The sequence below is a fragment of the Zea mays genome, chromosome 1 (assembly GCF_902167145.1).
Source record: "Zea mays cultivar B73 chromosome 1, Zm-B73-REFERENCE-NAM-5.0, whole genome shotgun sequence".
Lineage (NCBI taxonomy): Eukaryota > Viridiplantae > Streptophyta > Magnoliopsida > Poales > Poaceae > Zea > Zea mays.
In genome coordinates this window covers 284,541,572-284,613,660 of record NC_050096.1, presented here as the reverse complement: position 1 = coordinate 284,613,660, position 72,089 = coordinate 284,541,572, and the positions used below count along the sequence as shown (strand labels likewise).

The 72,089-nt window shown below is 44.6% G+C and overlaps 2 protein-coding genes across 4 annotated transcripts; both read left to right on the top strand.

The window, feature by feature from the left end:
• Positions 1–39,841: 39,841 nt before the first annotated feature.
• LOC100216647 (uncharacterized) lies at positions 39,842–43,387 on the top strand. The gene is given in 6 exon segments (NM_001143058.1): positions 39,842–40,314; positions 41,684–41,875; positions 42,374–42,533; positions 42,631–42,733; positions 42,808–42,889; positions 43,018–43,387. Coding segments are annotated over 6 exon segments (912 nt in total). The 5' UTR covers positions 39,842–40,017; the 3' UTR covers positions 43,096–43,387.
• A 2,449-nt stretch (positions 43,388–45,836) lies between these two features.
• On the top strand, positions 45,837–61,693 carry LOC100284241 (uncharacterized). 3 transcript variants are annotated; one of them, XM_035967658.1, is made up of 4 exons: positions 45,837–46,388; positions 46,564–46,803; positions 46,929–46,962; positions 61,443–61,693. In XM_035967658.1, exons 1-4 carry the CDS (start codon positions 46,013–46,015, stop codon positions 61,504–61,506), a joined length of 714 nt encoding a protein of 237 aa, XP_035823551.1. In that variant the 5' UTR covers positions 45,837–46,012; the 3' UTR covers positions 61,507–61,693. The 3 variants fall into 3 exon arrangements, with proteins under 3 accessions (XP_035823551.1, XP_035823548.1, NP_001150608.2); XM_035967655.1 differs by lacking the exon at positions 61,443–61,693 and adding an exon at positions 47,211–47,545; NM_001157136.2 differs by lacking the exon at positions 61,443–61,693 and adding an exon at positions 48,262–48,762 and having other exon boundaries at positions 45,979–46,388.
• The last annotated feature ends 10,396 nt before the right edge of the window (positions 61,694–72,089 follow it).

Sequence of the window (72,089 nt, the reverse complement as noted above, 5' to 3'; positions counted from 1 at the left end):
TAATTTACCGGACTGTCTGGTGTAGCACCGGACTGTCCGGTGTGCCATGCAGAGTAACGGCTACAGCGCCAATGGTCGTCTGCAAAAGTGAACAGTGAACGCTACAGCGCACGGACAGCGCGCAGAGTCAGAGTAGGCGCAGAAGGCGCACCGGACAGTGCACAGTGACTGTCTGGTGCACCACCGGACTGTCCAATGGCCCCACTTGTTAGAGCTCCAACGGTCAAACCCTAACGGTTGGGTGACGTGGCTGGCGCACCGGACCCATCAACAGCAGCCCCTCCCAACGGCCACTTTGGTGGTTGGGGCTATAAATACCCCCCAACCACCACACTTCAAGGCATCCAAGTTTTCAGCCAACACATTCAATACAAGAGCTAGTGCATTCAATACAAGACACAATTAGATTGAATCAAAGCTTCTCCAAGTCCCAATTCCAATCAAAGCAATTAGTGACTAGAAGAGAGAGTTTTGGCCGTGTTCTTTGTGCTCTTGCGCTTGGATAGATTTTCTTCTTTCCCATTTCTTATTGTCAACGTCTTTGTAATCAAAGCAAGAGACACCAATTGTGTGGTGGTACGGTCCTTTTGCTTTGGGCTAATATTCTCTCCCCCTTTGGCATAAATCGCCAAAAATGGAGTCTTTAGAGCCCTTTTCAAACTCTCTCCCCTTTGGCAAATAATATATGAGTGAAGGATTATACCAAAGTTGGAGAGCAATGCGGAGTGACGACGAAGGAGAAATAATACGATGGAGTGGAGTGGAAGCCTTGTCTTCGCCGAGGACTCCATTTCCCTTTCAATCTATGACTTAGCATAAAATACACTTGAAAACCACATTAGTCATAGCACATGAAAGAGATATGATCAAAGGTATATAGATGAGCTATGTGTGCAAAGTATCAATAAAAGTTTCTAGAATCAAGAATGTTTAGCTCATGCCTAAGTTTGGTAAAGTTTTCTCATCTACTGGTTTGGTAAAGATATCGACTAATTGTTCTTTGGTGCTAACATAAGCAATCTCGATATCCCCCCTTTGTTGGTGATCCCTCAGAAAGTGATACCGAATGGCTATGTGCTTAGTGCGGCTGTGCTCAACGGGATTATCCATCATGCGGATTGCACTCTCATTATCACATAGGAGAGGGACTTTGGTTAATTTGTAACCATAGTCCCTAAGGGTTTGCTTCATCCAAAGCAATTGTGCGCAACAATGGCCTGCGGCAATGTGCTCGGCTTTGACGGTAGAAAGAGCTACTGAATTTTGTTTCTTTAAAGCCCAAGACACCAGGGATCTTCCCAAGAACTGACAAGTCCCTGATGTGCTCTTCCTATCAATTTTACACCCTGCCCAATCAGCATCTGAGTAACCTATTAAATCAAAAGTGGATCCCTTGGGGTACCAAAGACCAAACTTAGGTGTATGAACTAAATATCTCAAGATTCTTTTCACGGCCCTAAGGTGAACTTCCTTAGGATCGGCTTGGAATCTTGCACACATGCATAAGGAAAGCATAATATCTGGTCGAGATGCACATAAATAGAGTAAAGATCCTATCATCGACCGATATACCTTTTGATTTACAGATTTACCTCCCATGTCGAGGTCGAGATGCCCATTGGTTCCCATGGGTGTCTTGATGGGCTTGGCATCCTTCATTCCAAACTTGGTGAGTATGTCTTGAATGTACTTAGTTTGGCTGATGAAGGTGCCCTCTTGGAGTTGCTTCACTTGAAATCCTAAGAAATACTTCAACTCCCCCATCATAGACATCTCGAATTTTTGAATCATTATCCTACTAAACTCTTCACATGTAGATTTGTTAGTAGACCCAAATATGATATCATCAACATAAATTTGGCATACAAACAAATCATTTGCAATAGTTTTAGTAAAGAGTGTAGGATCGGCTTTGCCGACTTTGAAGCCATTAGTGATAAGGAAATCTCTTAGGCATTCATACCATGCTCTTGGGGCTTGCTTGAGCCCATAAAGCGCCTTAGAGAGTTTATACACATGGTTAGGGTACTCACTATCTTCAAAGTCGGGAGGTTGCTCAACATAGACCTCTTCCTTGATTGGTCCATTGAGGAAGGCACTCTTCACGTCCATTTGATAAAGCTTGAAGCCATGGTAAGTAGCATAGGCAAGTAATATACGAATTGACTCAAGCCTAGCTACGGGTGCATAGGTTTCACCGAAATCCAAACCTTCGACTTGTGAATATCCCTTAGCCACAAGTCGGGCTTTGTTCCTTGTCACCACACCATGCTCATCTTGCTTGTTGCGGAAGACCCACTTGGTTCCTAAAACATTTTGATTAGGACGTGGAACAAGATGCCATACCTCATTCCTCATGAAGTTGTTGAGTTCCTCTTGCATTGCTAACACCCAATCCGAATCCCTTAATGCGTCTTCCACCTTGTATAGCTCAATAGAAGACACAAAGGAGTAATGTTCACAAAAATGAGCGACACGAGATAGAGTGGTTACCCCCTCATGAATATCGCCGAGGATGGAGTTCACGGGGTGATCTCTTTGTATCGCTTGGTGGACTCTTGGGTGTGGCGGTCTTGGACCCTCATCATCTTCTTTGTATTGATCATTGGCATCCCCCCCTTGATCATTGTCCTCCTCTTGAGGTGGCTCCTCTTGATCTTCATTTTCATCATCTTGAGCTTGATCCTCATCTTGGGTTGGTGGAGATGCTTGCATGGAAGATGATGGTTGATCTTGTGTTTGTGGAGGCTCTTCGGATTATTTAGGACACACATCCCCAATGGACATGTTCCTTAGCGCGACGCATGGAGCCTCTTCATCATCTAGCTCATCAAGATCAACTTGCTCCACTTGGGAGCCATTAGTTTCATCAAAAAAATGTCACAAGAGACTTCAACTAGTCCAGTGGACTTGTTAAAGACTCTATATGCCCTTGTGTTTGAGTCATAACCAAGTAAAAAGCCTTCTACAGCCTTAGGAGCAAATTTAGATTTTCTTCCTCTTTTAACAAGAATAAAACATTTGCTACCAAAGACTCTAAAATATGAAACATTGGGCTTTTTATCGGTAAGGAGTTCATATGATGTCTTCTTGAGGATTCGGTGAAGGTAGAGACAGTTGATGGCGTAGCAAGCGGTGTTGATTGCTTCCGCCCAAAACCGGTCCGAAGTCTTGTACTCATCAAGCATGGTCCTCGCCGTGTCAAGTAGAGTTCTATTCTTCCTCTCCACTACACCATTTTGTTGTGGTGTGTAGGGAGAAGAGAACTCATGCTTGATGTTCTGGTCCTCAAGAAAGCCTTCTATTTGAGAGTTCTTGAACTCCGTCCCATTGTCGCTTCTAATCTTTTTGATCCTTAAGCCGAACTCATTTTGAGCTTGTCTTAAGAATCCCTTTAAGGTCTCTTGGGTTTGAGATTTATCCTGCAAAAAGAACACCCAAGTGAAGCGAGAATAGTCATCCACAATAACAAGACAATACTTACTCCCGCCGATGCTTATGTAAGCGATCGGGCCGAATAGATCCATGTGGAGTAGTTCAAGCGTCTTGTCGATCGTCATGATGTTCTTGTGTGGATGATGAACACCAACTTGCTTCCCTGCTTGGCATGCACTACAAATTCTGTCTTTCTCAAAACGAACATTTGTTAGTCCCAAAATGTGCTCTCCCTTTAGAAGCTTGTGAAGATTCTTTATTCCAACGTGGGCTAGTCGGCGGTGCTAGAGCCAACCCATGTTAGTCTTAGCAATTAAGCAAGTATCGAGTTCAGCTCTATTAAAATCAACTAAGTATAGCTAACCCTCTAATACTCCCTTAAATGCTACTGAATCATCACTTCTTCTAAAGACAGTAACACCTAAATCTGTAAAAAGACAGTTGTAGCACATTTTGCATAATTGAGAAACAGAAAGCAAATTGTAATCTAAAGAATCTACAAGAAAAACATTGGAAATAGAATGGTCAGGAGATATAGTAATTTTACCAAGTCCTTTGACCAAACCTTGATTTCCATCCCCGAATGTGATAGTTCTTTGGGGATCATGGTTTTTCTCATAGGAGGAGAACATCCTTTTCTCCCCAGTCATGTGGTTTGTGCACCCGCTATCAATGATCCAACTTGAGCCCTCGAATGCATAAACCTACAAAATAAGTTTAGGCCTTGTTCTTAGGTACCCAAACGGTCTTGGGTCCTTTGACATTAGAAACAAGCACCTTGGGTACCCAAACACAAGTCTTTGAGCCCTTATGTTTGGCCCCAACATATTTGGCAACTATTTTGCCTGATTTGTTAGTTAAAACATATGAAGCATCAAAAGTCTTAAATGAAATGTTATGATCATTTGATGCAGTAGGAGTTTTCTTTTTAGGCAATTTAACATGAGTGGATTGCCTAGAACTAGATGCCTCACTCTTATACATAAAAGCATGATGAGAGCCAAAGTGAGACTTCCTAGAATGAATTCTCCTAATTTTGTGCTCGGGATAACCAGCAGGATATAAAATGTAACCCTCGTTATCCTGAGCAATATATGGGAGCTTTGCCCTTAACAAAGTTAAACAATTTTTTAGGGGCACTAAGCTTGACATTGTCTCCCTGTTGGAAGCCAATGCCATCCTTAATGCCAGGGCGTCTCCCACTATAGAGCATGCTTCTAGCAAATTTAATTTTTTTCGAAAAGTTGCTTTCAATTGGTATTTGTCAAATTAGTATTCCTCTAAGAAATTCTATCTCATTTGATATCTATATCTTAAGGAGGAGTTTCTCAAAATTGGTATCTAAAATATTTGATCCTCTTACAATTTGAAAACCCCTCTTGAACACTAAGTGTCGGGTACCATAATTAGGGGTACCCCCAACACTCATAAACTCGGCTGGTAATCACCATCAGCGCAAACTGCAGAGACTGATGGGCGCAATTCAGGTCAAGACCTCGTCTACTCAAGGGACGCAATCTCGCCTCGCCCGAGCCCGGCCTCGGGCGAGAACTGTAGTCCCAGGCAAATTCACGCCTCGCCCAAGGGCCTCCTCAGCAACGGGCGCACCCTCGACTCGCCCGAAGCTCAGCTCGGACAAGCTTCGTTGTTAAGCAACCTTGGCCAAAATCACCTCACAAACCGACCGTATCGCAGGCGCATTCAATGCAAGGATTGCCTGGCGCCTTATCCTGACACGCGTGCCTCAGTCGGCAAGGTCGAAGTGACCGCAGTCACTTCGCCCTCCCACTGACTGACCTGACAGGAAAACAACGCCACTCGCCCCTCTCCGACTGCTGTGCCACCCGCCAGGGTGAGGCTGACAGCAGCTGAGTCCAGCCTCAGGCGCCACAGGAAGCTCCGCCTCGCCCGACCTTAGGCCTCGGCCTCAGGAGAAGTCTCCGCCTCGCCCGACCCCAGGGCTCGGCCCCCGCCTCGGCCTCGGAAGGTGGTCTCCGCCTCGCCCGACCCCAGGGCCCGGCCTCAACCTCGACCTCGGGCGAAATCGCGTCCTCGCCCGACCCCGACCTCGGCCTCAGGAGGAGTCTCCGCCTCGCCCGACCTTAGGCTCGGACCGACCACGCCGCAGGGGGTACATCATTACCCTACCCCTAGCTAGCTCAGGCTACGGGGGAACAAGATCGGCGTCCCATCCAGGCTCGCCCCGGTAACAAGTAATGATGGCTCCCCGCGTTCGTCCATGATGACGGTGGCTCTCAGCCCCTTACGGAAGCAAGGAGACGTCAGCAAGGTCCCGATAGCCCCGACAGCTGTGCTTCTACAGGGCTCAAACGCTCCTCCGACGACCACGACACCACGTACACAGGGCTCTAGCACCTCTCCGACAGCCACGTTGGCATGTACATAGGGCTCTGGCTCCTCTCTGTCGGGCACGTTAGCATATTGCTACACCCCCATTGTACACCTGGACCCTCTCCTTGCATCTATAAAAGGAAGGGCCAGGGCCCTCATACGTGAGGGTGGTCGCGCGGGACTCTCTCTCTCCCTCGTGAACGCTTGTAACCCCTACTGCAAGCGCACCCACTCTGGCGCAGGATAACACAGAGCCGCGATTTTCCCCCTTCGTGTTCCGTCTCGCGCCAACCCATCTGGGCTAGGGCACGCAACGACAATTTACTCGTCGGTCCAGGGACCCCCCGGGGTCGAAACGCCGACACTAAGGGGAGAATTTCATTTAGGGGGAGTTTTGTTTAGTCAAAGGAAAAACATTTGAAACAGGGGGAAAAATTTCAAATCTTGAAAATGCTTCTCAAAATCTTATTCTTATACCCTTGGCTATTTGCAAAAACAAAACAAGTGGTGCAAGTATGGTCCAAAATGTTAAAATAAAAAGAAAGCAATCCATGCATATCTTTTAGAAGTTTATATTGGTTTAATTCCAAGCAACCTTTGCACTTACCTTATGCAAACTAGTTCGATTATGCACTTATATATTTGCTTTGGTTTGTGTTCGCATCAATCATCAAAAAGGGGGAGATTGAAAGGGAAATAGGGTCAGACCTTTTCCTAAATGATTTTAGTGGTTGAATTGCCCAACACAAATAATTGGACTAACTAGTTTGCTCTAGATTATAAGTTCTACAGGTGCCAAAGGTTCAACACAAACCAATATAAAGTCCAAGAAAGGGTTCAAATAGAAATGAGCAAAATCAACCGAAGGCTACCCTGGTCTGGCGCACCGAACTGTCCGGTGCACCACCGGATAGTGTCCGGTGCACCAGGGCGAACAACTCTGAATTGCTCAGCTTCGGGTTTCTGGAAATGCCACTCCGCTATAATTCACCGGACTGTCCGGTGTAGCCCCAGACTGTTCGGTGTGCCATGCAGAGTAACGGCTACAACACCAACGGTCGTCTGCAAAAGTGAACAGTGAACGCTACAGTGCGCGGACAGCACGCGCAGAGTCAGAGCAGGCGCAGAAGGCGCAACGGATAGTGCATAGTGACTGTCCGGTGCACCACCGGACTGTCCGGTGGCCCCACTTGTCAGAGCTCCAACGATCAAACCCTAACGGTTGGGTGACATGGCTGGCGCACCGGACTGTCCGGTGCGCCCATCGACAGCAGCCCCTCCCAATGACCACTTTGGTGGTTGGGGCTATAAATACCCCCCAACCACCACACTTCAAGGCATCCAAGTTTTCAACCAATACATTCGATACAAGAGCTAGTGCATTCAATACAAGACACAATTAGATTGAATCAAAGCCTCTCCAAGTCCCAATTCCAATCAAAGCAATTAGTGACTAGAAGAGAGAGGTTTGGCCGTGTTCTTTGAGCTCTTGCGCTTGGATCGCTTTTCTTCTTTCCCATTTCTTATTGTCAACGTCTTTGAAATCAAAGCAAGAGAAACCAATTTGTGTGGTGGTCCTTGTGGGGACTAAGTGTCCCAATTGATTGAGGAGAAAAGCTCACTCGGTCTAAGTGACCGTTTGAGAGAGGGAAAGGGTTGAAAGAGACCCGGTCTTTGTGACCACCTCAACGGGGAGTAGGTTTGCAAGAACCGAACCTCGGTAAAACAAATCACCGTGTCACACTCTTCATTTGCTTGTGATTTGTTTTTGCCCTCTCTTTCGTACTTAACTTTATTTCTAACGCTAACCCCATCTTGTAGTTGTGCTTAAAGTTTATAAATTTCAGATTTGCCTATTCACCCCTGAAAGTCGCATAGAGGGGGGTGAATAGGGCGAAACTGAAATTTACAAAGTTAATCACAACTACAAGCCGGGTTAGCATTAGAAATATAACCGAGTCCGCGAGAGAGGGTGCAAAACAAATCGCAAGCGAATAAAGAGTGTGACACACGGATTTGTTTTACCGAGGTTCGGTTCTCGCAAACCTACTCCCCGTTGAGGAGGCCACAAAGGCCGGGTCTTTTTCAACCCCTTCCCTCTCTCAAACGGTCCCTCGGACCGAGTGAGCTTTCTCTTCTCAAATCAACCGAGAACAAAACTTCCCCGCAAGGACCACCACACAATTGGTGTCTCTTGCCTCGGTTACAAGTGAGTATAGATCTCAAGAAAGAATGAGAAAGAATAAAGCAATCCAAGCGCAAGAGCTCAAAAGAACACAACAAATCACTCTCACTTAACACTAAAGCTTTTGTGGAATTGGGAGAGGATTTGATCACTTGGGTGTGTCTTGTATTGAATGCCTAGCTCTTGTAAGTAGTTGGAAGGTGGAAAACTTGGATGACTTGAATGTGGGGTGGTTGGGGGTATTTATAGCCCCAACCACCAAACTAGCCGTTTGGTGGAGGCTGTCTGTCGCATGGTGCACCGGACAGTCCGGTGCACACCGGACAGTGTCCGGTGCGCCAACCACGTCACCAGGACGTTGGGTTCCGACCGTTGGAGCTCTGACTGCTGGGCCTGCCTGGATGTCCGGTGGCACACCGGACATGTACTGTAGAGTGTCCGGTGCGCCACATAGCGCGTGCCTGACTTCTGCGCGCTCTGGCGCGCATTAATTGCTGCTGTAGGTGACCGTTGGCGCGAAGTAGCCGTTGCTCCGCTGGCTCACCGGACATGTCCGGTGAATTATAGCGGAGCGAATTCCCGAAGCTGACGAGTTCAGAGTCGCTCTTCCTTGGAGCACCGGACACTGTCCGGTGTACACCGGACACTGTCCGGTGTACACTGGACAGTCCGGTGAATTATAGTGGAGCGCCTCTGAGTTTTCCCGAAGGTGAAGAGTTTGGCTTGGAGTTCCCTGGTGCACCGGACACTGTCCGGTGGCACACCGGACAGTCCGGTGCGCCAGACCAGGGCAGCCTTCGGTTATCCCTTTGCTCTCTATGTTGAACCCTTTTCTTGGTCTTTTTATTGGCTAAGTGTGAACCTTTGGCACCTGTAGAACTTATAGACTAGAGAAAACTAGTTAGTCCAATTATTTGTGTTGGGCAATTCAACCACCAAAATCAATTAGGAACTAGGTGTAAGCCTAATTCCCTTCCAATCTCCCCCTTTTTGGTGATTGATGCCAACACAAACCAAAGCAAGTATAGAAGTGCATAATTGAACTAGCTTGCATAATGTAAGTGCAAAGGTTGCTTGGAATTGAGCCAATATAACTACTCATAAGATATGCATGGATTGTTCCTTTGTTTTTGACATTTTGGACCATGCTTGCACCACATGTTTTGTTTTTGCAAATTCTTTTTAAAGTTCTTTTGCAAATAGTCAAAGGTAAATGAATAAGACTTTGTGAAGCATTTTCAAGATTTGAAATTTTCTTCCCCTATTTCAAATGCTTTTCCTTTGACTGAACAAAACTCCCCCTTAATGAAATCCTCCTCTTAGTGTTCAAGAGGGTTTTGATATTAATTTTGAAGAGGGTATACCAATTTGAAATTATATTATAAGTAAGATACCAATTTGAAAATACTTCTTAAAAAACTAAAATTTTGAAATTAGTGGTGGTGCGGTCCTTTTGCTTTGGGCTCATACTCTCTCCCCCTTTGGCATGAATCGCCAAAAACGGAATCATTAGAGCCCTAGAAATTACTTTCTCCCCCTTTGGTAAAAGACATAAGAGTGAAGATTATACCAAAGCCGGAGAGTTGCTCGGAGCGACGGCGAAGGATGAGTTACGGAGTGGAAGCCTTTGTCTTCGCCGAAGACTCAAATTTCCTTTCAATATGCCTATGACTTGGTTTGAAATTCACTTGAAAACACGTTAGTCATAGCACATGAAAGAGACAGGATCAAAGGTATATGAATGAGCTATGTGTGCAAATCAACAAAAGAAGTTCCTAGAATCAAGAATATTTAGCTCATGCCTAAGTTTGTTAAAGGTTTGTTCATCTAGTGGCTTGGTAAAGATATCGGCTAATTGATCTTTAGTATTAATGTATGCAATCTTGATATCTCCCTTTTGTTGGTGATCCCTAAGAAAATGATACCGAATGGCTATGTGTTTAGTGCGGCTATGTGAAAGGGAATTTGGCTTACACCTATTTTCCTAATTAATTTTGGTGGTTGAATTGCCCAACACAAATAATTGGACTAACTAGTTTGCTCTAGTGTATAAGTTATACAGGTGTCAAAGGTTCACACTTAGCCAATAAAAAGACCAAATATTGGGTTCAACAAAAGAGCAAAGGGATAACCGAAGGCACCTCTGGTCTGGCGCACCGGACTGTCCGGTGTGCCACCGGACAGTGTTCGGTGCACCATCGGACAGTGTCCGGTGCACCAGAGGACTCCAAGTCAAACTCGTCACCTTCGGGAAAATCCAGAGGCGCTCTGCTATAATTCACCGGACTGTTCGGTGTACACCGGACAGTGTCCGGTGCTCCAAGGAAGAGCGGCTCTGGAACTCGCCAGCTTCGGGAATTCGCAACGGCTAGTCCGCTATAATTCACCGGACATGTCCGGTGTATACCGGACTGTCCGGTGTGACATCGAAGCAACGTATACTTTGACGCCAACGGCTACCTGCAGCGCATTAAATGCGCGCCAGCGTGCGCAGAAGTCAGGCACGCCCATACTGGCGCACCGGACACTCTACAGTACATGTCCGGTGCGCCACCGGACATCTAGGCGGGCCCAGAAGACAGAGCTCCAACGGTCGGAACCCAACGGCTTTGGTGACGTGGCTGGCGCACCGGACATGTCCGGTGTGCACCGGACTGTCCGGTGCACCATACGACAGACAGCCCCACCAAACGGCTAGTTTGGTGGTTTGGGCTATAAATACCCCCAACCACCCACCATTCATTGCATCCAAGTTTTCACACTTCCAACCACTTACAAGAGCTAGGCATTCAATTCTAGACACACTCAAGAGATCAAATCCTCTCCCAAATTCCACAAAAAGCTTTAGTGACTAGTGAGAGAGATTTGCTTGTGTTCTTTCGAGCTCTTGCGCTTGGATTGCTTTCTTCTTTCTTTGATTCTTCATTGCGATCAAACTCATTTGTAATTGAGGCAAAGAGACACCAATCTTGTGGTGGTCCTTGTAGGAACTTTGTGTTCCAAGCATTTGAGAAGAGAAAGCTCACTCGGTCCGAGGGACCATTTGAGAGAGGGAAAGGGTTGAAAGAGACCCGGTCTTTGTGACCACCTCAACGGGGAGTAGGTTTGCGAGAACCGAACCTCGGTAAAACAAATCCGCGTGTCACGCCTCTTATTTGCTTGCGATTTGTTTTGCACCCTATCTCGCGGACTCAATTATATTTCTAACGCTAACCCGGCTTGTAGTTGTGATTATTTTTGAGAATTTCAGTTTCGCCCTATTCACCCCCCTCTAGGCGACTTTCAATTGGTATCAGAGCCTGGTGCTTCATTAGAGCCTAACCGCTCGAAGTGATGTCGGAAGAACTCGCCAAGAAGGAGATGGAGACCGGCGACAAGCCCACTACAAGCCATGGGAAGGCTTCATCGGAAGAGTCTCGCAACAAGGAGAAGAGGAAGGAGAAGAAGAAGGAAAATAAGACTTCTTCTCACAAGTCGCATCGGAGTGGCGACAAAATAAAGAAGATGAGGAAAGTGGTCTACTACGAGACCGACACTTCATCACCTTCTACCTCCGGCTCCGACGCGCCCTCCATAACTTCGAAGCGCCATGAGCGTAAGAAGTTTAGTAAGATCCCCTTACATTATCCTCGTACCTATAGACATACTCCATTACTTTCCGTTCCATTAGGCAAACCGCCAACCTTTGACGGTGAAGATTATGCTAGGTGGAGTGATTTAATGAAATTTCATCTAACCTCACTCCACAAAAGTATATGGAATGTTGTTGAGTTTGGTGTACAGGTACCATCCATAGGGGATGAAGACTACGACTCGGACGAGGTGGCCCAAATTCACCACTTTAACTCCCAAGCCACTACTATACTCCTCGCCTCTCTAAGTCGAGAGGAGTATAATAAGGTGCAAGGGTTAAAAAGTGCGAAGGAAATTTGGGACGTACTCAAGACCGCGCACGAGGGAGACGAGGTGACAAAGATCACCAAGCGGGAAACGATCGAGGGGGAGCTCGGTCGCTTCATGCTTCACCAAGGGGAGGATCCACAAGCTATGTACAACCGCTTGAAGACCTTGGTAAACCAAGTGCGCAACTTCGGGAGCGAAAAATGGGATGACCATGAGATGGTCAAGGTTATTCTTAGATCCCTCGTATTCCTTAACCCTACACAAGTTCAATTAATTCGAGGTGATCCTAGATATAAGCTAATGTCTCCCGAGGAAGTCATAGGAAAATTTGAGAGCTTTGAGCTAATGATTAAAGGCTCAAAGAAAATCATCGAGCAAGGCACCTCCTCCACACCCGAAGCACAACCGGTCGCATTCAAGGCGACGGAGGAGAAGAAGGAGGAGTCTACATCAAGTAGACAACCAATCGACGCCTCCAAGCTCGACAATGAGGAAATGGCGCTCGTCATCAAGAGCTTCCGCCAAATCCTCAAACAAAGGAAGGGGAAGGACTACAAATCTCGCTCCAAGAAAGTGTGTTACACATGTGGTAAGCCCGGTCATTTTATTGCAAAATGTCCTATATCTAGTGACAGTGACAGGGGCGACGACAAGAAGGGGAGAAGAAAGGAGAAGAAGAAATACTACAAGAAGAGGGGCGGCGATGCCCATGTTTGTCGGGAGTGGGACTCTGACGAAAGCTCTAGCGACTCCTCCGACGACGAGGACGCCGCCAACATCGCCGTCACCAAGGGACTTCTCTTCCCCAACGTCGGCCACAAGTGCCTCATGGCAAAGGACGGCAAAAAGAAGAAGGTTAAATCTAAATCCTCCACTAGATATGAATCCTCTAGTGATGAAAATGCTAGTGATGAGGAAGATAACTTGCACACTCTTTTTGCTAACTTAAACATGCAACAAAAGGAGAAATTAAATGAATTAATTAGTGCCATCCATGAGAAGGATGATCTCTTGGACTCCCAAGAGGACTTTCTTATTAAAGAAAACAAGAAGCATGTTAAAGTTAAAAATGCTTATGCTCTAGAAGTTGAGAAATGTGAAAAAATATCTAGTGAGCTAAGCACTTGCCATGAGACCATTGACAACCTTAGAAATGAAAATGCTAATTTGTTAGCTAAGGTTGATTCAAATGCTTGTAATGTTTCAATTCCTAATCTTAGGAATGATAATGATGATTTGCTTGCTAAGATTGAAGAATTGAATTTATCTCTTGTTAGCCTTAGAAATGAAAATGAAAAATTAATTGCTACGGCTAAAGATTTTGATGTTTGCAATGCTACTATTTCTAACCTTAGAAGTGAAAACGATATATTGCATGCTAAGGTTGTAGAATTAAAATCTTGCAAACCCTCTACATCTATCGTTGAGCATGTATCTATTTGTACTAGATGTAAAGATGTTGATATTAATGCTATTCATGATCACATGTCTTTAATTAAACAACAAAATGATCATATAGCAAAATTAGATGCTAAAATTGCCGAGCATAACTTGGAGAATGAAAAAATTAAATTTGCTCGTAGTATGCTTTATAATGGGAGACGCCCTGGCATCAAGGATGGCATTGGCTTCCAAAGGGGAGACAATGTCAAACTTAGTGCCCCTCCTAAAAGATTGTCTAACTTTGTAAAGGGCAAGGCTCCCATGCCTCAGGATAACGAGGGTTACATTTTGTACCCTGCCGGTTATCCCGAGAGCAAAATTAGGAGGATTCACTCTAGGAAGTCTCACTCTGGCCCTAACCATGCTTTCATGTATAAGGGTGAGACATCTAGTTCTAGGCAACCAACCCGTGCTAAGTTGCCTAAGAAGAGAACTCCTAATGCATCAAATGATCATGACATTTCATTCAAAACTTTTAATGCATCATATGCTTTAACTAACAAATCCAGCAACGTAGTTGCCAAGTTTGTTGGGGGCAAACACAAGGGCTCCAAGACTTGTGTTTGGGTACCCAAAGTTCTTGTTTCTAATGCCAAAGGACCCAAAACCGTTTGGGTACCTAAAGTCAAGAACTAAACTTGTTTTGTAGATTTATGCATCCGGGGGCTCAAGCTGGATCATCGACAGCGGGTGCACAAACCACATGACAGGGGAGAAGAAGATGTTCTCCTCCTACGAGAAAAACCAAGATCCCCAATGAGCAATCACATTCGGGGATGGAAACCAAGGTTTGGTCAAAGGATTGGGTAAAATTGCTATATCTCCTGACCATTCTATTTCCAATGTTTTTTTGTAGATTCATTAGATTACAATTTGCTTTCTGTATCTCAATTATGCAAAATGGGTTACAACTGTCTTTTCACTGATGTAGGTGTCACTGTCTTTAGAAGAAGTGATGATTCAATAGCATTTAAGGGAGTGTTGGAGGGTCAGCTATACTTGGTAGATTTTGATAGAGCTGAACTCGGCACTTGCTTAATTGCTAAGACTAACATGGGTTGGCTCTGGCACCGCCGACTAGCCCATGTTGGGATGAAGAATCTTCATAAGCTTCTAAAGGGAGAGCACATTTTAGGACTAACCAATGTTCATTTTGAGAAAGACAGAGTTTGTAGCGCATGCCAAGCAGGAAAGCAAGTTGGTGCCCATCATCCACACAAGAACATCATGACTACCGACAGGCCGCTTGAGCTACTCCACATGGATCTATTCGGGTCGATTGCTTACATAAGCATCGGCGGGAGTAAGTATTGTCTTGTAATAGTGGATGATTATTCTCGCTTCACTTGGGTATTCTTTTTGCAGGAAAAATCTCAAACCCAAGAGACCTTAAAGGGATTCTTGAGACGGGCTCAAAATGAGTTCGGCTTAAGGATCAAGAAAATAAGAAGCGACAACGGGACGGAGTTCAAGAACTCTCAAATTGAAGGCTTCCTTGAAGAGGAGGGCATCAAGCATGAGTTCTCTTCTCCCTACACGCCACAACAAAATGGTGTAGTGGAGAGAAAGAATATAACTCTATTGGACATGGCAAGAACCATGCTTGATGAGTACAAGACTTCGGATCGGTTTTGGGCCGAGGCGGTCAACACCGCCTGCTACGCCATCAACCGGTTATATCTACACCGAATCCTCAAGAAGACATCATACGAACTCCTAACCGGTAAAAAGCCCAACATTTCATATTTTAGAGTCTTTGGTAGCAAATGCTTTATACTTGTTAAAAGAGGTAGAAAATCTAAATTTGCTCCTAAGACTGTAGAAGGCTTTTTACTAGGATATGATTCAAACACAAGGGCATATAGAGTCTTTAACAAGTCCTCTGGGCAAGTTGAAGTTTCTTGTGACGTTGTGTTTGATGAGACTAACGGCTCTCAAGTAGAGCAAGTTGATCTTGATGAGATAGGTATTGAAGAGGCTCTGTGCATCGCGCTAAGGAACATGTCCATTGGGGATGTGTGTCCTAAGGAATCCGAAGAGCCTCCAAATGCACAAGATCAACCATCCTCCTCCACGCAAGCATCCCCACCAACTCAAAATGAGGATGAAGCTCAAGTTGATGAAGTAGAAGATCAAGCAAATGAGCCACCTCAAGATGACGGCAATGATCAAGGGGGAGATGCAAATGATCAAGACAAGGAGGATGAAGAACAAAGGCCGCCACACCCAAGAGTCCACCAAGCAATCCAACGAGATCACCCCGTCGACACCATCCTCGGCGACATTCATAAGGGGGTAACCACTAGATCTCGTGTTGCACATTTTTGTGAGCATTACTCTTTTGTTTCCTCTATTGAGGCACACAGGGTAGAGGAAGCACTACAAGATTCGGATTGGGTGGTGGCAATGCAAGAGGAGCTCAACAACTTCACTAGGAATGAGGTATGGCATTTAGTTCCACGTCCTAACCAAAATGTTGTAGGAACCAAATGGGTCTTCCGCAACAAGCAAGATGAGCATGGTGTGGTGACAAGAAACAAAGCTCGACTTGTGGCCAACGGATACTCACAAGTCGAAGGTTTGGATTTCGGTGAAACCTATGCACCCGTAGCTAGGCTTGAGTCAATTCGCATATTATTGGCCTATGCTACTTACCATGGCTTTAAGCTTTATCAAATGGACGTGAAAAGTGCCTTCCTCAATGGACCAATCAAGGAAGAGGTCTATGTTGAGCAACCTCCCGGCTTTGAAGATAGTGAGTACCCTAACCATGTTTATAAACTCTCTAAGGCGCTTTATGGGCTCAAGCAAGCCCCAAGAGCATGGTATGAATGCCTTAGAGATTTCCTTATCACTAATGGATTCAAAGTCGGAAAGGCCGGTCCTACTTTATTCACTAAAACTCTTGAAAATGACTTGTTTGTATGCCAAATCTATGTTGATGATATTATATTTGGGTCTACTAACGAGTCTACATGTGAAGAATTTAGTAGGATCATGACACAAAAATTCGAGATGTCTATGATGGGGGAGTTGAAGTACTTCTTAGGTTTTCAAGTGAAGCAACTCCAAGAGGGTACCTTCCTAAGTCAAACGAAGTATACTCAAGATATTCTAAGCAAGTTTGGAATGAAGGATGCCAAACCCATCAAGACACCCATGGGAACCAATGGGCATCTCGACCTCGACGAGGGAGGTAAATCCGTCGATCAAAAGGTATACCGGTCGATGATAGGTTCTTTGCTATATTTATGTGCATCTCGACCGGATATTATGCTTTCCGTATGCATGTGTGCAAGATTCCAAGCCGACCCTAAGGAAGCTCACCTTACGGTCGTAAAATGAATCTTGAGATATTTAGTTTATACTCCTAAGTTTGGGCTTTGGTATCCTAGGGGATCCACATTTGATTTGATTGGTTATTCGGATGCCGATTGGGCGGGGTGTAAAATCAATAGAAAGAGCACATCGGGGACTTGCCAGTTCTTGGGAAGGTCCTTGGTGTCTTAGGCTTCAAAGAAGCAAAATTCCGTAGCTCTTTCTACCGCCGAAGCCGAGTATATTGCCGCAGGACATTTTTGCGCGCAACTACTTTGGATGAGGCAAACCCTTAGGGACTATGGTTACAAATTAACCAAAGTTGCTCTTCTATGTGGTAATGAGAGTGCAATCCGCATGGCGGATAATCCCGTTGAGCATAGCCGCACTAAACACATAGCCATTCGGTATCACTTTTTAATGGATCACCAACAAAAGGGAGATATCGAGATTTCATACATTAATACTAAAGATCAATTAGCCGATATCTTTACCAAGCCTCTTGATGAACAAACTTTTAACGAACTTAGGCATGAGCTAAATATTCTTGATTCTAGGAACTTCTTTTGTTAAATTGCACACATAGCTCATTTATATACCTTTGATCATGTCTCTTTCATATGCTATGACTAATGTGTTTTCAAGTCCATTTCAAACCAAGTCATAGGTATATTGAAAGGGAATTGGAGTCTTCGGCGAAGACAAAGGCTTCCACTCCATAACTCACCCTTCGCCGTCGCTCCGCGCATCTCTCCATCTTTAGGGAGAGAGAACATGAGTCCAAAGCAAAAGGACTTCGTCTTTGGTATAATCTTCACTCATTTGTTTATGACCAAAGAGGGAGAGAGTTTTTCTAAGGGCTCTAATGATTCCGTTTTTGGCGATTCATGCCAAAGGGGAGAGAGTATGAGCCCAAAGCAAAAGGACCGCACCATCACCAATTTCTAAAATTTTAGTTTTTTCAAGAGTATTTTCAAATTGGTATCCTACTTGTGATATAATTTGAAATTGGTATACCCTCTTCAAAATTAATATCAAAACCCTCTTGATCACTAAGAGGAGGATTTCATTAAGGGGGAGTTTTGTTTAGTCAAAGGAAAAGCATTTGAAACAGGGGGAGAAAATTTCAAATCTTGAAGATGCTTTGCAAAATCTTATTCATTTACCTTTGACTATTTGCAAAAGAACTTTGAAAAGGATTTACAAAAGAATTTGCAAAAACAAAACATGTGGTGCAAGCGTGGTCCAAAATATTAAAAACAAAGAAACAATCCATGCATATCTTATGAGTAGTTATATTGGCTCAATTCCAAGCAACCTTTGCACTTATATTATGCAAGCTAGTTCAATTATGTACTTCTATACTTGCTTTGGTTTGTGTTGGCATCAATCACCAAAAAGGGGGAGATTGAAAGGGAATTAGGCTTACACCTATTTTCCTAATTAATTTTGGTGGTTGAATTGCCCAACACAAATAATTGGACTAACTAGTTTGCTCTAGTGTATAAGTTATACAGGTGTCAAAGGTTCACACTTAGCCAATAAAAAGACCAAATATTGGGTTCAACAAAAGAGCAAAGGGATAACCGAAGGCACCTCTGGTCTGGCGCACCGGACTGTCCGGTGTGCCACCGGACAGTGTCCGGTGCACCACCGGACAGTGTCCGGTGCACCAGAGGACTCCAAGTCGAACTCGTCACCTTCGGGAAAATCCAGAGGCGCTCTGCTATAATTCACCGGACTGTTCGGTGTACACCGGACAGTGTCCGGTGCTCCAAGGAAGAGCGGCTCTGGAACTCGCCAGCTTCGGGAATTCGCAACGGCTAGTCCGCTATAATTCACCAGACATGTCCGGTGTACACCGGACTGTCCGGTGTGACATCGAAGCAACGGATACTTCGGCGCCAACGGCTACCTGCAGCGCATTAAATGCACGCCAGCGCGCGCAGAAGTCAGGCACGCCCATACTGGCGCACCGGACACTCTACAGTACATGTCCGGTGCGCCACCGGATATCCAGGCGGGCCCAGAAGACAGAGCTCCAACGGTCGGAACCCAACGGCTTTGGTGACGTGGCTGGCGCACCGGACATGTCCGGTGTGCACCGGACTGTCCGGTGCACCATACGACAGACAGCCCCACCAAACGGCTAGTTTGGTGGTTAGGGCTATAAATACCCCCAACCACCCACCATTCATTGCATCCAAGTTTTCACACTTCCAACCACTTACAAGAGCTAGGCATTCAATTCTAGACACATTCAAGAGATCAAATCCTCTCCCAAATTCCACAAAAAGCTTTAGTGACTAGTGAGAGAGATTTGCTTGTGTTCTTTCGAGCTCTTGCGCTTGGATTGCTTTCTTCTTTCTTTGATTCTTCATTGCGATCAAACTCATTTGTAATTGAGGCAAAGAGACACCAATCTTGTGGTGGTCCTTGTAGGAACTTTGTGTTCCAAGCATTTGAGAAGAGAAAGCTCACTCGGTCCGAGGGACCGTTTGAGAGAGGGAAAGGGTTGAAAGAGACCCGGTCTTTGTGACCACCTCAACGGGGAGTAGGTTTGCGAGAACCGAACCTCGGTAAAACAAATCTGCGTGTCACGCCTCTTATTTGCTTGCGATTTGTTTTGCACCCTATCTCGCGGACTCAATTATATTTCTAACGCTAACCCGGCTTGTAGTTGTGATTATTTTTGAGAATTTCAGTTTCGCCCTATTCACCCCCCTCTAGGCGACTTTCACTATGCTCGACGGGATTATCCGCCATTTTGATTTCACTCTCATTATCACATAGAAGAGGAACTTTGGTTAATTTGTAACCATAGTCCCTAAGGGTTTGCCTCATCCAAAGCAATTGCGCGCAACAATGGCCTGCGGCAATATACTCGGCTTCGGTGGTTGAAAGAGCTACGGAATATTGCTTCTTTGAAGCCCAAGACACCAAGGATCTTCCCAAGAACTGGCAAGTCCCCGATGTGCTCTTTCTATTAATTTTACAACCCGCCCAATCGACATCGGAATAACCAATTAAATCAAAAGTGGATCCCCTAGAGTACCAAAGCCCAAACTTAGGAGTATAAGCCAAATATCTCAAGATTCGTTTTACGGCCGTAAGGTGAGCTTCATTAGGGTCGGCTTGGAATCTTGCACACATGCATACGGAAAGCATAATATCTGGTCGATATGCACAAAGATAGAGTAAAGATCCTATCATCGACCGGTATACCTTTTGATCTACAGATTTACCTCCCGTGTCGAGGTCGAGATGCCCATTGGTTCCCATGGGAGTCTTGATGGGTTTGGCATCCTTCATCCCAAACTTGTTTAGAATGTTTTGAGTATACTTCGTTTGGCTAATGAAGGTGCCCTCTTGGAGTTGCTTCACTTGAAATCCCAAGAAATACTTCAACTCCCCCATCATAGACATCTCGAATTTCTGTGTCATGATCCTACTAAACTCTTCACATGTAGATTCGTTAGTAGACCCAAATATAATATCATCAACATAAATTTAGCATACGAACAAATCATTTACAAGTGTTTTGGTAAAGAGTGTAGGATCGACCTTTCCGACTTTAAAGCCATTTGCAATAAGAAAATCTATTAGGCATTCATACCATGCTCGTGGGGCTTGCTTAAGCCCATAAAGCGCCTTAGAGAGTTTGTATACATGGTTAGGGTACTCACTATCTTCAAAGCCGAGAGGTTGCTCAACATAGACCTCTTCCTTGATTGGTCCATTGAGGAAGGCACTTTTCACGTCCATTTGATAAAGCTTGAAGCCATGGTAAGTAGCATAGGCCAATAATATACGAATTGACTCAAGCCTAGCTACGGGTGCATAGGTTTCACCGAAATCCAAACCTTCGACTTGGTAGTATCCCTTGGCCACAAGTCGAGCTTTGTTCCTTGTCACCACACCATGCTCATCTTGCTTGTTGCGGCAAACCCACTTGGTTCCTACAACATTTTGGTTAAGACGTGGAACCAAATGCCATACCTCATTCCTAGTGAAGTTGTTGAGCTCCTCTTGCATCGCCACCACCCAATCTGAATCTTGAAGTGCTTCCTCTACCCTGTGTGGCTCAATAGAGGAAACAAAAGAGTAATGTTCACAAAAATGTGCAACACGAGATCTAGTAGTTACCCCCTTATGAATGTCGCCGAGGATGGTGTCGACGGGGTGATCTCGTTGGATTGCTTGGTGGACTCTTGGGTGTGGCGGCCTTGGTTCTTCATCCTCCTTGTCTTGATCATTTGCATCTCCCCCTTGATCATTGCCATCATCTTGAGGTGGCTCATCTTCTTGATCTTGCCCTTCATCAACTTGAGCCTCATCCTCATTTTGAGTTGGTGGAGATGCTTGCGTGGAGGAGGATGGTTGATCTTGTGCATTTGGAGGCTCTTCGGATTCCTTAGGACACACATCCCCAATGGACATGTTCCTTAGCGCGATGCACGGAGCCTCTTCAACACCTATCTCATCAAGATCAACCTGCTCTACGTGAGAGCCGTTAGTCTCATCAAACACAACGTCACAAGAAACTTCAACTTGTCCAGAGGACTTGTTAAAGACTCTATATGCCCTTGTGTTCGAATCATATACTAGTAAAAAGCCTTCTATAGTCTTAGGAGCAAATTTAGATTTTCTACCTCTTTTAACAAGTATAAAGCATTTGCTACCAAAGACTCTAAAATATGAAATATTGGGCTTTTTACCGGTTAGGAGTTCGTATGATGTCTTCTTGAGGATTCAGTGTAGATATAACCGGTTGATGGCGTAGCAGGCGGTGTTGACCGCCTCGGCCCAAAACCGATCCAAAGTCTTGTACTCATCAAGCATGGTTCTTGCCATGTCCAATAGAGTTCTATTCTTCCTCTCTACTACACCATTTTGTTGTGGGGTGTAGGGAGAAGAGAACTCATGCTTGATGCCCTCCTCCTCAAGGAAGCCTTCAATTTGAGAGTTCTTGAACTCCGTCCCGTTGTCGCTTCTAATTTTCTTGATTCTCAAGCCGAACTCATTTTGAGCCCGTCTCAAGAATCCCTTTAAGGTCTCTTGGGTGTGAGATTTTTCTTGCAAAAAGAACACCCAAGTGAAGTGAGAATAATCATCCACGATAACTAGACAGTACTTACTCCCGCCGATGCTTATGTAAGCAATCGGGCCGAATAGATCCATGTGTAGGAGCTCCAGTGGCCTGTCGGTCGTCATGATGTTCTTGTGTGGATGATGGGTTCCAACTTGCTTCCCTGCTTGGCATGCGCTACAAATCCTGTCTTTCTCAAAATGAACATTTGTTAATCCTAAAATGTGTTCACCCTTTAGAAGCTTATGAAGATTCTTCATCCCAACATGGGCTAGTCAGCGGTGCCAGAGCCAACCCATGTTAGTCTTAGCAATTAAGCAAGTGTCGAGTTCAGCTCTATCAAAATCTACCAAGTATAGCTGACCCTCTAATACTCTCTTAAATGCTACTGAATCATCACTTCTTCTAAAAACAGTGACACATATATCAGAAAATAGACAGTTGTAGCCCATTTTGCATAATTGAGAAACGGAAAGCAAATTGTAATCTAATGAATCCACAAGAAAAACATTGGAAATAGAATGGTCAGGAGATATAGCAATTTTACCCAATCCTTTGACCAAACCTTGATTTCCATCCCCGAATGTGATAGCTCGTTGGGGATCTTGGTTTTTCTCGTAGGAGGAGAACATCTTTTTCTCCCCTGTCATGTGGTTTGTGCATCCGCTTTCGATTACCCAACTTGAGCCCCCGGATGCATAAACCTACAAAAACAAGTTTAGTTCTTCACTTTAGGTACCCAAATGGTTTTGGGTCCTTTGGCATTAGATACAAGAACTTTGGGTACCCAAACACAAGTCTTTGATCCCTTGTGTTTGCCCCCAACATACTTGGCAACTACCTTGCCGGATTTGTTAGTTAAAACATAAGATGCATCAAAAGTTTTAAATGAAATGTCATGATCATTTGATGCACTAGGAGTTTTCTTTTCAGGCAACTTAGCACGGGTTGGTTGCCTAGAACTAGATGTCTCACCCTTATATATAAAAGCATGGTTAGGTCCAGAGTGAGACTTCCTAGAGTGAATTCTCCTAATTTTGTCCTCGGGATAACCGGCAGGGTACAAAATGTAACCCTCGTTATCCTGAGGCATGGGAGCCTTGCCCTTAACAAAGTTAGACAATTTCTTAGGAGGGGCATTAAGTTTGACATTGCCTCCCTGTTGGAAGCCAATGCCATCCTTAATGCCAGGGCGTCTCCCTCTATAGAGCATGCTTCTAGCAAATTTAAATTTTTCATTCTCTAAGTCATGCTCGGCAATTTTAGCATCTAATTTTGCTATATGATCATTTTGTTGTTTAATTAAAGCCATGTGATCATGAATAGCATCAATGTTAACATCTCTACATCTAGTGCAAATAGTAGTATGTTCAATGATAGATGTAGAGGGTTTGCAAGAATTAAGTTCAACAATCTTAGCATGCAATATATCATTTTTATCTCTAAGATCAGAATTTGTAACATTGCAAACATCTAATTCTTTAGCCTTAGCAATTAATTTTTCATTCTCAATCCTAAGGCTAGCAAGAGAAATGTTTAATTCTTCAATCTTAGCAAGCAAATCATCATTATCATTTCCAAGATTGGGAATTGAAACATTGCAAACATTTGAATCAACCTTAGCTAACAAATCAGCATTTTCACTTCTAAGGTTGTCTATAGTCTCATGGCAAGTGCTTAGCTCACTAGATAATTTTTCGCACTTTTCTACTTCTAGAGCATAAGCATTTTTAACTTTAACATGCTTCTTATTTTCTTTAATAAGGAAGTCCTCTTGGGTGTCCAAGAGATCATCCTTCTCATGGATAGCACTAATCAATTCATTTAATTTCTCTTTTTGTTGCATGTTTAAGTTGGCAAAAAGGGTACGCAAATTATCTTCCTCATCACTAGCATTATCATCACTAGAGGACTCATATCTAGTGGAGGATTTGGATTTAACCTTCTTCTTTTTGCCGTCCTTGACCATGAGGCACTTGTGGCCGACGTTGGGGAAGAGAAGTCCCTTGGTGATGGCGATGTTTGCGGCGTCCTCGTCGGAGGAGGAGTCGGTGGAGCTCTTGTCGGAGTCCCACTCCCGGCAAACATGGGCATCACCGCCCTTCTTCTTGTAGTACTTCTTCTTCTCCTTTCTTCTCCCCTTCTTGTCGTCGCCCCTGTCACTGTCACTAGAAATAGGACATTTTGCTATAAAGTGACCGGGCTTACCACACTTGTAGCACACTTTCTTGGAGCGGGGTTTATAGTCCTTCCCCCTCCTTTGTTTGAGGATTTGGCGGAAGCTCTTGATGACGAGCGCCATTTCCTCATTGTCGAGCTTTGAGGCGTCGATTGGTTGTCTACTTGACGTAGACTCCTCCTTCTTCTCCTCCGTTGCTTTGAATGCAATCGATTGTGCTTCGGATGTGGAGGGATCATCTAGCTCGTTGATTTTCTTTAAGCCCTTGATCATATACTCAAAGCTCACAAAATTCTCGATTACTTCCTCGGGAGTCATTAGTGTATATCTAGGATTACCACGAATTAATTAAACTTGAGTAGGGTTAAGGAAAATAAGTGATCTAAGAATAACCTTAACCATCTCGTGGTCATCCCACTTTTTGCTCCCGAGGTTGCGCACTTGGTTCACCAAGGTTTTGAGCCAGTTGTACATGTCTTGTGGCTCTTCCCCTTTGCGAAGCCGAAAGCGACCGAGCTCCCCCTCGATCGTCTCCCGCTTGGTGATCTTGGTTAGCTCATCTCCTTCGTGCGCGGTCTTGAGCACGTCCCAAACTTCCTTGGCGCTCTTTAATCCTTGCACCTTGTTATACTCCTCTCGACTTAAAGAGGCGAGGAGTATAGTTGTGGCTTGGGAGTTGAAGTGCTCGATTTGGGCCACCTCGTCCTCATCATAATCCTCATCCCCTACGGATGGTACCTATGCTCCAAACTCAACAACATTCCATATACTTTTGTGGAGTGAGGTTAGATGAAATTTCATTAAATCACTCCACCTAGCATAATCTTCACCGTCAAAGGTTGGCTGTTTGCCTAATGGAACGGAAAGTAATGGAGTATATCTAGAAGTGCGAGGGTAGTGTAAGGGGATCTTACTAAACTTCTTGCGCTCATGGCGCTTAGAAGTTATGGAGGGCGCGTCGGAGCCGGAGGTGGAAGGTGATGAAGTGTCGGTCTCGTAGTAGACCACCTTCCTCATCTTCTTTTTCTTGTCGCCACTCCGATGCGACTTGTGGGAAGAGGCTTTCTTCTCCTTCCCCTTCCCTTTGTTGCGGGACTCTTGCGATGTAGCCTTCCCGTGGCTTGTAGTGGGCTTGTCGCCAGTCTCCATCTCCTTCTTGGCGTGTTCTCCCGACATCACTTCGAGCGGTTAGGCTCTAATGAAGCACCGAGCTCTGATACCAATTGAAAGTCGCCTAGAGGGGGGTGAATAGGGCGAAACTGAAATTTACAAAGTTAATCACAACTACAAGCCGGGTTAGCGTTAGAAATATAATCGAGTCCGCGAGAGAGGGTGCAAAACAAATCGCAAGCGAATAAAGAGTGTGACACACGGATTTGTTTTACCGAGGTTCGGTTCTCGCAAACCTACTCCCCATTGAGGAGGCCACAAAGGCTGGGTCTTTTTCAACCTCTTCCCTCTCTCAAATGGTCCCTCGGACCGAGTGAGCTTTCTCTTCTCAAATCAACCGGGAACAAAACTTCCCCGCAAGGACCACCACACAATTGGTGTCTCTTGCCTCGGTTACAAGCGAGTATAGATCTCAAGAAAGAATGAGAAAGAAGAAAGCAATCCAAGTGCAAGAGCTCAAAAGAACACAACAAATCACTCTCACTTAACACTAAAGCTTTTGTGGAATTGGGAGAGGATTTGATCACTTGGGTGTGTCTTGTATTGAATGCCTAGCTCTTGTAAGTAGTTGGAAGGTGGAAAACTTGGATGACTTGAATGTGGGGTGGTTGGGGTATTTATAGCCCCAACCACCAAACTAGCCGTTTGGTGGAGGCTGTCTGTCGCATGGTGCACCGGACAGTCCGGTGCACACCGGACAGTGTCCGGTGCGCCAGCCACGTCACCAGGCCGTTGGGTTCCGACCGTTGGAGCTCTGACTGCTGGGCCCGCCTGGATGTCCGGTGGCACACCGGACATGTACTGTAGAGTGTCCGGTGCGCCACATCGCGCGTGCCTGACTTCTGCGTGCTCTAGCGCGCATTAATTGCTGCTGCAGGTGACCGTTGGCGCGAAGTAGTCGTTGCTCCGCTGGCTCACCGGACAGTCCGGTGTACACCGGACATGTCCGGTGAATTATAGCGGAGCGAATTCCCGAAGCTGGCGAGTTCAGAGTCGCTCTTCCTTGGAGCACCGGACACTGTCCGGTTGTACACCGGACAGTCCGGTGAATTATAGCGGAGCGCCTCTGAGTTTTCCCGAAGGTGAAGAGTTTGGCTTGGAGTTCCCTGGTGCACCGGACATTGTCCGGTGGCACACCGGACAGTCCAGTGCGCCAGACCAGGGCATCCTTTGGTTATCCCTTTGCTCTCTATGTTGAACCCTTTTCTTGGTCTTTTTATTGGCTAAGTGTGAACCTTTGGCACCTGTAGAACTTATAGACTAGAGCAAACTAGTTAGTCCAATTATTTGTGTTGGGCAATTCAACCACCAAAATCAATTAGGAACTAGGTGTAAGCCTAATTCCCTTTCAACCCCCTCTAGGCAACTTTCACAGCGCCACCTCCAAACAGAAACGCATATCCGCTTGTGGCATAAAGCTCATCAGCATCAGAAATCGAGTTGGCATCACAATAGCCTTCCAGCACTTTTGGGTTTCTAGTATAATGAATACCATATGTCATAGTACCTTTCAAATACCACAATACTCTCTCAAGAGCACGCTAGTGATCATCTCCTGGTTTTGACACAAACCGACTTAGCTTACTCACAGCGCATGAGATGTCTGGCCTTGTTGCACTTGCAAGGTACATGAGCGAGCCAATGATCTGGGAGTATGTCAATTGATCCCTTGCTATTCTCTGATTCTTTCTCAATAGCATGCTAGGGTCATAAGGTGTTGGAGCAGGATCACAGTCACTAAAACCAAAGCGACTCAATACCTTTTTCACATAGTGAGATTGTAACAAAGTTACCCCACCATCACCTTCTCTAACAAGCTTGATGTTTAGAATGACATCAGCTTCTCCCAAATCTTTCATTTCGAAATTTCTCGATAAAAGATTTTTTAACTTCCTCAATCACATTGAGATTTGATCTAAAGATCAAGATGTCATCAACATAAAGGCACAGCATAACAGACTCACCCCCACCATATCGATAATTTACACACGTGTCAGATTCATTTACAGCAAAACCAGTAGCTGTAAGAGTATTATCAAACTTTTCATGCCATTGCTTAGGTGCTTGTTTTAGGCCATACAATGATTTTATCAACTTGCACACCTTGTTCTCTTGACCATCCGCAATGAACCCTTCTGGCTTATCCATGTAGATCTCCTCATCCAACTCTCCATTTAGGAAAGTTGTCTTAATATCCATCTGATGTATGATAAGACCATAAGAGGCTGCCACGGCTATTAATGTGCGAATTGTAGTCAATCGAGCCACTGATGAGTAGGTATCAAAGAAATCTTCACCCTCTTTTTGGGTATATCCTTTGGCCACAAGCCTTGCCTTGTACCTCTCGATTGTACCATCAGGCCTAAGCTTTTTCTTGAAGATCCATTTGCAACCTATAGGTTTACAACTATAAGGATGGTCAATGACCTCCCAAGTTCCATTAGACATAACAGATTCCATCTCACTCCTTACTGCTTCCTTCCATAAGTCAGCATCAGGAGAGGAATATGCCTCACTAATGGTAGTTGGTGTGTCTTTCACAAGGTACACTATAAAGTCATTACCAAAGGATTTTGCAACCCTCTGTCTCTTGGTCTTTCGAGTGACTATAGTGTCATCCTCCTCAAGGATGTGCACGTGAAGATCCTCAGCATGATCTATAGGAATAAACAGTTTGTTCTCATGGAGAATTTAGTCTCATGACTTGTATCACTAGGTGTATTCTTCATGGGAAACTCATTCTCAAAAAATGTTGCGTCTCTTGATTCCATGATAGTATCAACATACATATCAGACACATCAGATTTTATAATTAAAACATATACCCAGTGTTGTGAAAAGAGTACCCAAGGAATATACAATCAACAGTTTTAGGCCCAAGTTTACGCTTTTTGTTGATTGGCACATTCACTTTAGCCAAGCAACCCCTAGTACGCAAATATGAGAGATTTAATCTTCTCTTTTCCCATTCCTCAAATGGTGTGATCTCTTTGTTCTTTGTTGGAACTCTATTCACGACATGACACACCGTCAAAATCGCCTCACCCCACCATGCCTTGGATAATCCCGCTGTACTCAACATGGCATTCACCAAATCTGTTAGAGTGCGGTTTCCCATTGGATTGTGGTGAGAATGGAGGTGTCCTCTCATGAATAATACCATGTTCCACGCAAAACTCATCGAACACATTAGAGAAATATTCTCCACCTCGGTCGGACCTTAACTGTTTTATTTTCCTCTCAAGTTGGTTCTCAACTTTAGCTTTATAGGTCTTAAAATAAATAAACGCTTCATCTTTTGTTTTTAAGAGATACACATAGCAAAATCTGGTGGAGTCATGTATAAAAGTGAGAAAGTATCTTTTACCACCTTTTGTCAAAATTCCATTCATCTCGCACAGATCAGAATGAACAAGTTCTAGAGGTGCCAAATTCCTCGCCTCAGCAGTGTTGTGAGGCTTGCGGGGTTGTTTTGATTCAACACACACATGACACTTAGACTTTTTGACCAAGTTAAATTTAGGAATTAGATTTATATTTGCTAACCGCATAAGACAGCCAAAGCTTGCATGACAAAAACGTGAATGCCATAAATCTGACTCATCAGAAAAATTAATAGAATTCACCATTTTATTACACACATCATGCAGTGATAAGCGGAACAAGCCTCCACAGTCATATCCTTTACCAACAAAGTACCATGTTTCGACACAACACATTTATTAAACTCAAGAACAACTTCGTATCCATCTCGACATAGCATCGAAGCACTAACGAGATTCTTCTTGATAGAGGGCACATGCTGCACGCTCTTCAATGGCACTGTCGGAGAGAAAATTCTCCGGCCTGGTGGCGGAACGCACCCGCCCTAATCCTAAGATGAGGAGGGGGCCTAAGCGTTTTGCCTGTCTATTGGAAGATGGATGAACACACAAGGACACGAGGGTTTAGAGTGGTTCAGGCCGCCGGAGCGTAATACCCTACCTCCACTATGTGTATGTTGTATTGAGAGTGTGCAAAACCTGTGAACTTGAGAGTCTGTGTGTACTTGTGAGCCTGTCCTTGTAACGTCGTGTGCCTTCCCTTTTATAGTTTAAGGGAGGCACATACAAGGATGCTGAGCCCCGACATGTGGGCCCAGGAGCATAATGGAAGGAGTACATTATGTGAGTAATTAATGCTAGTAACGCCTGAGTAATCATCGGGAGTCTTGATGACCACAGTCCATGCAACATTGATAGCCAAAATGTGCGAGTAATGGTGAATAACAGCACGGCCCGCATATCGTGGACTGAGCACGCTGCCTGTCAGTGGAATGGACATGCGCACGTCTTATCCGCAATGAATGCGAAGGCGCGTGTGGCCTAGAGGTGTCATGCTAGGTTCCGCCCGTTGGCTTAAGCCGCGTGTAGTATGCCACGTGGCAGCAACGGGTCTCCGCCTGAGTGGAGGGCGGGAGTGTATACGGACAGGTCCGGAACCCACCAGACTAGGTCCGGACATGTGTCGGCACCGGACCCCCGCCTGGGTCCTGTTCAAGACCCGAGTATGTTCTGTCTTGGGACCTTGGGACCCCATTGTGGGCGGCCCGGACCCCATACGGGGGGGGGGGGGGTCCGGATCCCATTCCAGGGGTCTGGCTTGTACACGTGGAGGTCCTGGACCAACCTTGGAGGTCCGGACTGTATATCCAGGTGTCCGGTACCTTCCCATGGGGGTCCGGACTCACTGTTGAGGCCTTGGGGTATATCACTTTCTCTGGACATGTGGCGGCTCCGGACCCACCCATGTGGTGGGGTCAGGCGCTGTTGTGGACCCAGAGTTGTCACCCGAGGCCGGGGCGAGTCATGGCTTGGTCCCACACACAACACCTTTACCACGTGACTAAGAGATAGCCGCGTGGGTACTGCGTCTTTATACAGTAGTAAGGGGTACCCTAGTTTCAGGGTACCAACAGTGGCCCCCGGGCCCACCTCAGGGGAGGACGCGAGCCTGCAGGTGGGGCCAAAACTTGTACTTTGCTTCAACATGGCGTGATTGACGATTGGTGCGCCGTTTCAGCGCGTCTGCTGATGCACCCACCGTCAATCTACCTTAGTTCACGCCAACTGCCATATCTGTCCTCGCGGCTGACTAACCCATGGCCCCCACGCCTGGTGGTTTCGTCGGGCCACGCGCGGGGTGCCTCGATACTGCTGCATTGGTTTTAAAAATTACCTTCTGTCTTCTGCCGCGGCCCCGAGGAGGAGCACTACCGGCGTGTGCGGCGGTTCACTCTTTCCGCACCCAGGATCCGGGGTTCCGGACTGTATATCTAGGGGTCCGGACTTACTGTTGAGGCCTTGGGGTATATCACTTTCTCTGGACACGTGGCGGCTCCGGGCCCGCCCATGTGGTGGGGTCAGGCGCTGTTGTGGACCCAGAGTTGTCACCCGAGGCCGGGGCGAGTCATGGCTTGGTCCCACACACAACACCTTTACCACGCGACTAAGAGATAGTCGCGTGGGTACTGCGTCTTTATACAGTAGTAAGGGGTGAAGGAAACGGGTGACGCCTAAGAGGGGGGGGGGGTGAATTAGGACTTCTTAAACTTTTACTAAACTAGGCCACAATTAAATCCCTAGAGCAAAACCTATGCAAGAATCAAAACTAGAATGTGCAAAGTAGGTTTTGTCTAAGTGTTGCTATCTCTACCGCAAAGGCTAAGTTTCAATCTACACTAAATAAGTATGACAGCAAGATTGAAACTTAAATGCTTAATATAAATGCGGAATGTAAAGAGCTAAGTAGAGAAGCAAACTCTCGTGGATGACGCCGGTATTTTTACCGAGGTATCCGGAACCGCGCAAGGTTCCGACTAATCCTCGTTGGTGCCCCTACGCAAAGGGAAGCCCACGCGAGGGCCAAGCACCTCGGTCGAGTAACTCCGTAGAGAGCCGCGGGCCTTCTCCACGCGCAAGTGGTGCTCCGCTTCCGGCTCCTCTCGGACGCTCCCCGCCGTCTCCACTATCGAGCTTCCGGCCGAAACGCCACGGGCCTCGTTCCCTCCGGTACACGGTGGCGGCCGTGACACAAACACGGTTGTCACGGTCTCGCAAGACTCTCGCCCCACTCGGTACAATTACAACGGCTCGCGCAAGAGCCGAGGGGTTGTGAGGTTTATCTAAACTCACTCAACTAACTAGGATTCACCTAGAGCAAGCGCTAAAGCGGTCTAACTAACCTAAGCACTTCGCAAAGCACCTACGCTAATCACCGAGTGATTCTATTAAGCACTTGGGTGTTTGAGCACTTGGAAATATGCACTATGTGTATTGGAATGTTGCTTGGGCTCTCACACTTGAGAATGGCCGGTTGGGGTGTTATTTATAGCCTCCACACCCTCAACTAGCCGTTGGACAGAAAGCAGCAGCTTTCTGTCGTCGGGTGCACCGGACAGTCCGGTGCACCACCGGACACTGAACAGTAGATGTCCGGTGCGCCTATGTCAGCCGACCGTTGGCGTCTGTAGCAGTCGACCGTTGGATCCGACCGTTGGATTCGACCGTTGCCGTCTGCCCGTTGGCACACCGGACAGTCCGGTGCACACCGGACAGTCCGGTGCTACAGCCCGAGAGCGCCTACCTGCGGCCTCTCTGCGCAGACCGTCCGGTTGTCCCACCGGACAGTCCGGTGCACACCGGACAGGTACTGTGCACTGTCCGGTGCGCCACCAGGCGCTGGCTGACAGCCCTCTTCTCAGGTTTCTTTGCTGATTTCTATGGGCTTCTTTTGTTCTTGAGTCTTGGACTTCTATGCATCTTTTTATGTCTTCATTTGAGGTGTTGCATCCTCATTGCCTTGGTCCAATCCTCTTTGCATCCTGTGAACTACAAACACAAACACTAGAAACCTTATTAGTTCACGGATTGTGTTGTTCATCAAACACCAAAACTCAATTAGCCAAAAGGCCCGGGGTCCATTTTCCTTACAATCTCCCCCTTTTTGGTGATTGATGACAACACAACCAAAGCAAGCAAATAATACAAGTATTTGAATTAAAAAGTGCAATCTACTTGCTAGAATGCATGATTGTCCCCACAATGTGACATTATGGACTTAAGCCTCCCCCTAACTCCATAATTCACTTACTTCCTATTTTTGGACCAAATAACCAAAACCACTTGAAAAGTCATTTGTAGATATAAAATTTTAAATTGGTGGTGTTTGGTGTTTGATATAGTTTTCATTGCTTTGGCCCCTAATGTAGATATAAAATTTTAAATTGGTGGTGTTTGGTGTTTGATATAGTTTTCATTGCTTTGGCCCCTAAACTTCTCCCCCTTTGGCATCAACCACCGAAAAGGAAGACATTAAAAGCATGTAGGAAGTAAATAAAAGCTTGCCCTCAACAAATGATATCACTAGAAGTATATTAAATTAAGCCATGAATGATACCACTTGTAGATCATGAAAGATACCATGAGTAGGAGTTCCTCAAAAGATTATTTCTCCTAAATGAGTATTCTCCTTTGGAAAGAGTTTTTCTCCCCCTTTAGAGATGAAGAAATACTCCCCCTGACAGAGATCCTCTACTTAGGAAAAAACATGTGAAAATTAGAGGTGCAAGACATGATTTGAAAAGACTGACTTCCCTTATGCATAGGTAACAGAATATGAGTTAACTACTTATGCATTTTTAGCAACATGGAAGCATATGATATGAAATATAGTCTAATCAAATATTGGAGAAGACATGTAAATGATACTGAAAGTAGTCTCAAAAGGTACCAATTGAAGATCAATGGCGAGCTTGAGAGACATGAGAGTTCTTGGAGATTTTGCAGTGGAAGATTGTTGTCTTTCTCAGGGGACTTCATTTTCCTTACAATGAGACTATCACATGAAATAGACTTGAAAAGGTGTTAGTCTCAAAGTGTTAGATTATAGAGTAACCTCCCCCTAAAGGTGTGCATACAAGTTTTGAATACTTGTAGGAGACATGCACTCTGATTTGATATCAAGAGGGGCAAATTATCCATAATCCTAACTTTGGCACATATAAGTTAAATGATACACTTGTAGGAATCAAAAATTTTCAAATTATGCATCATTTATTATGGAGTGATATAAAAGCAATGTGCCATTCTTAACTAAACATTTTGAGCCATGTAGGTTTGCTTAAGAGTATGAATTAAGAACAAGCAATCCTACCATATGATTTACCTAGTATGCATGATTTTAGACAAAAGTACATAACACATGTAATACTAGGCAAGAAAGGTAAACTAGATAAAAGGTAAATAGATACGCATATCTAAAAACGAAGAATACAATAAAACTAGTTACCTTAGTCATGGGTGGGAGATTTGAGTCCAAAATTTTTACTAACCCACTTGGCAATTAACTTGATCCAATATGATGTATCCCATGATATACATCCCAAATTTGCCAAGTCTCCAAATTTCCCGACGACCTTTGGTTCACTCACTTCCCTTTCGGGATCCAAACCTTCTTGGTGCTTTTCATGGTTGAAATTATCTCTTTTGGCACCCAGATGCGTTTGGCCCCCTTTCCTTTGTTGGCTTGCTTGTTGGCCTTGATTGCTATCACCTTTCCATTCTTTTTCTTCTTGATCAAATATGGTGTAGCGTCCTTTTTGTTCACCTTTTTGATGTAGGTGCTGGAGATTTTGCTTGATGGCTTTTGCTTGAGCTTTTGCCTTTGTTTATCCCCGGTCATCGCCTTGCATTGGAAAGACTTGTGGCCTTCCTTGTGGCATATCCTACAAATCACAGTTTCTCCCTCCATAGGCTTGTTCACTCCCGCAGTGGTGTTATCCTGTGGAGGTTGGATTTGTTTGGCTTTGCCTTTCTTGTCATACAAAGCCTTGCCAAGGCGAGCCACTTCTTGCTTTAATTGTTCATTTTCCTTTGCAACCTCATCCGTACATGTCTCTATAACAATATTCTCAACAGCGACTTGGTTGCAGGTGTTAGAATCATCAATTAAATCAAAGCAGGAAGTAGAAGCATCTTTCTTAATTATTTCAGATATTTCAACTAAAGATGCTGCTGGGGTGCTACCAATGCTTTCTAGCTTAGTAGTTAGCTCATTATTGTGTATGCTAAGAATTTCCATTTTCTCTAGCAAATTTTCAATAGCTTCTTGGGAGCTAGCTAACTTAGCCTTAAGTTTTTCATTCTTTTTAATAAGGCTATCATCGGTAGCAGTGGATGGAGCACTAGATTCTAACAGCTCAATTTTAGTTGATAGCTCACTATTTAAGTTTGCAAAAGTTTCAAATTTTTCTAGCAAACCTTTGTAATCATTTTGAGAGCTAACCAACTTATTTTTCAAATTTTTAAGTTGAGCTTTTTGCTTAGTGCAAACATCCTGGAAAAATTCTACGGCTTCTGCAAGCTCATCTAGAGAGGCCTTTCCCTCACCTTCATCATCACTACTACTTTCATCACTAGAGGATGGAATGCTTTTGTTACCTCTTGCCATAAGGCATTTGTGTGATGTCCGTGATGATCGTGACGAGGACCGGTGGCTGCGCGTCCTTGGAGATTCATCTTCACTTGAAGAGTCATCCCAAGTTCTAACACTTGTGAGCGCCTTGCCTTTGCTCCTCTCCTTTTTGGGTTTGGCCATATTTGGACAGTTGTCCCTGAAGTGGCCCTTCTCCCCACATGCGAAGCATCCTCTCTTCCTTTGCTTTTTCCTGTCAATGTTAAAGAGAAGATCCTCGACCTGCAGAGGCACACCCATTAGATTAATCTTGCGGATCATCCTCATTACCTTTCCGACGCGTCGGATTGTTTCTTCGTCCTCGGAGGATGATGTGCATGGTTGATTATCTTCATCATCATCACTTTCTTCTTCTTCTTCCTCTTCTTTGCTTGAGGAACTTGGAGTGGGAGCCTTCTTTTTGCCCTTCCTTTCATCACATGCAAAAGCATATGGCTTTGAGGAAGTTGGCTCCTCTCCCCGACTCATTTTTCGCGACATCTCAAAGGCCGCGATTTTCCCAATCACAATGGTCGGGGTCATGTTGCTCAAGTCCTCCATGTTGTGAAGGATGGTGATGATGCTCCCATATTTTTGTTGTGGTAGCAGGGAGATAATCTTCCTCACAATGTCCGCATCACCTAGCTTATTAATGCCAATAGAGTTGAGCTCATTGATTATTTGATTCAAACGAGAATACATGTCTCTAACAAGCTCATCATCTTTCATAGCAAAAGAATTATACTCATTTAAGACTAGGCAATGTTTTTGCTCACGGACATTGGATGTGCCGTCATGGAGCTCATGCAATTTTAGCCAAATCTCATTAGCAGTTTTCAGAGTAAATACTTGATTGAAAATATCCATGCTAAGAGATTCAAACAAGCAATTTTTGGCTCTAGCATTTAAATGGATTTCTTTTTCCTCACTCGTGGTGGGTTTCTCGGGATTCTTGAGGGGTTTCATCCCGTCACGAGTGACTCTCCAAACACCTAGATCAACGGCCTCTAGGTAGCAAGCCATTCTAGCACTATAATATGGGAAGTTAGTGCCGTCGAAGTGTGGTGGCCTATGGGTATCCATCCCTTCCTCTAAAAAGCGTCGGCTCTTTTAGCGGTGAAGCTAAAGCGTTTCAAATGAGCCAAACCGGCTCTGATACCAATTGAAGGAAACGGGTGACGCCTAAGAGGGGGGGGTGAATTAGGACTTCTTAAACTTTTACTAAACTAGGCCACAATTAAATCCCTAGAGCAAAACCTATGCAAGAATCAAAACTAGAATGTGCAAAGTAGGTTTTGTCTAAGTGTTGCTATCTCTACCGCAAAGGCTAAGTTTCAATCTACACTAAATAAGTATGACAACAAGATTGAAACTTAAATGCTTAATATAAATGCGGAATGTAAAGAGCTAAGTAGAGAAGCAAACTCTCGTGGATGACGCCGGTATTTTTACCGAGGTATCCGGAACCGCGCAAGGTTCCGACTAATCCTCGTTGGTGCCCCTACGCAAAGGGAAGCCCACGCGAGGGCCAAGCACCTCGGTCGAGTAACTCCGTAGAGAGCCGCGGGCCTTCTCCACGCGCAAGTGGTGCTCCGCTTCCGGCTCCTCTCGGACGCTCCCCGCCGTCTCCACTATCGAGCTTCCGGCCGAAACGCCGCGGGCCTCGTTCCCTCCGGTACACGGTGGCGGCCGTGACACAAACACGGTTGTCACGGTCTCGCAAGACTCTCGCCCCACTCGGTACAATTACAACGGCTCGCGCAAGAGCCGAGGGGTTGTGAGGTTTATCTAAACTCACTCAACTAACTAGGATTCACCTAGAGCAAGCGCTAAAGCGGTCTAACTAACCTAAGCACTTCGCAAAGCACCTACGCTAATCACCGAGTGATTCTATTAAGCACTTGGGTGTTTGAGCACTTGTAAATATGCACTATGTGTATTGGAATGTTGCTTGGGCTCTCACACTTGAGAATGGCCGGTTGGGGTGTTATTTATAGCCTCCACACCCTCAACTAGCCGTTGGACAGAAAGCAGCAGCTTTCTGTCGTCGGGTGCACCGGACAGTCCGGTGCACCACCGGACACTGAACAGTAGATGTCCGGTGCGCCTATGTCAGCCGACCGTTGGCGTCTGTAGCAGTCGACCGTTGGATCCGACCGTTGGATTCGACCGTTGCCGTCTGCCCGTTGGCACACCGGACAGTCCGGTGCACACCGGACAGTCCGGTGCTACAGCCCGAGAGCGCCTACCTGCGGCCTCTCTGCGCAGACCGTCCGGTTGTCCCACCGGACAGTCCGGTGCACACCGGACAGGTACTGTGCACTGTCCGGTGCGCCACCAGGCGCTGGCTGACAGCCCTCTTCTCAGGTTTCTTTGCTGATTTCTATGGGCTTCTTTTGTTCTTGAGTCTTGGACTTCTATGCATCTTTTTATGTCTTCATTTGAGGTGTTGCATCCTCATTGCCTTGGTCCAATCCTCTTTGCATCCTGTGAACTACAAACACAAACACTAGAAACCTTATTAGTTCACGGATTGTGTTGTTCATCAAACACCAAAACTCAATTAGCCAAAAGGCCCGGGGTCCATTTTCCTTACAAGGGGTACCCTAGTTTCAGGGTACCGACAGACACCGTCTTTCCCGAAGTAAACTTCAGAATGACCGTACCAACACCAAGAACATAAGCACATGACCCATTTCCCATTAACAAGGCGCCAGACCTCCTGACCTGGTAGGAGGAGAACATAGAGGCATCAACACACACATGAATATTTGCACCACTGTCCATCCACCACTCAGGTAAATTACAAACTTAAAGAACAAATGGTAAAGAATTACCATACCCAGATGTTCCATCTCCAGTTTCAGTGGTTACAACATTAGCTGATTTCTTGTCCTGTGTGAACTTGCGATGAGGGCACTCTCTAGCCCAATGTTGATCACTGCCACAGACAAAGCATCCTCCCTTTCCCTTGTTATTGTTGTTGTTCTTCTTTTTAAACTGTGTTGTTTGAACAGGTTTATTTGTATTCTCTTGTTTGTTCTGGTTTTTCTTCTTGTTGAACTTACGGAAGTTTCTCTTCTGCACCACATTAGCAGTAGAGGTCTCCACACCTTTTCCATTGTCCTTCGTTCTAGCCCTTTCCTCAACATCGAGAGTACCAATGAGCTCTTCCACATTGAACTCTTATCTCTTATGTTTGAGAGAGGTAGCAAAGTCCTTCCAAGAAGATGACAACTTGGCGATTATACCGCCAACCACAAACTTGTCAGGCAAAGGACAAGGAAAAAGTTCGAGTTCCTTAGCTAGTGCCTGGAACTCATGAGCCTGTTCCACTACAGATCGGTTCTCAACCATCTTGTAGTCATACAGCTGCTCCATGAGATACATTATAGCTGACCATTATACTGAGATGGTTCACGGTGTCAAGAATACTCACCAGCGTCAGTTACTCCAAACTTTCCAACAAGTGCATCCCACAGCTCTTTCCCTGTAGGAAGGATGATATAGCTTTTCTGAAATTTTGTATCAAGTGCGCTAATTACTGCTCCTCGAAAGAGGTTGTCTTTAGCCTTAAACTTAGCCTCATCCTCAGGAGGTAAGTTGGCAGGCTTGCCCTCAACGGCATGAAAACAAGACATTGCAGTAAGCCACAATTTCATTTTAGCTTTCCGAATCAAGAAGTTTTTACCATTAAAAGGATCAGGCTTTAGCACAACAGCAAAACCTCTGACAGAAAAATGCCTAACATTAGGTTTTTGGATTGTTAAAATATAGGCATTTCCATATCATTTTGATTCCATAAATTAACATTATGATGATGACATATAAAAGATAATTAATCATAGAAATCGTGATCTCAAATATATCCATAAAAATATGGATCATGAGAACATAAAGCATATGAATCATATAAATATAATAAGCATATAAACATGGTACATGTATTATGATGGAACAACTGAAAATAAACAGATAGCAACATAAACAACATGACTGTAAAATTAAAACAAATAGATATAACATATTATAATATGACAGAACAAATGAGATGAATTCATGGCTACATATGAAACAACAGATATGAATATATGAAGCATATATAATCTGCAGAACGCAAAACAGTAAGGAGAAAAATTGATCATACCCTCCCATGCGCTCTGAGGATCCAGATTCTTGTCCAGCTTCCCTTGTCATGTCGCCAGGAAGAAGAAGATGTTTTGGGCAGCCGCGTAGACGCTCCCTAAAAACCTAATTGCCGATCCCCCATGCAAGGTCTCGAACGGCAAGGGCTTCGGAGGCACCTGCCCTCTCGCTTCTCTATGTGCGCAGAGCTACGAGATGGAAACACCCACTCTTGCGGCTGAACTGTGATTCTGCTCTCGTGTACCATGTGACAGGCGTTCTCCCCTTTTATCATCGTGTCGCTGCCTGCCTGCCACACCACGCCACGCCACGCCAAGCCCGAGCCCGGGCGACGGCGACGGCGGCGCGCGCGCGTGTGGCACACCCTTATCCGTTTCTTGACTTCTCAAATTAAGTGGAATAATTCCCACCATATAAGTCAAGCCAAAGACCCTTGGACTTCAATATGGTATTATTGGTATTCTACATCATTACACACCATAGAGTTTATTGAATAAATGAGCCAAGTCCATAAAAGATCCAACAGAACCTGGACCTACAATTAAACAAGCAAAGATGTTCTCCCTTGAAGAAGCTTTGTACCAAGATTAAGAGGAGGCTACGATGTTCTATGGTCTAGTGTGACCAAAACAATGTCATTTTATGGTTCCTGGGTGTTCATGTATTTGACCAAAACAATATCGGTGTTGTATGGTGCTGGTTGATCATGTATGTGACCAAAACAATGCCCCTTGATGTCAGTTATGAATGATGGCAGTTATGTTTGATGACATTTATGTATGGACTATGTTAGTATGATGACAGTTATGTACTGCATAATTGCGATCAGTTCATTCAACTCCAAAATAGCATAGCATTTTCATGACATAAATGGGGTAACTGTATGGCGCCATAGATGGAGGGGAGGGAAGAATAGCCACGTGAGTTTGCTGTTGGCGAGTGCGTTAATGCAGGGAAAGAAGGGAGATCGAAGAGGGCAAGATGGCCTTTTGCCTTAGCTGACACGCCGGTGACACGCTGGACTGCCTATTTGACACACCAGGTAAGCAAAAGGGTATTTTGATAAGAAATCATCTCTCTCCCGTATAAGTCAGTGGTAAACTAAGATGTGGCATCCATATTAGTGGCAAAAAGTTAGATCTCCCTTGATCCAAACAGCCCCATACGTTGCCTTGGGCAATCGAGCTAATCAATCTCCGTGCAATTCCACCTCCCGAAGACCCGAACTGAGTCCCTCCACCGACCCAAACCCTAGCGCGCACCCACCTCCCTCCCCCTTTCCCGGCGTGCGGTCCGGCGTTGGAGATGCGGGCGCTGCTCGCGGACGGCGGGATGGCGCTGGCGATGGCGCCGGAGGTTAACGAGTCGTCGGGCGGTGCTGCGTTGTCGCAGGGGCTGTTATGGTGGGCGTCGGAGTGCCACGGGGTGTTGTACAGCCTTGCGGTGATGCTGCCGTCGCTGGCCTTCGTGGGATTCCTAGCATGGCAGGCGCGGCGGAGCTTCCGTAGGATCAGCTACGGCCGCTCTCACGTCGTCGTCGTCGCGTACTACGCGCTCCTCTGGGTCGTCGCCGTACTCAACCTCCTCTGGTGCTTCCTGCAGGTTCGGATTGGCTGCCGTTATTGCTTATAGCTAAGTCCAGTATTGCCTGGTTATGAAATTCTCCGTGCTTTGATGATGTTGGTGATTTGGTCATTTGATGTTTACTAGGAGAATGCTTTCCACGAAAAAAGTGCTATGCTGTGCGTGTAGTTAGTTATGACTAGTGAAAAGCAGGGGGTATTTCTTCTTGAAGGTAGGGGCAAGTCGAAGTGTCATTGTCGAACTAACGAGAGATTAACTTATGGTGAAAACGAGCTATGAGAAACCTATACTAGAACATGAAACTTTTGGATTGTATTTTCAGGTTTGAATGATAATCAGTTATGTTTGTATGCTTTGTTAGTTTTCAGATCATGAACTTGTTCGTGAACATGAGTTGTACCTATCTACCTGACTACCTGAGTAGTGTTCTGATTTTTCAACTTGGTAATGGAATAGCTGAAGACCACATCGTGATTGAATCCTATGGGTAGGATGGGTAGGTTAGGAGCTGGTCACTGGTCAGGGAATCTCAATGTTGAGCCAGTAGCAAGCTTTGGTGGGTTTCAAAAAGGAAATGGCAAGTTCCTGGTTGTCATGTGAATGATGAACATGTAGCAAGATTTATGGGTTAAGGAAAAATAAAATCCATGGTAGCTGGGTGTTGATGTCAAACAGTACTTCACATTGGTCTGGTTATTAGGCTTAGATTTCAGGTGCACATCTTGGTATTGTTACTAATATAAGTGGATTCATCCATATTTAGATTTGATATAGTCCTGCTGTACAGAAACAGAACTAACAACAACAACAAAGCCTTTTAATCCTAAGCAAGTTAGGGTAGGCTAGAGTTGAAACCCAACATAAGCCACAAGTCAAGGTTTAGGCACGTGGATACCTGTTTTTTATGCACTCCTACTCAAGGATAAATCTTTGGGTATATTCCATTCTTTCAAGTCTCCTTTTATTGTCTTTTCTCATGTCAACTTTAGCCTTTTGCTGCCTCTCTTCCGAAGTTCCCATTAGTATCATGCCTTAGGGTCCCACTATGCATAGGTGCCTCTGGAGGTCTCCGTTGGGCATGTTCAAACCATCCCAACCGGTGTTGGATAAGCTTTTCTTCATTGGTGTTATCTCTAGGCTATCACACATATTATCGTTCCGGACTCAATCCCTTCTTGTATGGCCACAAATCCAACACAACATACATATTTCCCGCAACACAGAACTTATGTAATTCTCTATAGTCATGTTGTACAAAACTACATAAGGAAAATCAAATGAACGATCCTGCCTTATGAATCCAAAGTTTCATTTTCATTTTGTTTATATTGTGCATTGCCTATATCTCTTATGTAAGTATGAAACATATTTTTTCCCCAAATGGCAGGCATGGCAATGTATGCCTGACAGGGCATTTTCTTGGAATGTATTGTCACTGTTCACAAAATCAGGAATGTTATTCTTGGAAGTCAGTTTGATAGCCTTTCTACTTCAAGGAAATGATGCCAGTGGTTTTGAATCTTTGGCACGAACCTTTGTTATCTCTGGAGCTGTAGTTGCAGCTGACGCATTGCTCAAGGTATGGTTCTACTCCAAAATTCAGGCATAGTGAACAGTGATTAGCTTCTCTTATAAGTGGTGGGTATTAAGGTTCTTAAGTTCTTGCATGTTTTTGGTGTTCAACTAGATTTTTTGGAGATGCCATGTCATATTTGCTTTCTTAGATCTAGGTTAATTGACTAGTGTATCTGGTTAGTAATGTTATTTTATTAGAAGAACATAATATATTAATATGTCTCTTATTTCCATTGTTCCATAACAGTGGATTGGCTATTGAAAGTTGGCACTGATTTTGTATCCATAATAGATCTTGCCCGCTCATCTCATGTCACTGCAAAAGAATTTTTGGCTGCTCAGTGAAAGACATGACCCCTTGACTTAACCTAGCCTGACACACCTTTCCTCGTTTCAATGTGTTAAATCATGTTGCAAGGGGAAAACGGGATTAATACTCTAGTTCCCTTTCTGTAGCCTACTATACTATCTTGCCTACGAAACTGACCTTGCCCTTATTCAGACTATATATGTTTTTGGCTTCGGTGTTCCTTTGTTCATTGATGCTGATCAAGGAACTGGTGGGAAATGGGGCCTATGGATTCTCCACAAACTTGTGCTTACTGGAGTTTATGGGTTGATTGTTTTCATGCATCATTCAAGATGGAGAAACAGGCTGCCTGGTAATCGGTTACTATCTGTATGTTTCAAAATTCTTTTGTTAAATTTGTTTGGTCATTGGTGTTTCATGAACATGATCTCGTGGTTGCTTTACTGCAGCAAAACCAGCATACTACAACTATGTATGTGCGATGTTGCTATTGAATGGTGTATCACTGTTTGGATGTTTCCTTGTTGCAAGTGGAGCTGGATTTGGTTTATGGTACATACAGAACACTCTTGTGGTATTTTATTCACCGTCAAGAACTATATTTGATGATGACCCTTTTGCTGTAGGTTATATAATCTCACAATCGTATGCTATCATTCGCTTTACCTTCCCCTCCTATATGTGACTTTCTTAGCGGACTTTTTCCAGGTACCTTCTTGCCTATGATATGTTATGTTGCTTCTGTGAAGTGCTGCTTTCGTAGCTTCTTAGCTTGTGTTGTGCCTTGTAATGGAATTACTTGCCTTCACTGATCTGTTTTGTATTTTTATGTGTAGGAGGAAGACATGCTCCTAGAGAGCGTTTACTATTCTGAAATGAAGGATGCTGGGTTCTTTGATGCTGACTGGGATTAATCGGTGGCTACTGCGCTCTATGACCACTCCAATGTGAATTACGATGTGTTTCTATCTGTGTACTCTCAACGTAGAACAGAAAATGTATGTAGCTAACCGTGGTAATGAATGGAAATATGTAAATATTACTGGCGCATACTTCAGATTTCAAGTGATTTCAACACTGAGATTGCCACCCCAACGGTTGGTGATAAGTTCACGTCAGAAAGTGCTATAGCGTGTTTGGTTTGAGGGTATTCCCTTCTCACTCCTCATTTTCTTATTTGGTTTATAGAATGAAATGAATTTTCTTATTTGGTTTATAGAATGAAATGAATTGATCTACCACCATTTTATTCCTTATAGGTTAATAATTAGTAATAATATAAGAATGAGTTTATTCCACTAATTTTGTGAACTGTACTCATGATGCAGTACCTCATCTTAGATTCATGATGCATTACCTCATCTAAAATAGATTAATTTTTCAAACCAAACACCTCATAGGATTCTATTGTATCCAGACGAGTATGTTTGCTAATGCTACGTCCGTGTGCCGGTGTGCGTGTGCACATCGTATTTCTATGTTCTGTGGCGTTTGTTTTTACCAGCAGACAGAAAAGTTAGGGTTTAGGAAGAACCCGTTTAGGAAGAACACTATCATTCTCACTTGGCAGCACATTGCTTTCTCAGAATCTCAGTACGAATGTATTCGAAGGCTCACTCTTCGTTCCGTTCTACTCCTACTGGGCACTGCCTGCAGGATAAGACGTCAGTGTAGTCGTACAGGGAGAGCGTTGCATAGGTTCGTGTTGATGGACTGATGGGGATAGTGACAGTATTATTTACTTCTTACTAAAAACCATTATTTTAGGAACTAGTTTAGACTTTAGACAGACACTTATTCTGTAAAGACTATTATTTTAGAATCTAGTTAAAATACTTAGGGGGTGTTTGGTTTGTCCCTGCTAAAATTTAGCCCCTATCACATCGAATGTTTGAACCTCCGTTCGGGATATTAAATGTAGTCGGATTATAAAACTAATTTCTCAGCCAAAGATTAAAAATTGAGACGAATCTAGTACAGTTGGTTGGGTCTATATTTCATACTCCTATTTGAAAGTCAAACGCTTGATGTGACCCGGACTAAACTTTAGTCCACAGAACCAAACACCCCCTTATTAAGGTGGAGTACCTTATATCCATTCATTCATACAATAAGTCCTTTTGGGACAGTGGAGTACTCCACGAAGACCTGGGACTGGGATGGATTCGTGTCCGTAAAGTAAAACCGGACAAAATTGCGACAGCGCCTCAATGGGTAGAACAGCAAAAGCCCTCGATATGTGATGCGCTCCAGCAGTACTCAGATGTGAATGCACATAATATAGTGTCATCTACAGTTTCTACAATTCTACGTCCCATATTTTACACGAACCACTGCATGCAGACAGCATATCTCCTGTTGTATCATCTATTTCAAACTATACAAAAAGTGTAATCTACAGTTCCAGTCCCCTATTTTACCCTATCTACCTGAGACAGTTTTACAGCAGATAGCATATGGCGATGCACATATTGACCTACGAAGGAGAGAAATTCGTGAGTTTAAAAGGCTGAATGCTCATTTTACGCATCCTAGTTTGTGCTCTACTGAAATGAACTGTCGACCACGGCCCCGCAAAAAACATAAGCGCAACTCTTTTTGCATGTTGCTTGTGTTTCTTCTTGCCGAGACTACCAGTACTCGGACAGATAACCTAACATACTACGGAGGTAACTTAACCTACTTAACACTATCGACTGCTATGCTAGTAGTACTTAGGTACAAAGGTGCAAGCGATCCTTTGATTCTTTATAACATGATCCAACCATAGTTGTATTGTGGTTTGTTAGAGATTTTTTAAAGCTACTTGAGCCGGTGGTGGAAGAGTTTAAGTGTTAAACGTGACATGGTTAGATCATGATTTAACATATCAAGAGTCATACACGCTTGCATTTAGGGATTGCTTACATAGAAGTTGTTGCCATAAAAATTGGAAATTTATTTAGATGTGCATCAAACATTTCAAGGTGGTTTATTAACCATTGGTGCATTTAGGGATTGCTTACATAGACCTGGGGCTGGGGCATGTTTGTTGGTTTGGGTTTCAGGCTTTCAGCCACCACAAAATCTGTAGTGTCCGGAGTCCTCACACTTAGGCCTGGGCAAAAAGAACCGGAACCGAGGAACCGAACCGAAATAACCGAGAACCGGAACCGAACTAACCGAACCGAAGGAACCGTTATGAATTTCGGTTCTGGTTTTTTGAGAACCGAAATAAATGAGATATTTTCGGTTCTGCACTCCAAAGAACCGAAAGAACCGAAAAACCCAAAAGTATTAGATTCAATTTGTTACATGTGTTTGTAACTTCGGATGTTGTGTTATTGACTTATGTTGAATCTCTAATCATCCATGTATTATCTATGAAATTATAGTCATTGTGCACTTGTTGTTGTTTGTGGGGAGATGTTGCTGAAATTTCTCACAAAAGTTGTCGTTATTCATAATTTTAGAGTGGCTGTTACAGTTCGGTTAGAACCAAGGAACCGAACCGAAGAACCGAGAACCGAACTAGTCGGTTCTGATTTCTTTATCTTGCTATTTCGGTTCTAGTTTTTGAAGAACCGAATTTCTACAAGAACCGAGGAACCGAACCGAACCGAACCGAACCGAAGAACCGAATGCCCAGGCCTACTCACACTGTCACACAGAGTACTGTTGTTTCTTAAAATAAAATACTCCTACAGTACTGATCGCATTTACTGCGGCCCTGGTGGACCCCGTCGCGCAGTGGTACAGCACTGGCCAGCGTGTCTGCCATATTGCCATGCCAATGCCATGACCCAGCCAGCCCCACAGGCAGGCACTGGCCATGCGTTTTTTTGACCGTTCATGAAAAGCCACACTGCCTTCTGGCACTGGCGCTGGTCCGCTGGACAGGGTGCGCAGCGGCTGCGTTGGAACGGAGTGCACTGCGTCCCTCCCGTCCCGATGCTACGGGACACGCCACCCACAGAACTGGGCGCTGTCCAAGCTGCTGCATTTAAATCCTCCTCCTCGTCACTTGAGTTCAAGGCTTCAAGGGAAGCGAGACTGCGAGAGAGAGAGAGAGAGTTGTACAAGGCTCGTCGCCGGCCGCACTGTAGGGGTACCTTGAGCCTGTTCACCGCCGTCGCCTGCCGCCTCACATCCACAGCATCCATGGCCGACACAGCTCGCCTCTTCATGCTGGTGGCGGTGGCCACGGCGGCGCTCGCCGGCCGCTCAGGTGTGTTACGCGCCCCTCCCTCCCTCCTCTTCCTCTCTCGCTGATTTTATAGCCACACGCCGTGGGTGGGTTTCCATCCTCTCGCAATCCTTTTTTTTCTTTCTTTCTGAAACTCGTCTCCCGCCGCCGCTGGCTGTCATTATTGTCTCTCGTGGCCGTCCCTGGAACCCGGAAGACGGCGCGTGGTGCGTGTGCCGGTCGGACCTGGCGGACAGCGCGCTGCAGAAGACGCTGGACTACGCGTGCGGCGGCGGCGCCGACTGCAAGCCCATCCTGCAGAGCGGCGCCTGCTTCGCCCCGGACACCGTCAAGGCCCACTGCTCCTACGCCGCCAACAGCTTCTACCAGCGCAACGGCCAGAACCCGCAGGCCTGCGTCTTCTCCGGCACCGCCGCGCTCAGCAACGTCGACCCGAGTGAGTCAACCGCACGCGCACGCGCACGCGCACGCGCAGCTCGTTTTTTCGGACGCTCGGTTGGGGTTCCTTCCTGACGCCGCGTTTTGACTCCCCCTCACACTGTCTCTCTCTCGTGGCTGCAGGCGCCAATGGCTGCACGTACCCTGCGACCCCAAGGTAATCCTTGCACGGCATTGCCACTTCTCGCACTCCTTTCTCGATTTTGTTGACAGACAGATATAATTAGTAGTAGAGAACTAGAGATATATAGAGGGCATGACATGCTGTCGTTTGTTGCTAGCGCTAGCATTTCTTGCCACGAGCACGAAACTGAACTGGCTTATTTACCAATGAAAGCAAAAAAAGCCATCGGATATTTCCCAACCCATTTAACATTTTTAACTCAACTGATTGAAAGACGATAGGTATTGGTTCCGGGAAATGCCGCATCTTGCAGTAGCAACTCTCTGGAGTCTGGACAACCTGAAGATATCTCCAGCTCGGCTCGCCGTCGCCGCCCATCTTTAGAAAGGCTTAACCCCTAAGCCTGGTGCCCTGGTCCTAGTGCGTGCTATAGATTTGGAGCCTTTCAAATCAAAGCGACGCGGTACCATCCGGTGGGCGGCCGTGTGTTGTTCACTTGTTCTTTGGGGTTGGAAAAATCCTGGAGGAATAAAAAGGTGGTTTGCGCGTGGCCGCGGGGGGATACGTTTCTCTCTCTCCTTTTTTTCCCCCCACATTTGGCTGCATCGATGAACAACTGTGTATTCATGGGGTCTTTTTAGGGGAATCCTGTACCCTTCTGGTTCCGTCTCGCAGCTAGACGAACCGGCCGGCCCCTTTTGCTGTCACTTTTCGCCTGTGCGTTCGTTTGTGACTTGGCGCGTAGGTTCTCCCCATTATTCATTCCTTCCTGACTCCTTTCAAACCTACTGGAAAGGGGGGGGGGGTAGTGGTTGTTCATAGGGTGCTGGAATATTACCAGGTCGCTAGACGTGTGTGTAGTACTCTCCAAAGTTCAAAGTGGGTTCTTGCATTTGTTCTGGTGTTCTGGCCCCTTTCTCTCTGCTGGGGCCAACGGTCTGCAGCCGCAAGAATACCCCTTTGGTACCTGTCTGTAAAAATGCAATCCAGGGCATCCAATGAACAACCAAACGCCACTTGTGGAATGTTTAGACACACCGAATTTGGAAGCGTGATTATTGAAAAGTAGTACAGTACTGGTGTGGCAAAGAGAGCCGGGGTAGCATTAACGCGCGCATATCCCATATCATCTGCATATGTGCCTTGATTTGATTTTCCACGAGCATAGGGATTATTAAGTCAAAGCAATGTGACTTTGTCGCCGTAACTCTGGGCTGCGACTGTTCGTGTGCATCTGTGTTTAGTGTTTACCTATGCTACGCAGCTGCTTGTCATCATCGACCGTAACTCTGAGCTTGACTGTTCTTCGTGTTCACCACCTGTGTTATGCAGTGCTGCTGCGACGACGAGCAGCAGCAGCGGTTCGGCCGGCGTGTACAGCCCTCCAGCGATGGGTCCGTCGGCCCTCAACGACAACAGCGCTGCCGCCGGCGTCGTCCTCCCGATGGCTGGCGCTGGGCGGCTGCTGATCCTGGCCTGCTGCTCGCTCGTCGCTCTCTACTACCTCGGCGCGTGATGATCGTGTGAGGACGAGACGCCGCTCCCCGCTGCCGCTTGCTGTTGTTGGGGTGTCTTGTTCCTTAGCCCTTTTCTTTTCTCCTCTAGTGGCAGTGGCAGGCAGGAGAGAACCTTGTGACGATGGGCGCACTGCACTGCCTTCCACCGGTGGAGGAGAGCTTGGCAGTGTGAGGCCCCTGTAAATCTTAGGTTCTAGGGAGGGAGGGATGCTGTGTTGACTTCTTGGACATGTGTGCTCATTGTTTCATCGGTCTTTGTTTAGGGTTGATGCGCTAAGCTTCGCACTGCCTGACTTGTGGCTGATGTTGCTCATGAGCCGTGTTGTTTCCCTTGCCCTGATGGAGAGTGGTTCATCTGCTGGTGGCGATGGCGATAGCTGAGAGCCTGAGAGTGGTTCATCTGCAGGTGTGATTGGTGAATCGTGCTCCTGTCCTGTACCAGCAGCAAGGCAGCAAAACAAAACGTGGTTTCTTTGGTTTGCTACAGGAGACGACGACGGCGAGAAGCCCAGAGAAACGCTGTCGCAAGCCGGCCCACGGGCCCATTCCGGCCTTTCACTTACTCCACCAGCCCAGGGGATGGTGCACTCGGCCACTTGGTAGCAGTCGTGGCAGCCAAAATCTGACGCCACCGTTTTCTTCAGAAACGCAGCTTCAGACGAGCATGAGCGCGGTTTCTGGACTCCTTGACCACGAGCAGCCTCTTGGATATAGATGGCCATAAAGCACGAGGCCTGCGAGCCCGGCATGAAGCCCGCTGTTTGGGTCCGGTCTAAGCCCGGCACGACCCGGTTTTATGCGGGCCTAGACCGGCCCGACACGAATAAGCGGGTCGCACTCGGACAGGAAACTTGGTACGGTGGGTTAGCCCGGAACGGCCCGTTTACCTCTAAGCACGTTAAGCCCGCTTTTTTTGAACTAAAACGTGCTTTTCGTCCCGTTTAGCCCGCTTTTTTCGTGCTAAACAGGCCGGTCCAGCCCGTTTAGGCCCGCTGCGGACCAGGCTCGGACAGAGAATCAAGCCCGCGGACTTAGCAGGTCCGGTCCGGTTTCCTAACCGTGCCTGGCGGGCCGGACCTAAAACGGGCCGGGCGGCCCGTTTGGCCATCTCTACTCTTGGACAACGGTTGCCAAGTGGATGATGCATTGATGGGTCATGGATACGCTAGGGTTTTCCACTTCTCCTTTTTTACGGCAAGCATCACGCAGCCGTCCCCGGCTCCAGTTTTTTCAGCCCCACCGAGACAAGTGCAGATCCTCCTTGTCGTTGGCAAGTGGGAGCGGAGAACGGCATTTGGCACGTGATTTTTTTATCAGCAAGTTGCTGCATTCTTCTGACCTTGCTGAACAGCGCGCCGTCCAGTAAAAGTCTCGTTTGCTTGCTGGTACGGGAGGACTTCAGACTTTTTTTTTTCATAATCTTCTAGTACAGAAATTTACAAGACAGATCTTCGCCGTGCTCAGTAGTAATTACTACTAATTAGCAGTCAGCACAGGATAAAAGAGACCTACACGGCTTGGACGAGTCAGCGCGCAGCCGGTTTGGCTCTCCCATACGTCACTTGTCGCTCGCTCGCCCTCGAAGTCGAAGCTAGCTGCCTGGACCCTGGCCCGCGGCTACCCTCGGCCCGTCGGCCCATCAGCAACCGCACCACACTATACTAATGGCTCAAACTGTACTAATGGCATTTGTATAGAGCTGGTGTACGTGTACGTGGTATCTCTACTACTTATCAAGACTGCAATAGTAGTCTGTCATTCCGCGTTCTGTCATTCACTATTCTGTTCATTTCGTAGCCTTTCCGATTCCCTCCTCCCTATCATTCTCATTCCTCTCCCCGCAAAGCCCATTCCCATTCCATTCTCCCGTACAGCCGAAAGGGGATTCAAACCCACAACCTCTCAAGCAAATGCTAGCAATAGCTACCACTACACCACATGTGTGTTTATGTCTACATCTATAACAGAAAACACATCTACTACATCTCTCCTTAAGCCCACCTGCTACCCTTGCACAATGTGTAGTAGTAGATAAGTATCACCGAGATTCTTGAATTATATTTTTGGATGGAGGGAGTAGTATTTAAAGAAGAGCCTTGCATGCAATTTCTTTTGTTTGAATAATGTTTTCAACTTAAATTCCTTTTTTGCATGCATGACATTTATTCTTCGTAATATTTTTTCCATGGATCTGACTTGTGAGTCATTTTTAAAAACTAACGCCAAACATTAATCCATGTTTCTTACTTGAAAACCCCGAACAAACACAATTAGTAGGAGGCACTCGCATTGGGGTCGCTCATCGACGATAAGAAGAAACTTGGCGACTGCCGGTTCAACCTCTAGAAACAGTTTTACGTGGCCGCATGTGCCGCTATGTACGACAAGCTCCGGCGCAGCCGCCGCTTGGACGCGGTGCAGAGCGGCTGCTCCGCGCTGTCCATCGTCAAGCAGGGGGACCTCATGGTCGTCGCCAACGTCGATGAATCTCAGGTTGTTCTGGGCACCGCATTCGACGACGACGCCATCACGTCGTCCACCTGAAGCCCAACATGCCACGTAAGTCGCTACTGACTGGCCATGAATTCTTGTGCGCTGAGACGATGGCCGTTGCTGACGTTGTATGAGTATCCTCGAACACGATGTATGTAGAGGAGTAGCACATCCGGTGGTGCAACGACCAGGGGTACTACCTTGCTGATGAGCCCGGGGTGCACTTCGTTTTACAGCCCAACCAAGAGTCATCAGTACTCGGAATGTCGCGCGCGTTCGACGACTACTATATCGAGGACTGTGGCGTCATCTTGACGCCAGAGGTGACGCAGAGGAGGACCGACAACAATGACCAGTTCGTCATCCTCGCCACCGTTAGGGTAGCTTTTGTGCCGGCTTGCCTTTAATTCTCTTCGCAAACACACACTTGCCTTTTTGTTTAAGCAAAAGCGTATGGTGGTAAGTATCTGATGACTAACGATGTACGAGGGAATTTCTTCCGGTATGTGTGGAACGTGCTCTCCAATGATGAGACCATGCAAATCGTGACATATATCGAAGTCTGTATGATACTGATGGTTGCAATGTAGTGGTGAAACATATAGATTATAAATAACAAAATTTATGTATGGTCAGAATCACAAATTGATTATGAAACATTTTCTCATAACGGTATAACACATTTTGTATATAAGTTATCGTAGTATACTGGTATAGTGGTATTATATATTCCCGTTGCAACGCACGGGCATTCAGCTAGTGTAATCAAATGTGTGGAGCGGAAATTAAGCGCAGATCGATTGTTTTAAGCTCAGCCAATAGAACGTAACTAAATGTGTGGATAGGAAATTAAGTGCAAATTGATTACTCAAAATAGTCGATCAAGACGGGTACAGATATCCTAGACGCTACAATCAAAGTAGATCCGCGGAGAGGATAGGCTACGGGCCCTACTCTCAAGGTGGGTCAGGTCGACAAGACCACTCTGAAGAGACAAGAGAATATGTGAAGGGGATCTCTTTCACGCGCCAACGCGAGAGGGGCCCTTACCACTCTGGTTTTATCATGCTCCTTTCTGCAACGACCCTCGCTAAATTGTTGGAGGGGTCCGATTGCGTAATGCGGCCATGTTGGCTCCTTGGCGGGGTCTGGTTCTTAAGATAAATCATTCTATCGACTGATATCCCATTGTGGCTTGTACTAGTTTGCTTTCTCGCTTCCTTAAGTTATAATTTGTTGTTTATATCAAACTGTGTGAAATGGGGCCACAATTGTCCATTCACGAAAAATGGTATGATTTTCACTAGGAGGGATGATTCCTCTATTGCATTTATGGGTCGTTAGAAGGGCAAGTTTTACATGGTTGATTTCAATAAGGTCCCGTTTGTTTCCTTTCATTTTGAGGAATTGAAATCTTACTAATGGAATAGGCTAATTTTTTAGAATGTGACATTCCACCACTTTCCAAAGTTATCATATAAGACTATCTCAAATTCATGGGATGAGAGATGGAAATTGTTTCTATAGATTTAAATGTTATGTTTCCGATGTACAACTTATCGCACACTATTCTACTTGCTTTGCTATAACATAAATATAATATATAATTATCTCTCTGATATGATTTAGAATAATATACAAATATATTACATATATAAATATATGAACTTAATTAGTTTTGTCTAAATTATAATTATTAAAATGGAATTCAATTCCAACGAAACAAACAAGGCCTAAAAGTAAAGCCAAGTTTGAGATTTGTTAAGTGGCAAAATCTGGCTTGTGTTAGTTTTGGTACTGCTAACTAGCCCATTTTGGGATGGAGAATTTGGCCAAACTCCTAGAAGAAGAGCATATCTTTAAGACTAACGAATATTCACTTTAAGAAAGATAGGGTATGCCAACATGAGAAACAAGTATCAGTATCTCACCCGCTAAAGAACATCATCTCAATAAAGCAACCTTTGGAGCTAATCCACATAGATCTTTTTGGATTGGTCTCCTACCTTAGCATTGACTGTAATAAATATGGTCATGTTATTGTTGATTACTATTCTCTATCGATACCACAGAAATGTGTACCCTTACTACTATATCAAAATGCATGCAAATGGTATTTTGGAAGCCCTGAGCTTTCAAATGGTGGAGGAAGTCCTGACCGACCATCCATGTGACCTGGTTGGGCCGCGCCGACACGCCCACCCACACCCCACGCATGTGTGCAACAGGTCAAACCTACCCTACGTGCGTCAGTCAAACCATTGGTCCAACATCCTAACCTCCATGGGACGCACACCATAAATTGTGGTTCTGTTTTTTTACGCAAATAGCATAAATAGTTCACAGAAATAACATAAATAGTTCATAGAGATGGCATAAAAACCTCGTTTAGCCACAGGACTCGTGCACACACGTAGGCACATGCATGCAGATCCTATTTTTATGGTATATCCGATAATTATGGTAGATCTTGAGAGTTTCCATTGCATGTGTGCAAGTTTTGAATGATATTTTCGTTTCCACTACATGCGCGTAAAAATTGGATGGTTTCAAAAATATATGATCACTCCAACAGCCATACAGTTAGACTCGTTATAACCAGTTTATGATATATACTAAAACTAATTATGCTACGTGATATAAGTGTTTATGCAACTTGTTACATTACGTAAATTTTTTTATTGTTTCATGCGCACAAATTTAGGATGACAGGAAAGTAATTGGATTCTTAAAATTAGTACCCCAAACCAAGTAATTGGATTCCTAGTATTATAATGCCCGCAGGTTTGGATTTTTGTTCTTCTCACCACTTTTAGCAGTTTGAGAGCGTCATCAACTCTATAACGAGCTCTGTAACAATGGTAGAGCTCCTGTCCTCGTTTTCTATGACACTCATCCCTGAGCTGCCCCAGCCGTCGCCCGCTGTGGACCCGACAAGAAGACGGTCATGCTGGCGGCCCCCGCGCCGGTGGGTCCCGTGGTGGCCAACCAGTCGTCCAAAAATTGGCACACTGACACCTTGTTCGGTTATTCCTATCATACATGAATTGGATGAGATTGGAAAAAGTTATAAAAGATTTTGATTTGTTTGGGATTTAAACCCACTCAATCCCACCCAATCCACATGGATTGAGAGCAAAACGAACAAGCCCTGAAGTGGATGGACAGGGTCGACAGATTTAGATGCTGGCGCTGTGCGCGGCGTGGGAGCTCGGCCACAAGTCCGACGACGAGACCATCGAGTGGCTGCTGCAATAGGGCTGCACATTCGTTTTATTATGGTAGCTAGGTATGTGCCCATGCGTTGCCACGAGAGTTCAAAATTAGTATAAAACATAGATATAGAAAGATAAACACCATGATATACAAAATTTGTGCGGCAAATATTACCGTAACACTAATATTATATTGACAACATAAATATATAATATTATTATACAAATATGTCGACTCAAATAGAATGAACTGATGTCGAGCAAACATTATAATATCGCAAAATTATTTCTAAAGAATCAATATAAAATTTTAAATGATAGACAAATACATTGACAATTGTACATTACTCTAATCTTTTCAGCGATATTGATAAGTCTCTTTTGTATGTTTGCTAGTATAACATATTAGTACAAATTGTCTTCATAACTTAACAGATTGATCACAAAGTTTCTCCGAAGAATCTTTGCATCCTATGCACAAGGCAAAGAGATTTATATAGTAGATATTGCTACTACGCAAAATCTTTACTCTTGTCATCCCGTGCACTTGTACAATTTTCCCCTCTCTAGGGCTGTTTTACAACAAGTATAATACATGATTAAGCCAAACAACAAATGACACCCATCGGGCAGGTTCAACTTTCACACATTGCCATTCAAAATAGAGCTAAGTGTGTTTGAGATACAATTTTGAACCGGCACCTACGTGAATGTGTCCTCCCTATCAGCTTCAGCGACCTGTCCCTCAATGTTGCTGAACTCAAGGAAGTGTGTCGGCCTATGGTCCTCGTGATAAAAGTCCTGAGGCATGCCCAGCTTCATGATGTACTTCATCTGTGGGTCGTTACTTCATCTGTGGGTCGTGCTTCACTCCCATGAAGTTGAAGTTCCAAGGGGTGTTATCTAGAATCTGGTTGGAATAGAAACATCAAAGTGAGTGCTAGATCTAATCAGCCAAATGACTAAAGATCCAAGAGGAAGGTTTGCAAAATAGTGAAATACATACCATGTAGAAACTAAGGAAGTGATCGCTCAGAAGCATCTGAACCTTCTTGTAATGAATTGGAAGATATCCATGTGGGTTTCTTCCATTGTCCTTGTTGTTGCGTCCCCACTTGGCCACTCATAATCGCTTGGTGCCAGCTTGTAAGCAGTCAACGAACAAGATCCTGGGGTGAAACTGCATGCCAGAATGATGCACTTCTCACCATCCCATTGTTTGTTGTCTCCAGAATCTTGGCATGTGATGTTAGACCCTATAAGAACAATGCAATTAGTCCCATGAATTAGGTCATAAGAAGCCCGAAAGAAACCAAAAAAAGCTAAATAGACTTCAAACCTTGGCGATAGATGTGGATCTTCATTTGGCTGTGTATGCATCCATCCCAAGGGTTGAAGATCATTAAAAAACTCATGCTCAGGAAGATTTTCTGGCAAAGTCACCATCTAGTGTGGTCCATGCTGTCGAGGGATGGATATACACATAATATTTTTGACTTGAGGATTGTCCTGTGGACTCAGCCCATACAAGAATCCAGTGATTTGTGTACACAAATATGCTATGCGTATGAATTTCTTCAATATGTTCTTTGACATAATGTAAGTGTAACCAGTTTTTGGCAATAAAAATGAATGCCAGTTGGTAACCATTCAATATTTCTTTTGTTGTGTGAGTTAGAGAGAGGCTATCACTATACTAACTTTAATATCATCAGAATTGACATAAATGTGATTTACACGAAGATAAAATTTGTAGCAGAGATGGCTCTAACCATCAATCAGTCTTCGATGAGAATGCTTGTTGCTCATATGGACTTGTGGTTGTGATAATGAGTTCATCTTCGTGCACATTCACTATCCTTGTGGTTACAACAACTAACTGAGTAGTCTCTCGACTGCAAAATAAGGTAAGATCAAGAGTGAGCAAACTAACAAAAGTATCTCTAAAAACAAAAACATAGAGGGAAATTTTTATGCTTTACCTGTTGCTGTGATGGTGGAGCAATTTAGCACCAAGGATGATATCTCACATTTCAGATTGTATCAGTGCAGAAGTATTGACATTGTTTTTCTTTGCATAATCAGATAGAACGAAGTCCCTTAGTGCACATACGGCGCCAAAGGCTCCCCATCAGTAGGGTTGGAGTAAGGGATTAACTGAGACAAGCCTTTCTAGACAACTCTCACCGCTGCAACAGCCTAGGATTCAAAAAATGTTTGGCCATAGATTATCTAAAAAATTGACCTAATAAAAGCCTTCATGTTGTTGTAAATAGACCTCCCTTCACCAACTGCTGCAACTATAGTACTGAAGTTATCATCTGCAAGTACCATATCTAAAGCTTCTTTGGCAACCTAGGACAAGTTGATCGGTCAAGGCATCAGACACTCCTCTAATCGAAACAAGGAAAAACACGAATATATTTTCATTAAGTGCCTCAACGTGAATACTCACCCGCAAAGCTCGAACCTTCAAGCTAAAATCATCCCTGAGAAGATATTTTCTCTGAAGCTTAAGGACTAAAACTATAAACTAAATAGATGGCTGGTTGTCAGATATATTTTCAACCACAATGAATAGATTAAAGAGCATCAAGTAACAATTTGAGCAAACAAGCTAAAAATGCACACATAAGCAATTTCAATTAGAAATGGAACATGGTATTGAACAAATACCAAGTTCCATGGTGAACTAACATAGAATTTTTAATTTTGGCATTTACATATAACAATAACATGGACCATACAAAAGAATTAGGTGACATAACCCCAATAATTTAATTGTTTGTCAAACAAAAACCACATGTGCCAAAAACCTATAGAAAATGATGATGGGAATTTCTAATGAGTTTACACAAGCCTTAAAGGAACCCTAACAATGTATAAAAACCAACCAATTCATATAACATTTGTTATTTCCACATGGGCAAACAAGAAAATTGAACTCGCTCATCTCAGACATGCTTACTCCACATGGGCAAACAAGGAAACTGGACTCGCTCATCTTAGACAAAGCTAATCACCAATTATATTCACTCCCATGAATCAGTTCAAGATCAACGCCCTACAAACCTTGAATCGACTGTCAGCAAAACCAGTGGAAACACAAAAATCCACTGAATTCCGTCGTGCCATTAAAACCATTCACCTCGCCTCACAACTATGGCACATGTGGGTACTGTTGGTGACTTGCTCTCAAATGCTTCGGCTTAAGAGCAAGGCAACATAAAGGATGTTAAATGTTAAAGTCCTTTGTCCTTCAGGGCATTATTTCCCTTAGGATATAATGACTCTCGGACAAAGGTTACAAAGAACATACCTTCGTAAGCACGACATATAAAAATGAAGAGGGAGTCATACGAAGCATGAACAATATGAACAATTAAATATGTTGTCATTATTGAATTATTTCTACTTTATTACTATGAATAAGTAGAAATAATAATTTATTACAACTGTACCTTCGGCTTGAAGGGAGATAAGGAGTACAAGCGTGACGCAAAAGCAAATGCCAAGTCAGCGTGAACAGTACGTGAGCACTATTCATCTATTTATAGGCACGAGACTCATCCCATGTAAATTACACTCATGCCCTTTACATTTGCCAATAACTCTATTATAATCCATCGGGGTCTAGATAGTCTTTTCCTCTTTAAGTCGGTTTCCTTTTTTCTGTCATTATGCCGAAGCTCCCTTGCGCACAGCTTCGGCTCTGTTCCATCCTTCGTCCCTCTTGTGTTTCTTCATACTGTGATTTTGACTTAAGTCCGAAGAGTCCATGCCCGAAGGTACCTGCTCATGTATTATACTCCAGAAACATTGTTAAATCACGTTTTTGAGGACCTTCGGAAGCCGAAGGCCCCCAACAGTAGCCCCTCGCAATATTAATTTGTTAGAATGATAAATTCAGATTGCGATATGGACGAAGGCCCTAAGCCGAAGGTCCGAAAAAACACCTTCCCTTTGCTAGAATAGCAATAGTTAATGACAGGCGGGACCCTCCCGCTTGCAATGCCCTAGGTGTATAAATATGATACGACCGCGATCTCATTTGGCACGCTTTCTTGCCATCTGCTTTGTCTGCTCAAACAGCTCTTTGTCTACAAACGCCTGACCAACCTTTTAGATTTTTTTAGCTTCGGCCCTAAGAGCGCGGTTCAGTATTTTCGAAGAGATGTCTCAGGAAAAGAAAGCTGTTACCGAAATGAAACTGAGCCTTCTTGAGGAGAAGAATCTGGGATTTCTTGAATCGATAGCAAAGACGAATACAGAGAAGATCACTAGGGAAATTTTAGAAGGTTTATCTGAAGACACTGGTGAAAGTGACAGTTATGATGTAGAAAGTGGGGGTGAAGACTCCGAAGATCGACCGTGGTGACCAGGTCACACAGTCTTCGGAAAATCGAGTATTAAACAAAGTCATCTTGATAACATGAGGGGGAGATATTTTCGAGACATGTCTACTGTGAGGGAAGATGACGGAGAGAGGACTGTGCCAACTCCCGAAGATAATGAAGTCATGATCTTCCGAAGCTTTTTTAAAGATGGGTTTCGGTTCCCTTTAAACAGATTTGTGGTTGAAGTTTTGAAGATATATCAGGTCTACCTTCATCAACTTACTCCCGAAGCAATCATAAGAATGAGAATCTTCGTATGGGCCGTGAAGAGCCAGGGTTTGGAGCCAAATGCAAAAAGTTTCTGCAATATGCACGAGCTATTATATGAGACGAAACCCTGGGATAAAGAGCAATATCATAACAATTTTGGCTGTTATAGCTTCGGTGCTTGCTCTGGGTCAAGCTGTCCCGTGCCAACTTTTCGAAAGAGATGGCCCGGAGACTGGATGAAGGAATGGTTCTATGTGAAAAACGACTTGAAGACACGAGAAGATATTAAAGATGTTATCATGCGCCCTATTTGGTAGCGCTTCGGTCTCCGGAAACCAAAGGTGGATATTGACGAAGCAACCGAAGAATGCCAGAGGGCCTTCGGCGTAGTTTGCTCTTTCATCGGGACAAGGGATTTAGTCCAGGAACACATAGCCTTCAGAGTATGGCCACTTGTAGAAAAGTGGAAAATGCCAAAGGAGACTATCACCAGATCTGACGAAGGTGGGTTGATTAGGATGAAGTTCACCTTCAGATACGAAGGTAAGTTTGTTGAGCCAGATGATGATTGGTTGAAGTGCATTGAAGCTAGAAGCGATGAACTGCTTGGGCCATACTCGAAGGCATAAGATACTGCGTTATCTGCGGCCTTCGGAGGCCGGGAGAAGAAAAGGCTCAACCGAGTTTTTGATGCTATTGGGTTTATGTACCCTGACTACCGCTACCCGCTACGGGGGCGAAAGAGAAAAGATGCAACTTCCGGGAAAGATACTGCTTCAGCTGCTCCAAGCGAGCCTGCGCCGAAGAGAAAAAAGGTGAAGGTCCTTACTCACCGACCACGCTTCATTGAACCGGCTATAGTGCCCGAGTTTGTCGGTGAGACCTCTTCGGTTGCTGAAGCCAAAAAGCTTACACCTGCGCAGAAAATTGACGAGCCGGCTGCAATGCCGGAGATGGAAAAAATTGAAGAACCGAAGGCTAAAGAGACAAGGACATCGGAAGTTTTAAGTCCTTCGGCAAGAGTTGAGGTGTCAATGCCGAAGGCACAAAAGGACCTTAACACGACTCCCAAAAGGAAGAGAATGGTCAAAGTTTTAGATGTGCTAGAAACAATAAAATCTTCAAGTTCTACTCCGAAGAGAGCTGCCGAAGCTTCAAAGTCACAAATTGAAGAGACCGAAACTGGGCCTTCGGAGCCAGCCAGGAAGGAATCCTTGGAAATTAGAAAAGAAACGGAAAAAGAATCTGCATAAGAAATTTTATCTGAGAAAACTACCATCCCTATTCCCGAAGCATCCTCCGAAGCCCTCAACTATGTTTTTCGTCATGCTTCGTGAAAAAAATGACTGAAAAAGAAAAGCGTGAAGCTCAGTTCTATGCGCAAAAATTGAAATATCCAAAAGGGGCACTGATATTCAACGGTAGTGGAGAAGAAGACTTCTTTTATTGTCTCCCTGATAGCAAGGAGATTTCTGTCTGTCGAGAGATGAGCAAGAGCTTCGGATTCCCGACATTAGAAGACGGACTTTCGGTGCTATCAAAAGATGAGTTGGCCGACAGCCTAGCATACAATAGTTTAAAGGTGAGAAATTGAGATTTTTGTATTTAAAAACAAAATTTTCATTTGCTTAAACTTAATACCGCATTTTTTTGCAGGGCCTTATTCTTAGCAATGCCCTCAGGGCACAAAAAGATGCCGAAGATGAAGGGTGTACCATAGCCTTGAACAACCTTCGTTCCGAAGTAATTGAACTAAGGAACGAAGGTCTTGAAAAAGATAAAATATTAAACTCATTGTTGAGTAAAATAAAAGAAGACAAAGCTGTTTCCAAAGCCCAAGCCGAAGCTCAGAAACAGGAAATCGAAGATCTTCGAAAATAACTATTCGAAGCTAAAGAAAAATGTGTTGTTGCAGAAGCTAAACGAGAAATTAGCGATCAAAGGACAAAATATTTAGAGAAAAACATTGAAGAACTTCGTATATCCAAGGAAAAATGTTTTGAGAAAGCTATGGATTGTGTGAAGAGGATAAAAATTAGCTTCGTCAACGTTGGCACATACTCAAGCGAGGAGAATTTCATAGGGCCAATTCCCTATATGCCACTGGAAAATATACTCATTTCTTGTATGCCACTGGCCCCACATGTCATAGACACTAAAAAATATACCTATATGCCACTCAGTGGCACACAAGGGATGAGTATAAAATCTGATGGCATACCAGGAATTTTCTCAATGTGAAATTGGGCGATCCCGAGGGCCCAATTGAATGGACCAGCCACGAAGCTGAAGCTTTTGAGGAAGTTTTGAGTGGCCGTGGGGACATATGCGCCTTCTCGGGTGCTAGGGGGATTGCCGTTATCTTAGAGAGGATAGGCTCGAACATGTGAAATCCTTGGCGCAAACTGAGGTTGCCTTATCTATTGAAGATACAAAAGACCCCTCGGCTGAAGCAAGCTTGGTTGGTGGAAAATTTTTCACCGACATCTGGGAAAATGGCGGTCGGGAAATGGCTCAAGAAATTATAAGGAAAAGTGAAAAAGATACTTACGATGCTAGAGAAGTAGCAGAGGCCGCTAAGAAAACTGCGGATCTCGAGAGGCGAATAGGTATTGATTAATAGCTTTTGACTTTATGCTCTAATTTTATGACTTCGAACTTATTTACGCTTTGCATCACAGCCGCACTATCTCCTCTCCCAGAGCCCGTCGAGCCATTGGTGGACCCCAAAGCAAAGGAGGATGATGAAATCATAAAAATGGCCGAAGCTATTATGGATAAAGTTGTTGATCAACTATTAAATGAAGCTGCAGAAGTAGTTTTAAAAGAAGATTAGCTGTTATTATAAAGACATTTGAAATGTAATATTTGCTGGACAATGTATGTAATTTTTATAATTTTGAATGTAATATATAAGTTGTTTATAATCCAATTCTTTACGATGCATGAAACTTTACGTACATACCGTTTTTGAGCCTTCGGCGAAAAAACACCTTCCCTTCTTTTCATGCTTCGTGAAGAATATCCATATTCCGTAGAAATATACAGTTTCTGAAAAAACATTATGCTTTGTAGACAATAGATCTCTTTTTCATATTAAAGTTGACGAAGCTGTATTTCTTGAAAACTTATTTTGTGCCTTGGCACTTCTTCGAAACAATCTCCGAAATTCAATATTGTAGGTCAACATTGTCTACCCTTCCGCAGGTCAACATTGCATCCCCTTCTTGTGCCATTAATGCAATATGATGTATGATGTTATGCTATGCACATGATGTAATGATGTAATGACATGCAAAATGATATTTGCTCCGAAGGTACACACACATTCCCTAGTAGAGCACACAATCTTTTTGCCGTTTATTTTTCGGCTTCACCGCTTATTTTTCGGTGTAACAGCGCTGACTTTTCGCTGTAAGCCTCCCTTAGGAGCTTCTTCGCCTTTTACTTTAGCGGAATCAACGTTTATTTTTCGCTGTAAGCCTCCCTTACGAGCTTCTTCGCCTTTTACTTCAGCGGAATCGGCGTTTATTTTTCGCTGTAAGCTCTGCATTCCCTTTGGAACGACTTTTGAGCAGAAAACTTACGCTGTGCTCCCTTAGGAATGACTTTTTTGTAACTTCGGAGGTATTTTCTGCAGCCATGAGCTCTTAAGAACGATATATCTTCGCTTTTGCACAAACGAAGCTATTATAAGAAATTAAAATCAACAAGAAGAAGCTTAAGCTTTTGATGATTGTTCCTTACTAAAAAGAAAAATAATGACAAATACAAGAACTATTTCAAAAGTAGGATATCTTCTAGTAAATGTGCTTCGACTCTGGTACAGTACTATTGACTGTATGAGCTTCGGACTCCTCTCTAAAGTCTCGCTGCTGATGAGTATGTTGGCTCCCTTCTGGCTGCTAGCCTCGTTGTATTGGTGGTGGAGGTGGGAGTTGTTGCCAAGTTGCCTGAGGTTGGCTTGCCGAAGCAACAGAAGCTGGGGGATGGTTACCCACATACTCTGGAATGTACGGTGAGTGGTACGAAGCGGTATGCATAACTTGCTTCGGCTGGCTCTATTGGGCTGCAGCTTCTGCTATCTCCTTCTGTTTCTGGATGGTGACATGGCACATCCTGGTAGTATGGCCCTTGTCCTCACCGCAGAATAGACAATAAATTTTCCTGGGCTGATCCCCAAATCTTCCTTCGAAGCCCCTGGCACCTCTGCCCTTGGAGCTGGGGGTCGAGGATAGCTCTGTTGCTGTCCCGAAGCCTGAGAGGAGTACTGCGGTTTCTGCTGCTGAGTTCCCCTGTCGTCACTCTGAGTGGAATGAATTGCTCTGACGTGCCTAGGGTGGATTCTCCCTCCGAAGCCCCTGGCCATTTCGGAGAATCTGTAGGCTTCCTCCCTTCTCTGCCGAAAATCATTATCAGCGCGGATGTATTCATCCATCTTCTGAAGCAGCTTCTCCAGGGTCTGAGGGGGTTTCCTGGCGAAATATTGGGCCGAAGGTCCTGACCGAAGCCCCATGATCATGGCCTCAATGACAATTTCGTTGGGCACTGTTAGCGCTTGTGCCCTCAGACGTAGATACGTTCGGACATACGCCTGGAGGTATTCTTCTTGGTCTTGCGTGCACTGGAACAAAGCTTGAGCAGTGACCGGCTTTGTCTGAAATCCTTGGAAACTGGTAATCAGCATGTCCTTCAGCTTCTGCCATGACGTGATTGTTCCTGGCCAAAGAGAGGAGTACCAGGTTTGTGCCACATTTTTGACTGCCATGACGAAAGATTTCGCCATGACTGCAGTGTTGCCACCATACGAAGATATTGTTGCTTCGTAGCTCATCAAAAACTGCTTCGGATCTGAGTGTTCGTCATACATGGGGAGCTGGGGTGGCTTGTAAGAAGGGGGCCAAGGTGTAGCCTGCAGCTCTGCTGATAGAGGAGAAGCATCATCAAAAGCAAAATTTCCATGATGGAAATCTTCATACCAGTCATCCTCGTTGTAGAAGCCTTCTTGGTGCAGCTCTCTGTGCTGGGGCCTTCGGTTCTGCTCATCTTGAGCAAGATGACGCACTTCTTCAGTAGCTTCGTCAATCTGCCTTTGCAGGTCAGCTAGCCGAGCCATCTTCTCCTTCTTTTTTTGTACTTGCTGATGAAGCATTTCCATATTCCTAATCTCTTGGTCCAAGTCATCCTCTTGAGGTGTTGGACTGGTAGCCTTCCTCTTCTGGCTTCGGGCCTCTCGAAGAGAAAGGGTCTCTTGGTTCGTATCCAGCGGCTGCAGAGCGGCAACCCCTATCGATGAAGCTTTCTTTGGTGGCATGACGAAGGTCGATGCTTGCCGAAGGTGGTCGAAAAGGGTTCACCGGAGGTGGGCGCCAATGTTGGTGACTTGCTCTCAAATGCTTCGGCTTAAGAGCAAGGCAAAATAAAGGATGTTAAATGTTAAAGTCCTTTGTCCTTCAGGGCATTATTTCCCTTAGGATATAATGACTCTCGGACGAAGGTTACAAAGAACATACCTTCGTAAGCACGACATATAAAAATGAAGAGGGAGTCATACGAAGCATGAACAATATGAACAATTAAATATGTTGTCATTATTGAATTATTTCTACTTTATTACTATGAATAAGTAGAAATAATAATTTATTACAAGTGTACCTTCAGCTTGAAGGGAGATAAGGAGTACAAGCGTGACGCAAAAGCAAATGCCAAGTCAGCGTGAACAGTACGGGAGCACTGTTCATCTATTTATAGGCACGGGACTCATCCCATGTAAATTACACTCATGCCCTTTACATTTGCCAATAACTCTATTATAATCCATCGGGGTCTAGATAGTCTTTTCCTCTTTAAGTCGGTTTCCTTTTTTATGTCATTATGCCGAAGCTCCCTTGCGCACAGCTTCGGCTCTGTTCCATCCTTCGTCCCTCTTGTGTTTCTACATACTGTGATTTTGACTTAAGTCCAAAGAGTCCATGCCTGAAGGTACCTGCTCATGTATTATACTCTAGAAACATTGTTAAATCACGTTTTTGAGGACCTTCGGAAGCCGAAGGCCCCCAACAGGTACTTAAACTGCAACAAAGCTTTAGATGCTCCCAACATCCTTCAATAAGCCTTGACCATACCAAGGTCAAGTAGGGCAAGGAGATCATCGGCGCGGGCTTACTGTTGCGGTAGAAGCTAACATGCACCATGGCCTTGTTGCTGTGTTTATCGGTGCAGCAAGCCACTGCACAGCGGTTGCAATTGAGATTGCGCTCTTCCTGCGCAGAAGGATGAAAGGAAGTGTCAACATATCTTCTTTGTGTCAGAAATTTAAGTACATATGTAGAAACGATCATATCTAGTTGTCAAAAGTCCTACTTCAGAAATGAAATGGTAAGTCCTCATGGAGATAAGGATGATTCCTCTTCTCAAAGCACAATCTTTGCAGCCTCTTCTTCATCATCATGGAGACAAAAGTGGTAAAAATGATAATGCACTTTTTATTAACATATTTTTATTGCATAAGTCAAACACATGTAAACCATATCTTGAGTAGGCTGTAAGAGGGGCAGACTGTCGCGCGCGTCATGGTGTTATCGCTTGCTCCAAACAACATCAGTACGAGGAAAAGGGCTTTGGTGCATCACCTGATGCCGTCGCGTGCCTGGTCGGTAAACATGCAGTCTTTGGTCGGCCAGCCTGGCAAACACACACAAAGAATGGAGCCATCGAGCAAGACGATCTTCTTCAGCAGCTCCAAGTTGTGCTTCCCGGGGCATTAGCAACTCCAAATTTTGAAACATGCATCAGCAATATATACGTACCACATGTCCATATCTCAGTTTTGAGAGCTGATACATGTTGCTTGGGTCATATGTGATAGCAACTTGCAATAAAAAAGAATATAAAAGTGACCATATCTTAAATGCAACATGCGTGCTAGTAGAAGCATTTCTATCAAGCATGCAGACTGAAAACACCAAACCAAAACACAGAGTGTCAATGCAGTGATCAGAGTATAAAACCAACAATGCCAAGCACAAAATTGAAGAGGCAAACAACTAAATTTCATAGAAATCCAGGATACAAAGGACTGACATAGGTTCTTTTTTCACTTATATTTGAGAGCGGAGTTGATACAATGCAGTTAGTGCTTCAAAAATCCCTACAATTGAGCAACATTGTGTTAGTTTAGTATTTGAAGTCAAACGATTTTTAGGAACCTTTTTAGTTAAGGATTTATCCAATGCCTTATGTTTGAATGAACCATAATTGAATTGCAGTGTTCGTGAATCGTCATTCCTGACCTCACCTGTAAAATAAAGAGACATTTTTAAATTTTTACAGAAGAACAAATAAAAGGACTCACCAGATGGTGGGGATGGGAATGCACCGGACAGATCGACTTAATCTCCGGTTGCTGCTACGTGGATTAGGTTATTTTCTGGTCTAAAAACTATCGTTGAAGATGATTGTCGTTTTGCTATGAGCCAATGATGATGTATCTATCTATCTATCTATCTATGCATCATATAGTGGTCATCAATGTTCCATATATGTATGTATTTTTTTGACAATTTGCAAGTGACACTCGGCCCCTTTTCACTCTAGTAAGATACTTTTTATCTGAGATGTGGTGCCACAATATATGATATAATAGACTGCCAGGTTGACATTATTTTGAGCTCACAATCTTGTCCTACCTGTTCACTGTACTGATAAACGATATCAATGAACATACGTGAAAGAGATAACCATAAGGTGGCTAATTTTGGCAGGCGTGGGCATCTTGTTAATTTCACCGCTGATTTTAGAAAATCAGTAGGGTTAAATTGGTTACAAAGACCGTGCGGCAGAGGGAGTTCCGTGTCAGTTCATTTGGAGGAAAGGGGTGAACCGTAAAGGGAAGCAGAAGGAGAGCGTGGGCAAGTAGGCACCTAGGTTCTCGGCGTCGTGGATGACGGCTATAACGCGGTCAGATGTGGCATCCTGCGCGGGGCACCAGTCCGTCCACGCATCCTCGTCGTAAAGCAGGTCTGCGAACAGGGCCACCTTGAACCATCCCACGCTCCTCGTCGTAAAGCAGGTCAGTGTCCCAGCCTTCTGAGCTCCTTCCAATCTCCACATGCATACATGGTTACAATCATTAATCAATATAAATAACAACGTCAAATACTGCAAAGAATACACATCAAAACCACTCCAGCAACCTCTCCATCTAGGTATCTACCATCATCCCCAAAAGAACAATCGAACTAAGACTGGGTTGTGGGCACGACCAAGGGCGCCGACCAATAGAGTAAAAGGTAGAGAGAATCAATAGAGGTGGATCCTCATCGCCATCAAGTGATTGTCAGCTTCCCTACCACCACACCCTTTGCCGAGGAATCGAATGTGCCAATCAGCACTCAAAAGGGAAAGGGAGGGGAGCATCCCATCCCCATCACCGGATGCACCACGCCGATTCCCAACCGAAGGGAAAAATCTCGGCTTTGCTCACCAGATTGCCGACGGTCAGAAATCAGATCGCCACAAACCCGCAATCGACCCCAAATCCCGACCCAAACCCAGCGAAAACAGCACCCCTCACCCAAATCCACCGCCTACGCGCCCCCACGACCGAGCCTTGACGAACCTAGCCCGCAAACGGCGGATGCATCGGGGCACTGTGAATCATTTAGGCCCCTTAGTGATGTTTTGGTAATTAATGACAACTGTTTGTGGACTAACGGTTCTTGGAGAAATAAGAATGCAGGGTTGGACCATATAGAATAGAAAATCTTGGAGATTTATAAGCATTGGTTGTGGATCAAGTGAAGGCAAAGGTATTGAAAGTCGCCTAGAGGGGGGTGAATAGGCAAATCTGAAATTTATAAAGTTTAAGCACAACTACAAGTCGGGGTTAGCGTTAGAAATATAATCGAGTCCGAAAGAGAGGGCGAAAAACAAATCACAAGCAAATAGCGAGAGTGACACAATGATTTGTTTTACCGAGGTTCGGTTCTTGCAAACCTACTCCCCGTTGAGGTGGTTACAAAGACCGGGTCTCTTTCAACCCTTTCCCTCTCTCAAACGGACACTTAGACCGAGTGAGCTTCTCTTCTCAATCAATTGGGACACTTAGTCCCCACAAGGACCACCACACAATTGGTGTCTCTTGCTTTGATTACAAAGAACTTGGGAACAAGAAATGGGGAAGAATAAACGCGATCCAAGCGCAAGAGCTCAAAAGAACACGGCAAAACTCTCTCTTCTAGTCACTATTGCTTTGAGTGGAATTGAGACTTGGAGAGATTATGATTCACTCTAATTGTGTCTTGTATTAAATGCACTAGCTCTTGTATTGAATATGTTGGCTGAAAACTTGGATGCCTTGAAGTGTGGTGGTTGGGGGGTATTTATAGCCCCAACCACCAAAGTGGCCGTTGGGGAAGGCTGCTGTCGATGGGCGCACCGGACAGTCCGGTGCGCCACCGGACACTGTCCGGTGCACCAGCCACGTCACCCAACCGTTAGGGTTCGATCGTTGGAGCTCTGACATGTGGGACCACCGGACAGTCCTGTGGTGCACCGGACAGCCACTGTTCACTGTCCGGTGCACCTTCTGGTGCCTGGCTGCCTGCTCTGACTTCTGTGCGCGCAGTCAGCACTGTAGCGTTGTTAGCCGACCGTTAGCACAGTAGCCGTTGCTCCGCATGGCACACCGGACAGTCCGGTGCTACACCGGATAGTCCGGTGAATTATAGCGGAGAGCCATTTCCAGAAACCCAAAGCTGAGCAGTTCGAGTGGATTCACCCTGGTGCACCGGACACTGTCCGGTGGCACGCCGGACAGTCCGGTGCGCCAGACCAGGGCTGCCTTCGGTTTCCTTTGCTCCTTTGATTTGAACCCTTTCTTTTATCTTTGTATTGGTCTGTTGTGAACCTTTGGCACCTGTAGAACTTATAATCTAGAGCGAACTAGTTAGTCAAATTATTTGTGTTGGACAATTCAACCACCAAAATCATTTAGGAAAAGGTTTGATCCTATTTTCCTTTCAATCTCCCCCTTTTTGGTGATTGATGCCAACACAAACCAAAGCAAATATATAAGTGCAATAATTGAACTAGTTTGCAAAAGGTAAGTGCAAAGGTTACTTGGAATTGAACCAATTTATACATTCATAGGATATGCATGGATTGCTTTATTTATTTTAACATTTTGGACCACACGTGCACCACTTGTTTTGTTTTTGCAAATGTTTTGGAAATTCTTTTCAAAGTATTTTTGCAAATAGTCAAAGGTAAATGAATAAGATTTCGAGAAGCATTTTCAAGATTTGAAATTTTCTCCCCCTGATTCAAATGCTTTTCCTTTGACTAAACAAAACTCCCCCTCAAGGAAATTCTCCTCTTAGTGTTCAAGAGGGTTTTAGATATTAATTTTGAAAGAGGTCATACCAATTTGAAATTATATCAAAAATAAGATACCAATTGAAAAACTTCTTTAATACAAATTGAAAGAACACATTTTTTTTGAAATTGGTGGTGGTGCGGTCCTTTTGCTTTGGGCTAATACTTTCTCCCCCTTCGGCATGAATCGCCAAAAACGGATACTTGTGAGTGAAATATGAGCCCTTTTTACTTTCTCTCCCCCTTTGGCAAACAATATGTAAGTGAAGGATTATACCAAAGTGGAGAGCCATGCGGAGTGACGGCGAAGTGTAAAGAACATGATGGAGTGGAGTGGAAGCCTTGTCTTCGCCGAAGACTCCATTTCCCTTTCAATCTATGACTTAGCATGAAATATACTTGACAAACACATTAGTCATAGCAAGTGAAAGAGATATGATCAAAGGTACAAATGAGCTATGTGTTCAAGGAATCAATCAAAGTTCCTAGAATCAAGAATGTTTAGCTCATGCCTAAGTTTGGTAAAAGTTTTCTCATCTAATGGCTTGGTAAAGATATCGGCCAATTGTTCTTTGGTGCTAACATAAGCAATCTCGATATCCCCCCTTTGTTGGTGATCCCTCAAAAAGTGATACCGAATGGCTATGTGCTTAGTGCGGCTGTGCTCAACGGGATTATCCGCCATGCGGATTGCACTCTCATTATCACATAGGAGAGGAACTTTGGTTAATTTGTAACCATAGTCCCTAAGGATTTGCCTCATCCAAAGCAATTGCGCACAACAATGGCCTGCGGCAATGTACTCGGCTTCAACGGTCAAAAGAGCTACTGAATTTTGTTTCTTTAAAGTCCAAGACACCAGGGATCTTCCCAAGAACTGACAAGTCCCTGATGTGCTCTTTCTATCAATTTTACACCCTGCCCAATCAGCATCTGAATAACCTATTAAATCAAAAGTGAATCCCTTGGGGTACCAAAGACCAAACTTAGGTGTATGAACTAAATATCTCAAGATTCGTTTCACGGCCCTAAGGTGAACTTCCTTAGGATCGGCTTGGAATCTTGCACACATGCATACGGAAAGCATAATATCCGGTCGAGATGCACATAAATAGAGTAAAGATCCTATCGTTGACCGGTATACCTTTTGATCTACGGATTTACCTCCCGTGTCGAGGTTGAGATGCCCATTAGTTCCCATGGGTGTCTTGATGGGCTTGGCATCCTTCATTCCAAACTTGGTGAGTATGTCTTGAATGTACTTAGTTTGGCTGATGAAGGTGCCCTCTTGGAGTTGCTTGACTTGAAATCCTAGAAAATACTTTAACTCCCCCATCATAGACATCTCGAATTTTTGAACCATAATCCTACTGAACTCTTCACAAGTAGATTTGTTAGTAGACCCAAATATGATATCATCAACATAAATTTGGCATACAAACAAATCATTTGTAATAGTTTTAGTAAAGAGAGTAGGATCGGCTTTTCTGACTTTGAAGCCATTAGTGATAAGAAAATCTCTTAGGCATTCATACCATGCTCTTGGGGCTTGCTTGAGCCCATAAAACGCCTTAGAGAGTTTATACACATGGTTAGGATACTCACTATCTTTAAAGCCGGGAGGTTGCTCAACATAGACTTCTTCCTTGATTGGTCCATTGAGGAAGGCACTTTTCACGTCCATTTGATAGAGCTTAAATCCATGGTAAGTAGCATAGGCAAGTAATATACGAATTGACTCAAGCCTAGCTATGGGTGCATAGGTTTCACCGAAATCCAAACCTTCGACTTGTGAATATCCCTTGGCCACAAGTCGGGCTTTGTTCCTTGTCACCACACCATGCTCATCTTGTTTGTTGCGGAAGACCCACTTGGTTCCTACAACATTTTGATTAGGACGTGGAACAAGATGCCATACCTCATTCCTCGTGAAATTGTTGAGTTCCTCTTGCATCGCCAACACCCAATCCGAATCCCTTAATGCGTCTTCCACCCTGTATGGCTCAATAGAAGACACAAAGGAGTAATGTTCACAAAAATGAGCGACACGAGATCGAGTGGTTACCCCCTTATGAATATCGCCGAGGATGGAGTTCACGGGGTGATCTCGTTGTATCGCTTGGTGGACTCTTGGGTGTGGCGGTCTTGGATCCTCATCATCTTCCTTGTCTTGATTATTGGCATCTCCCCTTGATCATTGTCCTCCTCTTGAGGTGGCTCTTCTTGATCTTCATTTTCATCATCTTGAGCTTGATCCTCATCTTGGGTCGGTAGAGATGCTTGATTTGAAGATGATGGTTGATCTTGTGCATGTGGAAGCTCTTCGGATTCCTTAGGACACACATCCCCAATGGACATGTTCCTTAGCGCAACGCACGGAGCCTCTTCATCATCTAGATCATCAAGATCAACTTGCTCTACTTGAGAGCCGTTAGTCTCATCAAACACAATGTCACAAGAGACTTCAACTAGTCCAGTGGACTTGTTAAAGACTCTATATGCCCTTGTGTTTGAGTCATAACCAAGTAAAAAGCCTTCTACAACCTTAGGAGCAAATTTAGATTTTCTACCTCTTTTAACAAGAATAAAGCATTTGTTACCAAAGACTCTAAAATATGAAACATTGGGCTTTTTACCGGTTAGGAGTTCATATGATGTCTTCTTGAGGATTCAGTGAAGGTAGAGACGGTTGATGGCGTAGCAAGCGGTGTTGATTGCTTCCGCCCAAAACCGGTCCGAAGTCTTGTACTCATCAAGCATGGTCCTTGCCATGTCAAGTAGAGTTCTATTCTTCCTCTCCACTACACCATTTTGTTGTGGTGTGTAGGGAGAAGAGAACTCATGCTTGATGCCCTCCTCCTCAAGAAAGCCTTCTATTTGTGAGTTCTTGAACACCGTCCCGTTGTCGCTTCTAATCTTTTTGATCCTTAAGCCGAATTCATTTTGAGCCC

Excerpts from the sequence above, each read along its gene's own strand:
- LOC100284241 (NM_001157136.2), top strand. The coding sequence starts at position 46,013 with ATGAAAAGCCACACTGCCTTCTGGCACTGGCGCTGGTCCGCTGGACAG. Across the intron at positions 46,389-46,563 it reads GGCGCTCGCCGGCCGCTCAG|ACGGCGCGTGGTGCGTGTGC; the intron begins GTGTGTTACGCG and ends GGAACCCGGAAG. Across the intron at positions 46,963-48,261 it reads ACGTACCCTGCGACCCCAAG|TGCTGCTGCGACGACGAGCA; the intron begins GTAATCCTTGCA and ends TGTGTTATGCAG.